This window comes from Mauremys mutica, chromosome 3, assembly GCF_020497125.1.
Source record: "Mauremys mutica isolate MM-2020 ecotype Southern chromosome 3, ASM2049712v1, whole genome shotgun sequence".
NCBI lineage: Eukaryota > Metazoa > Chordata > Testudines > Geoemydidae > Mauremys > Mauremys mutica.
The window spans coordinates 132,664,055-132,736,143 of record NC_059074.1 but is presented as its reverse complement, the minus strand read 5'-3'; the positions used below and the strand labels follow the sequence as shown (position 1 = coordinate 132,736,143).

The window sequence follows — 72,089 nt, the reverse complement described above, 5'->3', positions numbered from 1 at the left end:
ATTTCTTAGGCACAGACTAAAGCTGCGGCTTCCAGGAAATTCCCAAACAAAATTAGTACGTTAGCAAAAATGTATTGTATCAGAAGCCCAGTAAGACTTATCCTAAAACAGAAATTGCCCAGGATTGTGGAGCTTGTTGAAGTTTAGCTACCCAAAATGGATCGAGAGGTGCTGATAAAGCTACATGTAAAAACTTGCACTGTATCAGTCTGTATTATGTCTGGTTCTAGCTATTGCTCTTGTTCCTTCACCACCATGACCATGAATCTCCCTAGAATATGAACTGCTGGCTACATCAGTTCTCCTCTAATATGACTGATCTTGTGTTGGTTGCCAGCAAACGTTCTCCATCATTATCCAAAGGTTACAACACATTAACTGCTCATGACATGCTCTTAAGAACATTGGATCCAAGGAACTGCTTTCAGGTAGAGGATACCACCAACTTAATATACACTGATCAGGTTAGCGTGTCCATAATGGAAGATGAGGAGGCAGAGAATGAAAGTTATTGATGGGGAAATTTATCTACAAGTTAGTAAGGGCAGTACAAGGAACATTCAGTTTTCATAACACATTAAAACCAAATACTAAATGGCAAAAATACCATTGGAACTACACAGTACATTATCTTTCCAAACCAGTCATCATATTTGATGGTCAGATGAAGAGGCAAGATGACCAACTAAACAGACAAAGCAATTCTACATGAAGCCATGCAGAACATTCTAAAAGTTGTATTAAAATGACATATAGGACAGAGACTTTGGCAGCTATTACGGCTACTTCCTTCAAGTGGTTAAAGCAACTCTAAAAAAACCCAGGAGTGAAGTCTGGTGGCTGGAAGGGACCCTGGGTCAGCCAAGGTAGAATTGCTTAACAATAATACATAATATTTAGTGGGTGCAGTTTTACATCTTACAAGGCCAGCTTTCACGAGACGATTGACCAGGAGTAATAGTTTTCTGGAAACTTGTAGCTTTCTCTGTTTAGTTGTTGACAGGGGCAGCTCCAGGCACCAGTGCAGCAAGCATGTGCCTGGGGCAGCAAGCCATGGGGGGGTGGCATGCCGGTCACTGTGAGAGCAGGAGTCAGGCTGCCTTCAGTGGCATGCCTGCGGAGGTCCGCCAGTCCCGCAGCTTTGCCAAAGATGCGGGACCGGCAGATCACAGGCAGAAACACCGCCGAAGACCGCCTGACTGCCGTGCTTGGGGTGACAAAGAACATAGAGCCGCCCCTGGCTGTTGATATTGCCTCTTTCATCTGACCATCAAATCTGACTGTATTGGAGTGGAAATGTTTCAGTGACATAGAAGGGAGGGTGGGCAGGTTACCATGTTTGTAAGTGAGGGTCCGTTGTTGCTGCTGACATGACTTGGCAGAAGAGTTCCATGTTTAAAACGTTTTTAATCCAACGATTTTAAAAAAAAGTTCTTTTAAGGTTGAAAAGAACAAAACAAACTCTTAAGAAAGCATTGAGCATTAGCTATATGTTTTCTGTACTATAATCAGAAGAAGTTGGAAACTCACTTCCCTCTTCAGATCTAGGGGTAGTATCTGCTCTAGCTGTGGTAGCAGACATGGAGGTGATTTCAGCTTTACATTTATTCTCTCCTCTGGCATTTCCCTATAAGGTGATCTAACTAATTCTGAAAACACATCAGCCAACACAAAAGACCTGCCAGATTCTTATTGAGCTCATGTTTTCTTTTGCCTCCTCATTTTCCTTATCTTGGCATTCAGCCAGTCTTCTTTCATTTTTTCCACAGTCAATTACTGCACCTTATCTCTACTAAAATATTTTCTTCTTTGTGAAACCCATGAGACTCCACCTTATCCACAGTGTTAAAAGAACATATGCCCATTTAAATGCCTTTTTCATTTTTACATGTATCCTTTTAAATAAGGAAAACATTTTAAATAATGTAATCTATATTTGGTCTTAACATTCCATTCCTCAGACCCCAAACTTTCCTTCCCTGTCCCACAGATCACCTCTCCTCTGGAGGCTCCTTCTCAGGGTGGTGGTGTGCCTGGGTTGGGAACTGGATTGGCACTCGAGGAACCTGGGTTCAATTTGGTTGTGCCACTAGCCTGTGGTGTAACTTTGGGCAAGTCACTTGACCCTCTGTGTCTCAGTTTCCCCATCTTTAAAATGGGGATAATGATAGTGCCCTCCCTTAGCATCTAGAGAGGAAAAGTTAGGTATTATTAAGTTCTTAAATGTATTATGAAGTGTTAGGCCTTCTAGTTTACCTGAAGAGCATATAAACTTCATAGACTCTGAAATTAAGGACTCATGGAGATTATAATGTCTGTTGGAGGCTAGAAACTTTGAACAGTGAATTGTGACTTTGTCCGCTACTTCTGAATCAGACTATCCCTTCTTTTGCCCTCAATGCAGATCAGGCATCACAACTCAGATACTGTCGTCCTCCTTCAGGCCACATACCCTGTCCCTGTCCATGCTGGTGTACACCTTCAGATTTTTTTGTTTAAGAAGATTTTCTGAATATGTAAGTATGTAAAGTTGTGCATATGGTTTACACATCTTTGAGACTACCTTCAGTTACAGTATATGGCAGTGAATATACTGATCAGCTTACATCATTTTCAGATGGAGTAAAAGTGTTTTGGAAGAAAATACCCAAGGAAACAAGATTTAGGATAAATTTTTCAACAACTCTTAAGGTCCTAAGTCATTTACATCCCATTTTCAAAAGTGACTTCCCATAGACCTATGGTTAGAGAGAGTGGTGTGTAACCCTTGAATAACTAACATCAATTTAGTGCTGATAAAATGGTGCCAGATAAACGGCCATGACAACTGAACATCTATCTACAGAACTGGCAGAACACAAGTACTTGGATAGACAGACTTATATTTATACTGCTGAGCACACACTGTCAGCACTCAGCTAAAACAAATAACTAGTATGAATTGGAAATGGAGTAGAATGGATTTTTACAGTGTTTTGATTACCGAATGCAATGAATTTGTTCTGTGTCAGATCACTCAAAATATCCTCCTATGATTACATAAAGTCTGCCAGCATGCATTTATATAGCACTTTAGTCATTTTATACTTAAGAAAAAAGGCTATGGATTTATGAATATGAGTCCTGAAAATGTGAGACAGGAGGGTATTGGTCAAGGGAAACTGATGCATAATGGGGGTGAGGAAGGAATATGGGGGAGAGCTTAATAAGAAGTGAAGAATGTTTCAATGCAGCAGCTTGCCCAAGAACCCAAGGCAGAAATAACTAGAACTGGACTAAATACTGGTGTACAGCATGTGGCAAAGAATTCAAATAGAAACAGAACAGAACAGTAACTGGCATCAGAGCAGAGCCTGAAATGAAAGCTGACAAGGGAACAAAGGCTGGTCGGTAAAACACAGGCGGATTACATACCAGTTAACATTGATTTGGATGCCAAGAATAGCAGCAGGCATTAGAACAGAATGGGGGAGTATTAGCTACTGAGAAAGAACCTAACACAGGAGCATAGTGGCTGATGCAACAAAAAAAACCCAGACACAAACCACAAAAATCCCCCAACACTCAAAGCAGGAAATGGTTAAAGAAACAATAATAATATGCAACTGCAGGCTGATTCTGTAGATGATAAATGCTGTAAACATTTGGCAGAAATAGACAGCAAGCTAGTGGCAACATTAGCTAGATCATGAAAAAACGGTTTGATGTTAGCCAGCATATGTTTGACCTTTCTGAGAAAACTGGCAGTCTATTTTATTAATGAGTTTTGTGTTGATGGGAGTAAGTGGAGGGATGCTAGATTTCCTGACCATCTGTTAGTTTTACTGCCTAGCGCCAGTCCAAGATAACTCAGCAGTTATTGTAAAATAGTCAGTAGCTGTACAGCTTAGGGCTGTGATATTATCAAGTCCCATAGTTGGAGGAGTGACCTCCATAGAAAACCCAGTGTATTGCAGGAAGCGTTATCAGTGTGAACAGAACACCTTCTGAATTAATACTGGACCAAGGCTCTGCAGACAGCATTATGTATTGGAAGTCCCATCTTTAAGCCTAATCCAGTGCCCACTGATGCAGTGAGTCTTTTCATGCCTTTCAGGAGGTGCAAAACCAATGTCCTTCTGCTCATTAAAAACTTCACTTCACTCTTTGTAAGTGTATATTAACACTGGTGTCCTGGCCTGATTCCAGTGTAGCCTATTATATACTACTGAGCTAAAGTCCACTCACTTTCAAATGGACATGCTAGTTTACTTGTCACAGTTTCAGGGCTAACTGCACCTTTAGCCCCCAACCCCCCCCCAGGTCATTGAGAGCACCCACTTAGGGTTTCAGGCTCCTTGCCATCACCTCTGTCTGACAGAGAACCTTGTCTTGCACCCTCCAGACTGGGGGGGGGGAGGGGGTTAAGCTTGCACTCCCTCTTCTCCTCACTGTCATTTCCCCAGCTGGTCTAATCCAGGGTCTAGCGTAGCCCTTGTGGTTAACCGCGCTACAATACCGTATGCCAGTTACCTCCCAGCTTTCACTAAGCAAAACACATTTCTCCTTAGGGTAAAAGCATAACAGAGGGGGGAACAAAACAAAACAAAAACAAACCTTCCTACACTCACTCTAGAAGTTTACCAGAGGTCACCCATCAGTCTGATTGGGTGGGGGGTGGGGAAGAGGCCCTAGTAAGCCAAAGTCTTTCCAACCCTTCGGCAGGATTGCGGCGCCTCACACAACGGTTCACGTCAATGTCTTGGATCAGAAAGAGGGCCACGGGTCAGTTCAACCTCATCCTTTTATACCAAAAGCCCTTTCTGTGTTTCCTAGTCTCTAGAAACCCAGCCTGAGCCACTAGTTGGAAAAATCACCCCAGATGGAAGGGGGAGGGGGTGGGACTTCTCTGAAATGGTTTACAATGCCTAGGGTAATCATCCCCTACTGTTTTAGCTCCTGTGGTAATCCTCCCCCATGGAGTAGAACACAATCACATGCAAACCATTCATACATTTAATACAGTGGTCTCCAATGGTACTGCATGGGTTTGCAACATCCATCAGACTGCTCCTAAACCACTGTGTAGAATTGCTTTGCCTTTTTACACAGTTGCTGCATTTCATTCAAGGCAGTGACTGAATAGATATAAACACAAAGAGGAATCTTCTATTTGCAAAGGATTTTAGGATCACTGAGAATGAAAGGTGCTCTCACAGTGCAAGATATTAGATGGTGCAAAAAGTTTTTCTTCTGTAAGCCTTTATCTCCACTTCAGTTTTGAAAGGAGATGGAGAGTCAATGATCAGAAAATGCATCTTTTCCCCCTTGCTTCCATCTCTGAAGGTCTCGCTCACTTTGCTCTGATTTTACTTTTTTAAATCTGTTGAACAATAATATTTAGCTCTCAGATAGCACTTTTCTTCACCAGTAACTCTCAAATCACTTTACAAAGGAAATCAGTATCATTATCCCATTTTACAGAAGGAGGAACTGAGGCAAAGTGCTATGATCTGGCAGGTCAGTAGCAGAGCTGGGAATAAAACCTGCATCTTCTGAGTCCCAATCCAGGGCTTTGGCCCTTAGGCCACACTTGCATCCCCTAGCTCCTTGTGTCTTTTATTTAGCTTTTGTGAACCATTTTCAGAGACCATTTGCATGAAAGACACTGTGCAAGCTAAATGTAGGATTTGCCAGAGAAGGGGATATATAGGCAACAATACAGAGAACCTGTAACCCATGCTTAAAAAGGGAACAACAACAACAAAAGTGATAGAAATATTTCTAACAGCTTCAAGAATGTCAAGACCTTGTATTTCCCAACATGTAAGTCTGCTGTGACTATTTTTCCATCCACTCCCTCTTATACACCCACACAAAATCTTTTTTTCCTTCTCCATTGTTGCAATGTTTTTGAGGGTTAGAGGCAATGATAAACAGACAAAGTTCAATCTAACTACCACTGAAGAACTATCAGAAAGCTGGATCATAAAAATAGAACATTTGTTCCAAAGATCAGTTAGATTTAGATCCAGATCCTGAGCTGCGGTCTGACCCCTTTCAGCTGCATAGAAGGTTGGCTAGGGGGACGGGATGAGAGCATGCAGAGTTCCAACAATCCCTGGGCAGTACATAGCTCCCTGAGAATTTGTTACTGGCTGGTATTTTAGACCAGCAAAGAGGCTGCTCTGAAGTACAAGGGAGATGGCATAGAATGAGCTCCATCATCAGGAAGCCACACCTTGCTCTGTTGTAATGCCCTTTCTCAACTGTGCCCTAAGAATCTAGCTCTTACCGTTGATGATGCTTTTATAAGAATCCACTTGGGCAATCGCTCCTTCAATAATCATTATGTCCAAATAAATAAAAAAAGTGAACTGCCAAAACCAGATGCATACACAGACCCCAAATCCCACCTTGCCAGGAGAGAGCAGCTGAGTTGCCACAGCAGGTCAGACCAGTTAAAAATTTACTGGCACTCCCCACAACTGCAACATGTTTTACCTGTCTGCAGTGTTGTAGTAGCCATGTTGGGTGTGTGTGTGTGTGTGTGTGTGTGTGTGTGTGTGTGTGTGTGTGTGTCTTAGCATCACTCTCCTCCAGATCATTCAAAACTTGTGTGGCTTCCCCAGTTAGGAGGATGGGCATCTGCTTATCCCCTGGGATATAATGCATCCCACAGTCTCTTAAAAGTGGACAGGTACTCTTCTATACAGGCAGTTTCTTCATAAATTGGGCAGACTTTCTCCCACTCCTTTGTGTTGCAGGAGAGGGGAATGTATTCCATTCACAAGCTTTAAATCCACACTGTATTTTTTTATAGTGTTTAGTAAATTAGAAAAAAGAGAAAACTGCATGTAAATACAGAGACGGGACAGTCCATTTTAACATAATCAAATAGCTGTCCTGTAAGTAAGCATCTTTAAAGTGTGTTTTATTAACCCAATAAGTTAGACATTTTTTTCTCCTACGGCATTTCATTTACCAAGTAAACACTTACTCAGGCAGTTTTCCCCCTCAGAAGTACTATTTACCCATAATCTCTTTTGGAGCCTGTAATGGCAGGCACTCACCAGCATCGCACCTCCTGCTGGTTAGTCCAGGAATTAGCTCTTTCCAGTCTCGGAGCACCCCCTGCTGGCCGGTGTCTCTCCTGCTGTTGCTACTTGTCTTTCAATCAATCTCCACCACCTCTGGCCCCGTGCCCCTCACCTGGGGTGCTACCCCACAGCAGTGCCCCCACACTCTGGGTCTCCCCTCCGAGGGGAGTCCCTTCCCCCTATGCCCACGTTGCCTCAGTGGCTACTGCCAGTCTTCATCTAGCCCCCTTGCTCTGGGGCAAACTGCAGTCTGTAACGACCACTCATTGTTGGCTAGGAGGGTGGACCTGCTGCCTTTCTAGCCCCAACTATTTCCCTACAGCCCCCGTACTTCCTTAGGTCTTCCTGCCAGGCTTCAGCCTGGGAGGGAGGTAGCCAGCCTTGGCTTGGCTTGGCTTGGCTTGGCTCAGCCCGGCCCGGCCCTTACCCTTGCCCCATCAAAGATACCCTGTCTTTCCCAGGGTCCTTCTCACTCCAGGGTTGGAGTGAGACGCTCACAGCCCTCTTATCAGAGCCAGCTGTGCCCTGATTGAGCTGGCCACACCTGTGGCCAACTACTCAGCCAGCCTTCCCCCGCTGCTCTCACTCCTTTTATCCCAGGAGTGGGGTAACTGCCCCACTACAGAGCCATTATTGTCCAATATGTAATTAAACTAAACCAACCTATTTCCCAAATTTGACAACAACCTCTCTCTGAGGAGCAATACTGTATATGCAGCTTTAATGGGTATCTACAGCATACTTGAAACCTAACTCTCTGTTTGTGTTTGTTCTGTTATATTCTAAATGTTCATCCGGAAATGTATGACGTCACAAATATTTTTATGTAATTACTTGATATGGGTTATTCTGTACAGATTAAACAATAAATTATCACAGAAGTACTGTAAATGCTGGGGCTTGTGCTTTATGTTGAAACGTCTGAATGTAAATAGACTACATTTATTTTTCTATTGCAGCGTGCCCAGGGGGATGAGTATCATGCCTGCTGTGTGGGGTCTGGAGTATGAATCAAATTGAAACAAGAGAGGGGAATATGAAGGGGGAAGGTAATGGTTCCTTCTAACCTACTGTTCCTCTTTCCTTCAGAGCATGAATATATGCAATTTGAGGTGTGACTGCAGGATAGGTAAGCATACCATAACCAGGCAGACACAGCTGTATGGAATTCAGCCTTGGCTGGGAACATGAGTATGTACCCAAAGGTCTCTGGTGTGTTTGTACAGTTTTCATTGATGCCTATGCTGCTGCATCTACACTGCTATTTGTAGCCAGGCTAGCATGGATGTGTCTAGCCATGCTGCAGTAACATCTTGCATACCCTCACCCTACCAACCCAAAACAGGAGGAAGTATTAGATTTGGTCTCAGGATATCTAGGTTTCATTCTCAGCTCTATTACAGACTTGCTGTTGACTCTAATGGTAAGTCACCTACCTACCTCAATATTTTAATCTCTAATAAAATAATGGCATAAATTTCAAGAGAAAATAATTAACTACATTTCTAGAGGATAACAGAACCATGAGCAAGCAGCAGCAAGGGTTTATAAACTAGGTCTAGCGAGACCAACTTGGCTCCTTCTTTTGACTCACATGCTAACTTGGTGGATGAAAAGGGAATGAAAATTCCCTGTATTGCATAATGTATTATTACGTATTGCTTGTTTTCACTTGACACTCACAATATGCTAGGTGCCGTTTAAATACCAAATAAACCCACAGGCTGGGCCTCAAAGAGCTTAAGTTCTGTCTGCCAAGATGACAGCATTTGAAATTTAATCATATTTTGGACGCAGTGTCACAAAATCTTCTTCTCAAAATGGCTTTGATGTGAGCAGAATAATACGGACTGAAAACTGGTTCAAGGACCAGAAAGGGTATAATGATAAGTTGCAACGTTTTGTGGAAGGAGAAGTGTTTTAGTAAAGTACTGCAGGCATCTGCTTGTGCTCTGGCCCTATCTTGTGCTCAGATCACGCAGCCCAGCTGAAAAATTACGGGAAGGCTTCTGAGCAGTATCCTCAGGGAATCTGGGGAACCCCACACTTAGGACATTTAAAACTAGACTGGAAATTTTCAATAGTGATTTTTTGCACTGACAGGGAGGTAGACTAGATAACTTAATAGGTATTAACAAGCCTTCTCTAATTCTTACTTCTATGATTTTTTGACACTTTCTGGGCATTTTCTTCAGGCCCAGTATTCAAATAGTTTTCAATGCTGGAAAGGAAGGTTCTGGATAGAACTGGTCAGGAAATTTTAAAAGAAACATTTCTTAGTTGAAACATACTGATTCATTGAAAATCAAAAGTGTTCATGAAACAGGTTTGGATTCAACAAATCTCTTGACTCGAAAAAAATTGCTAAAAAGTTTTGGAATTGTCAAAATATTCCATTTTGACATGTTCTAAATGAAAATTTCTAATTTTCTGAATCAAAATACCTTTTTTTAAAAACTTAAGCCAAATAAGAAAAGGTTAAAAAAGGGGAAAGAACACTGATATCAAACCAAAAAGTTTCAAAACTATTGAAACAAACTTTTGTGATTGATCTAAACTGATTTTTTCCCCTCCTAGTTCGTGAATATTTTTAAAATTGACTTTTCATCTTGATTCAAGATGGGAAAAGTTTTTGAACTGCCAAAAACATTTGAGGGATAGGGAAACCATTCCCTGTCCAGTTCTAATTCTGGGTAACATGTTACCCCATAGACAAACATGTGTCTCACTTATTGGCTCCAAGTCCATATTCTGGTATCTGCACACTGCTCAGTACATTATTTAGTTTAGTAGCCAAATACTTGTGTATTACGTTTAAAAGCACTCAGTAGCAGGGCCTATGGGGCAGCATGATGCTGATGGATATACCTTCTGTTGGTAAATGTGAGCAGTTGAAGTGGAAGATGGGGAGTTACAGCAACTCTAATGAAATGGAAAGAATTTATTTTAAAGTCATGTTTCTGAACTATACCGTGAGGTTAATAAATGGTTTCTCCCTCCCCCACTCTCCCGTCTTGTAATGCTCACTATAGAAGTCATTTCACTTACAAGTAGCACTGTACCATGGAAGTATATTTACTCGCAAATGTGGAATAGGCATCTTGTTCATGCCTGAGGCACTCACTTAGTCAGTGGTCCTTGGGAGTGTAGTGAAGATAAATGATGAATTATCACTACAGCCTAAAGTTATTGCTCTGATATTGATTAAAGGCCTATTAAAGGATATTGTCTAAATCTCCCTTTCAACAGATTTGCCTATCTCTCTCCTGGCTTTGACAACCTCACACATATTGGGGGACATTACCGCACATAGTCTCACACCGGGAAGCTGAACAGAGCCAGCACCAGTGTAATCCACTGAGAAGAAGTGAGGTGCAGCCACAGGTATTATAAAGCATGTGGCTGTTTTAAATCACTGATGGTAACATGGGCAGCGCGTGAACTGCCAGTTCGCCTGCCCCTCACACCGTGCCAGAGCCACAAGTCCCCCACTGCGGCTGCTAGCGCCCCCACCTCAACCCCAACCCCCTCTGCCCACCTGCCTGAGCGTCCCCAGGCCCAGAGCGCCAGGCAGGCAGCCCCAGAGCTGACCCCAGCCATCCCTGGTCTCAGGCCACCGGCTGGCCCTAGCCCCAGACCCTGCCCGCTTTGGGGAAGAGGATCAACCTGAGCTGGGGCCACAGGGGAAGAGTGGGAAGCAGGCGGGGGCCTTGGGGTGGAGTATGGGCAGAGCATGCCTGGCTGTTTGGGGAGGCTCAGCCTCCCCTGGCCTGTGATACCCACTGCCATGGATGGTAAATGTTTAGAATGAATTTCTTCTCTGTTCTGAACATGAGGGATCTGTTAGGGCAGGGAGAGAAAAAATTTCAGTTCCACAGCACCCTGCATCCAAACACCCCCACAGTGCTTTACCAACTTTAAGTTTCACAACCTCTCTGTACTGTACTTAAATACTGTAAGTAAATGGAGCAAGTTTCTCCTACAAAACAGTTTTGTTTTTGCATAGCATCTTCCACACTAACTGAATCTCAAAGCACTTTACAGAGTTAAGAGTTACAATAATAAATAGGAGAGAAATAATTAAGATGTATAGCCAGGGGCCATGAATTCTTTGGTCAGCAGGATCTGAATAATTTAAATACCACACCAACTAGTCTTCCCCCCCGCATCAAACTGCAATTTCCCTAACAGTGTGGAATAGATTAGAAAACATTAAAAGAAAATGAGGGTTTTATTAAACTAAATGTTAACCTGCAACTTGATTAAATAAATCCCATTATAATTTTTTCCCCTCCAGTATACGTCATGCTGCTACAGGAGCTGCAGGTGACTGTGGACTTCAGTACTAGCAATACCGATCCATGCTCTAGCAGTTGTAGTGGGGGGAGGGAGGGAAAGGTTTGGCAGCTATGTAAGATCCCATAGCTGAGTGGTGTTTCCACAATGTGGAAAGTCACCTGTTGAACTCCTCTACAACAGACATATAAATAATTGATTACCAGATATGGGACAAAAACAGAGGATGACTAAGAGTCTGTGATAGTGAGGAAAAGACTTGGCAGGTACCATCAGACAAAATGTTACAATAAAAGCAAGACTTCTTCCACAGTTAAAAAACAAAAGACCCAGTGAAAATTTGGCAAGATGGTAGGGTGACCAGACAGCAAATGTGAAAAATCGGGACGGGGGTGGGGGTAATAGGAGCCTATATAAGAAAAAGACTCAAAAATCGGGACTTTCCCTATAAAATCGGGACATCTGGTCACCCTACAAGATGGGCACTGGCCAGCCGAAGCTACAGTTACCAAAGAAGAGTCACCTGGCTCATACTCAGTGATCACAGATTAAGGCACAATCTTACAAAGGAATTGTAAGCATCTGCTCAAGATACCTGATCCAAGGCAAGTGAAGTGAGAGCAGACACAGAAGGTGAAAACAATTCACAAACTGACCTTGTTATTTACCCTGAGAATGAACAGTCTGGTACAGACAAGGATTTGACTAAAGAGGGATTGCAAGATTGGGAAGATTACTAAAATGCCCTACAACACTGATTGAGATAGGTTAGAGTTGTGTTTAAGCAACCTGGAGAGTTAACTCAGTTATTGTATTTGTAATAATTTGATTGTTTAATTTAATAGAGTTTTAGTTCAGTCAGGGAATTTTAAAAAGGGGCTCTAGAAAAGGAAAGATATGCTATCGAGCTAAGTTCTCCAGGAAGTGTAGGGATGACACCTCCCATATTCTCATCAGTCTTTGATTTCCGGGGGACAGTTTCTGCTGGGGCAGAAACAAAGAAGCCCATCACAGGGCAGTCGCAGGCTAGAAGTACACAGAGTAGTAGGAAGTTTGTTACCTCATTTGTGTACATAGTTCCTGTTCCTAATAAAGGGGTTATCTTGACACTGGTCTGCTTATCAGTAAGATGAAACGTAACAGCTCTGGTCTGTCTCTCTGATCCCATCTCTCATCATGTCACCCACCTCCTACTTGGCTCCACAGATGCCAACCTCAATATCCCATTTACCCCATTCTCGTCTCCAGATCTTTCCCCATGTTGTATCATCCCCATCCCAGCTTGTTATGCCACCATGCACCCACATTCAAATCCCTCAAGACTCAGTTATTCCCCAATGTCCACAGAAAGTGAGTCGAACCAAGCCATACATAGAATAACGTTGGCTCCGAGTTTACTCTTACCTGTGGGCTTCCCAGTGCATCCCATCTTCTCCATTTTTGTTACTTAGATTGTAAGCTCTTCAATGGAAGATTGTCTGCATTTGTGGCTTGTACAGGCGCAACACATTCAGTGGCTAACAAATAATAATTAGTGCATTGGGTGCCATTAAAAGCTTATTTTCCTCCCTTCTGTGATTGGGGTTTCCCCAATATCTCACATTTTAAGCACCTGAAGATACTGTGGCTAATGCTGGTGCCTAGGCCTGTGAATGGTGAGTTTTTAATGGAGCTCACGGTGAGCCCGAATGTCGCCTTTACACAGATGCACGGGGGAGGGGCATGAGTGCAAGCCCTTCCCTGTCCACAAAAGGCCTGTCACATTCACAGTCCCTGTGCTTGGGTAGCGCAGGTTCTGCACATCCCCTAGGCTCTTAGGGGACATAATACCACAAAGGGATCAATGAGAGGCCAGGTCCTGGGCTTCTCCCCTCCTGCGCCAGTCCATAGAGCAAGCCAGGGGGAATGTGCTATACTTCGGGCATGGATATAGCAGCAATTGCACTTGCCCTACACCCCAGGGAGAAATACTTCCTTGCTGAGGCAGAATTGTTCCCTGGACTCCTTCAGAGGGACTGTGGCTCTGCATTATCCCCAAGATGGAGTTTTGCCTGGCACTGCTCTCAGGGAACTCAAAGGATAAAGAACTGAGCCCTAGTTTTTTTGCCTGAGCATGCACTAGGAGTTTGAGTTAAATGGGGCATGGATTGCGATTTTATCCTGCATAATGAATTTCAAACAAGTTCTTGTTACTCCATGCAAATAGGATTAATCTGCTAAAGCAGCCAAATAAACATTTCTAGGAACTAAGCCCAAAGGTCATATTGTACTTTATTACCGGACAGCAATATTTATCACCTGTGTTCAGCCTGAAGACTTCAAGCAATGACAGTGAATCACAAAATGAATTTAGCATAGCACCTACTGCAATCAGGAAAACCTACCCATGGAATTCTGACATAGGGTTCATTAATTCCCATCTAAACTGATATTACATTTTGCAGTCTTCTGTTTACACAATTTAATTAAAATTTGCTAGCGTACAGCTGAAACAAAAGCTTTTCAGGTGTTTGATAACATGACATTGTAACCTGAGTGCATTTATTGTGTATGAATAATGGCACGTAACACAGCAACTATTCATTTAAGTAGGAGAAACTAAGATTGAATTCTCTGTGTGATCTATTAGTTTTTATATTCAACAGTCTGTAAGAAATACAACTCTAGCTGACATATGGAGATGAGCTGGGTGAATTATACAACAATCACATGTTGGACCTTGGACTTATTTTTTAAAAGTAAATTGGTAGGCCTAAGGATGATAGTGAAAGTTAATTTAAGCCTATTTAGGTTGTTTGTGAGTAGGATATTCAAAAACATTTAATTATTGGCCTAACTCTGCTCCCATTGATGTCTGTGGCAGCAGAGATAGGCCAAGACTCCCTACCTATGGTACCTCCAAGAAAGAGAAGATTAGGACCAACTCTGTGCTCTGTTGCCATCAATGTGTTGCACCTGTGTAACAGAACACAAAACTGGGCCTTTAGTGATGAACTGTGGTGTGTGAACCCTCCTCCTCCCAGCAGAGTGGCTTTTTCACTTTAGAAGGAACGGCTGTGTCTGATACACTATTCAATGAATCACGCTATCATCTGCAGGGATAAGGATCTAACAATGTTAGCAACTCCAGATTAAGTAAACCAGTAGCTTAAAAAGTACTACCAAATTAGAGCCATTAGTGATGATGCTTAATTACCCTTCTTGCAACCTGATCATTTATCCCCTAAACTTAATATAGGGACATTTATATAAAATTCTTTATTTACTCTATTTAACAATATCATTTTCCTCCAATGAGCACAAAAACTGTGCAACTCTGGCTAGGATGCAGTTCCAAATGTTTTCAGTGACTTGCTACATATACATAGCAATTCCAGATATAGTGAACCTCATCTTATAGTGAATTTATTCTATAGGGGGAAAGATTCACCATCTAAGGGTTCTATTGAATTTCATTTCAGGTAAGGGTTAGCAATATCTTTTCTCCTCCCTCACACTACAAACTTTCTTCTCTCTCACTGGAATAAAGCCATGTAACAGTTGAGGCTAAAACAATGAGCTACACTTTGCAAAATGTCAGCATGTTGTCATCATGACATTCATTATCATTCGGATTTATGCTCGCCATCATAATAAGCCTTCACACTGTGCCACTCAGTTGGATGACTGTCAGCTTTTTCATGTTCCCATCCATATTCTGCCTCTTGATTATCCAGTCTGTCATTTAACCAAAATCTCCATGGTGCTCGGTAGTCTCTCTCTGTCAGTTAGATGATGTGTGCAGTGTATCTGGATCATGATGAGTAAAATAACACCGTACAATGGGACTAACCATCAGCAGAAACATAATGCTATTTCAAGGTAATTGAACCAAGAAATCTTCCCTGGTGAAAAAGGACACCAGCGATAAAAAGCACTCACTCATACTTCAGCAAGTGCAATTTGCATTAGATAGCATGTGATTTTTCAGATCAAGTCAAAGTGACCCTACTGCAATTAGAAATCACTATTTCCAAGTGAAACAAATTTGATGGAACTAGTAAACTGTGAAGATAAAAATGTGTGTCTAGTAGAATATTATGTTAAAAGCATATTACAATATTAACCATGACTAGTCTAACTTTGTATGGAGTGAGAACCAAACTCTTTTTACAACAGTGTAGCTTTGAAGTAATGCCATTAACATTATTTGAGTTACCTCAGATTTACTCAGATTTAACACAGAGCAGAATCTGGAACTAAGGGTCAAATCTTTGCCCTAGTGAAATCAGTGGGAGTTTTACTGTTGACTTCAGAGGGGCCAGCATTTGTGTGTTGTTCGTTTAGGGGCTGGGCACTTAACATTTCTAACAGCTGGCTTTATAAGTACAACAAAGCCTTCATTATCAAAATATGAGTATTGTTAAAGTTAATCATATGGAGTGGTGAGATTTCAGTTCATAAGAATGGCCCTACTGTGTCAGACCAAAGGTCCATCTAGCCCAGTATCCTGTCTTCTGACAGTAGCCAATGCCAGGTGCCCCAGAAGGAATGAACAGAACAGGTCATCAAGTGATCCACCCCCCCATCGCTCATTCCCAGCTTCTGACAAACAGAGGCTAGGGACACCATTCCTGCCCATCCTGGCTAATAGCCATTGATGGACTTATCCTCCATGAATTTATCCAGTTCTTTTTTTAACCCTGTTTTCGTCTTGGCCTTCACAACATCCTCTGGGAAGGAGTTCCACAGGTTGACTGTGTGTTGTATGAAGAAATACTTCCTTTTGTTTTAAACATGCTGCCTATTAATTTCATTTGGTGACCCCTAGTTCTTGTGTTATGAGAAGTAGTAAACAATACTTCCTTATCTACTTTCTTTACACCAGTCATGATTTTCTAGACCTCTATCATATCTCCCCTTAGCCGTCACTTTTCCAAGCTGAAAAGTCCCAGTCTTATTAATCTCTCCTCATACAGAAGCCGTTCCATACCCCTAATCATTTTTGTTGCCCTTTTCTGAACCTTTTCCAATTCCAATATATCTTTTTTGAGATGAGGCGACCACATCTGCACACAGTATTCAAGATGTGGGCATATCATGAATTTATATAGAGGGAACATGTGAAAAGTGGTGTACAGACTGCTCCCAAATAGCCAGGTAATAGTAGTGACAATCATTTTCCTTATCTCCAGGTGGCCAGGGGACCTCTCTCATTTGGCTATCCCACCTAGCCACAGTAATCCAGGCCTTTGGCATATGTGGGCTGGTTATAGCAAGAACTGTACCTAGGATTAAGTTGAAAGCGTGGTGAGTATATAAAATCGCTGTGTGATTCTAGGTGCATCAGCCTGCTTCTTATGTGGGACATAGATAAGAGCACATTACACGGGTGCACTGGCTCTCTAGCCCTATCAGATACTATAGCAATGGCTCTGATATTAATGTCTAGCTCGCTAGATGTTAAGGTCCCAGTTCTAATCTTTATGCATTCAGTGGGTTATAGCTTAGTTATCCCAGAGCCTGCTTCTCTCTCTGCAACAGCTGTGCTCAGCAGACAAGCTGCCACTGACAGTCTCCAATGAGAAACTCTTGGGGGATAAGACAGAAGGGTTGCAGCAGAATGAATTTTGACTGTGAAACTCCCCTACACTAGAGATCAGAAAGAGCCACAGTCCTGGCACATTTAGGGCTCACTCTAAGGGCTTGTCTACACTACCGCACGGGGTCAATCTAAGCTATGCAAGTTCAGCTACATGAATAGCGTAGCTGAAGTTGACGTACTTAGATCTACTTACCACGTCTCCACTGCGGTAAGTCAACAGTTGATGCTCTCCCGTTGACTCCGCTTGCACTTCTCGTTCTGATGGAGTACCAGAGTCGATGTGAGAGTGCTCAGTGGTCAATTTATCGTATCTATACTAGATGCGATTAATTGACCCCCGCTGGATTGATCGCTGCCCGGTGATCAGACAGGTGATGTAGACAAACCCTAAGACTAATCACTTTGCTCAAGACTTCTCCCAACAAAAGTGGCTACAGAATAGCCTGACAATGTTGTTCCTAGAGACAAACAATTCCCATCTACAAGTGCAAGACAGATAAGGGAAAGAAAGAATATGGCCCATCTGCACAGTAGTAATGCTTTTCTAATTGTAAATGGGGCACATGCATGTACATGCTGAAGTTGGGGGAGGTTTGCAGTAGGTGGACGACTGAAGCCATGGGGCCTTATTCTCTTCTCTATAAAAATACAAGTGTTTACTTCTTCTGACTCCTCCTTTTAGGACTTCTACACTCCTGGCAGATCATTCATTTATGTTTGCAGACTCTTGCTCTCTATTTGTATCTGCCAGCCTGACTTCTGATTAGCTTCAGCAACACATTTCCAATTTAGACAAGATGCAAAGGAATCTTTCCTTTTTCTAATCCAGAGCCCATCTTAACCATGTTAGCCTCATTCATTAATTTACCTTTGGTTTCACATGACCACTTGACACTTGTAGGAACTAGAACATATTTCTATAGACACTAATAATAATTGGAAATGACCATTTTTGCATTAACTGTAATTAACAGATCAGTTATTTTGAGACACTAAAATAAATGTCATTACTGTGCTTTGCTTGCTGTTATCATTCTAAAGTGTGTTTATTTTTGTTTCAAATACTAAATATTCTATAGGAATAATCAGTAGAGGACTAAACTGTACATTCATTATTCATGTTGGCAAGCATATTCAGAATGAATGGTCCCATTGAAGTTGTTCACCGGGGTTAGGGTGGCACAATCTAGCCTTATGCACACATTTTTTTTTCATATAAGTTCTTAAAGAAAACACTGAGCACAATTAAGTACAGGCACCCTGAAGCCACACACTTTATTTAACTTTAAGTTTAAAATACAGTATTGTATATTCACAGACACCATAGTAGACTGGTTCAGCTTGTTTCTTCTATTTTTAATTCTGTGCTTTAGTATCAAGTGTCTGTACTTTGCAATTTGTGCACACACTGAATATCACTTTGTTTCTGTGCATGTCATGTTCTTCAGAGTTTAGCAATACATTCAAATTGACAGAAATAGTGTTTTCAAGTACTGAAGACAACCAACTTCAAAAACGTCACTGAAAAACAGTAGAAATGTTCCTTGTACACTACTCTTAAATCTTAAAGTCAACATTTTTAGTGCTGTAATTTTGAGTTTTTCCTTTTATAAAGAGAAATCTAGGGGGGGAAAAAATCTACCTAAAATATCATTCCTAAATCGGTTAAACTCTAGTGGGCTACAATATATGTACAGTATATAAATATATTTATTTATGTATATATGTACACATATACTAGTTAAATGTTCATTATAAATAGAGGTGTTTTAACTTAGGCTGTACAAAAATAGCCACTTTGTTGGGAACATGCAAACACAGTATGCTTCAACCTAACAAAAAATCTTTAGCTCGTTTTTCTTAAATATAAGTTTTAGTCATATAGATTTAACAGATTTAACCATAAAGTAAAGTTTTCCCGAAAAGGTATAAAATCTGTTTAACACTAGCTATAACTAAACTCACATATGGTATCTTTTAGGTAATTAATTTCAAGTATTCTTCTCATGTCAGCTAAGTTTAGACACTTTAATTTTGCTGCTTTATTACAGTAAGATATTCATCTTTGAACACTAAAAGCCAAGTTATGGCCCATCTGGCATGCATGCACTGCAGGGGAGAGGGCTTTCCCTAGCACTGCTCTTACGTGGGAGGCAGTCTTGATATGGCGACTTGTGCTAGAGGATCCAGATCCTATGTCCATAGAAATCAGTTGTAAAACTCTCATGGCACAGATTTTAAGGCCCAAAGAGACCATTATGATCATTTAGTCCAACTGCCTGCATAACACAGGCTGTCGAATTTCACTCAATGATTCCTGCATCTAGCCCGGCAGCTTGTGGTTGAACTGGAGCATATCTATCATTGCTGACTTTAATGGGGCAGGATTCCACTGCAGAAGCATGGTGGAGAGGCTGGCCACCTCTACTGTCAATGTACACTGCCCATAGGGCTGGTAACTGGACAGGGGTGTGCATAAAGCACGACTTCCCTGCACACCTGCCAGTAGCTATAGGGCTACACTGAAGGAGAGCAGATTACACCCATCCAAAGGGTGTTGCAGGGAGCTGCCAGTGGGGCATTATGCTTCCTCCTGGTCTCTTCAGGCATAATGCCTCCCATGGATACCCCACCAGCTGCTACATATCCTTCCACTCTCCCAGTGTAGCTCCATTTTAGCAACATTCATTTGTGTCAGAAGTCTTTTCAACATCTGAAATGATGAATACTTATTGAAGCAGCACAGTCTCCTTTCTTTCGTAATTTTTCCCCCCACAAAAAATAAAGAGGCATTCTATTTCTTATGGTAATGATGTAAGCGCACTATAATATTGGTATGGATGCCCTTGTATTAATTGTTTATACAGCCATCATAATAAGTTGCAGGTTGAACAGTCACAAAAGGCTCATTTGCTTTTTCATCCTCCTTCATGGAAGCTGCTTGGTCCGAAATCGAAGAGAAGGAAAGTTGGTCATGTTCCACTATATGCACTTGGTCCTCTTCCTTGTCCTTCTTCACATAAAACATTTTTCTAAACCTTTTGAGCTCACGAAGTTCACAGAAAGTTTCTAGAACCACCAACATTGCAATGAGGCCCAGCAACAGGTAACCTGCCCAAGAAACAAAGAGAGACAAGGTTTGTGAGGTAATGTCTTTTACTGAGCCAACTTCTGTTGGTAAAAGAGACAAGCTTTTGAGCTTGCTCAGAGAAAAACAACAGTGCCCGAAGCATTATCAGGGAAAGCTGAGGTGATAAAGCTCTAACTTGGAGTTTTTCCCACCTATGACCCCTGAACTATTATTTTTCTCCCTCCTTTCTGTCCTAGAAATTTTGGGGACAGAAGAAAAGTAATTTGCTTGTAGCCCTTTGTATTTTACTTTTTTCCGACAAGACCACTGAAAATGCTATAATGTGTTATAATTTGCTAATTGTTTTAGTTAATTGTGTTCCGTATGGGAAAGCAGGCAATGACATGCAATGCATAAGAATGTTATACCTTCAATAATCATGTACACTATATATCATTTAATGAATTGCGCATTCTTCAAAGTTTGTTTTCATTATTACTATTGCACATTGTTAATAGAAGTAGAAGTTTTATGAAGTTCAATACAGTCATTTGGCTATTACATCTGTTCAATAATACAGAAGAGTTAAACAATATAACATGAAAGTATTTTTTCCTTATGTATAAACTTATACTTTTAAAAATGTATGAAGAAAAACTATCATAAATCAAGTGCAAAAGCCTAGAAATGTATGCAAAAAAAAATCAAAGAAAAAGTCTAAAATTTCACATAAACATGTACAATTGCTGCTGGCACTTTGAAAACAGACAAATGTTTCTATTTTCCCTCCAAGAATTACACAGTCGAATCATGAAGACTGTACCCATATTACATACATTATGCTAATTAGGCAAAATCCTGCTGGCGTTACTTACAGACACTACCATTGACTTTTGTTGCATATTGTACACATTTGAGATTTTGTTTTTGTAAGGGAAAACCATCATGCTCTGAGGTTCTGTGGTGGACCCACTCCCATGGACTTGCATTGGAGCTCTTCCGAAAAATCAGGCCTCCTAGGACTAACAATCCATCATGTTCTTTATTTTCCTTTCCAAACATAAACACATCCCATTTCCTGAACAGGACTCCACGGAACGTAGTCCAACAAGGATTTCTTATTTTAAATACTATAACTAGACTACCTCGATTTGTAATTCAGAAATACTATTGCATGTGCCCATATTAATATAGTACAGCTTCTGTGGGGAGTCTTGTGTTATTAAGGGAAGAAGGAATTGACTTCACTATAAACAGCACAGTCCCTATAAATCTGTGCAATATATACTGGTTACAAGAACACTGTCCAAATGTAAAGGGCTGCAATAATTACTATACAGCATATTATTGCACAGACTTATGGGGACTAAACTATTTATAATGGAGTTATATATATTCCCAGTTTTTATAAAGAAAGACTAGATTCTGCATAAAGTATTGCAGACCCCACATTTATTCCCCTACAAACCAATTTAAGTCATGATCGGGGTGAAAGTAAGCTGGTACGGCCAGTACAGTGTACTGGTAAAAAGTGTCCGCCAGTACTGGCCCATACCCAGCTGACTTTAAAGTGCTGTCGCGGCAGTGCTTTAATGTCATTGCCCCTTTTGCCCCTGGCCAAGGGAGGGGCAAAAGGAGCAGCTGCCCCAGGGCCAGCGATTTAAAAGAGCCCAGAGCAGGGCCGGCTCCAGGCACCAGTGCAACAAGCAGGTGCTTGGGGTGGCCAATGGCAAGGGGTGGCACGTCCGGCTCTTCGGTGGCAATTCAGCAGCGAGTCCCTCAGTCCCTCTGGGAGGGAAGGACCTGCCGCTGAATTGCTGCCGAAGAATGAAATGGTGGCGGTCGCGGCTTTTTTTTTTTTTTTCCTTCGCCGCTTGGGGTGGCAAAAACGCTGGAGCCGGCCCTGGCCTGGAGCCCTGGCCCTTTAAATTGCTGCTGGAGCCCTGGGCAGCACGGGCCAGGCAGCATGGAAGGGCTGGCTGGGGGACACTGACCCCCAGCCCGGCCCCCGTACCAGTAAGTCTTTGGCTTTACTTTCACCCCTGGTCATGATCCCCATGCTGAGAACCGCTGATCTAAACCAACAGTACAGTTCCAATTGATGTAGCATTTTAAAGCTTTAGTTCATGAAAGCACCAAGTGAGTTATGCATGAAGATACCTTTCTATTTACATAGGGCACAACAATGGCAAGGTTGTTGTAAATCTGCACTAGGAGCTAGATAATTCTTTCTGAGCTTCCCAACCCACTTGAATTTCCACATGATTTATTGGGAGCCCTAGGTCTTCCCCTTATTTCTTGGGAAGACTTGGACACTGTATTTTGGCTCTCAGCCTGTCATTGACTAGGGCTATGGCTACACTAGCGAGCTTGCAGCTGCGCCACTGTAAGCTCTCTAGCGTAGCTGCTCTGACAGGAGAGAGTTCTCCAGTCGACTTAATTAATCCACCCCCGAGTGGCGGCAGCTATAGCAGTGGGAGACGTTCTCCCACCAACATAGCGCTGTGCACACTAGTGCTTAGGTTGGTGTAACTTACGTCGCTCAGTGGGGTGGCTTAGTCACACCCCTGAATGGCAAATTAGATCAACATAAGCTGGAGTGTAGCCCTAGCTTGGATATATTACTCTGTGGAGCTGCATAGTAATTAATAATTAAATGCTCCTACCAATGGGACAGTCAGCATGGGGGGTGGGGTGGGAAACATTTAGCCACAGGGGATAATTTGGCATATTGCCAAAAAGGTTAAAAATAAAGTGTACTGCTGGGTAGCTCAAGTCTCTGCTTCTGAAAATGATCATTCAGAGCATGATCCTGCAGTCCCTATATAAGCATGCCACCCATTTAAGTGAACAGGAATTTCACCTGCATTAAGATTGCAGGATCATGCCCTTGGTGTGGGAGGCACACACAGCAGTCCATCAAAGTGATGAAAGGACTTGGTAGGTGTTTGACTTGGTTCGCATTTTAATTATAGATTCAGGATTGCTTGGCATGAAGCTTGAAGGCAAATGATGTGCACTGTTGTGCTACTCCTGCAGAATCTTGCCCTGTTCATATCCCTTCAGAATGCTGCTGCAACAGATCATTCTCCTAGGCTGGGGTGGGCAAACTTTTTTGGGCCGAGGGCCACATCTGGGTGAGGAAATTGTATGCAGGGCCGAGGCAGGGGGTTGGGGTGTGGGAGGGGGTGCGGTGTGCAGGAAGGGGCTTAGGGCAAGGGAATGGGGCAGAGGAGGGGCATATGAGGGGGCTCAGGGAAGGGGGTTGGGGTGCAGAGTGCAGGACAGAGCTCAGGGCAGGGGTGAAGACTGCGGGAGGGGCTTAAGGCAGGGGATTAGGGTGCAGGAGGGGTGCAGGGTGCGGCATGGAGCTCAGGGCAGGGGGTTGGGGTGCAGGAGGGGTGCGGGGTGTACATGGGGCTCAGGGCAGGGGGTTGGGGTGCAGGAAAGGTGTGAGGTGCAGGCAGGGGGCTTAGGGCAGGGAGTTGGGGGGCGGGGTGCAGGAGGGGTTCGAGCTCTGGCCCGGCATCACTTACCTAAAGCAGATCCGGGGTGGCAGCAGCGTGCACCAGGGCCAGGGTAGGCTCCCTGCATGCCTGCCCTGGCCCCACAACACACCACTCCAGGAAGCGCTGCAGCCCCTGGGGGAGGGGAGGCAGCGGGCTCCACATGCTTTGCCCTTGCCACGCCTCCAGGTACCTCCCCCGAAGCTCTCATTGGATGCAGTTCCCCATTCCTGGCCAATGGGAGTTGCGGGGGGCAGTGCCTGGAGGCAAGGGCAATGCACGCGGAGCCCTTTCCCCCCCCCCCCCCGCCTAGGGGCTGCTTCTGAAAGTGTTGCCAGGCCCACGGTGCCACAGGAGGCAATCCCGCGGGCTGGCTCCAAAGCCCTGAGGGGCCGGATCCGGCCTCTGGGCCGTAGTTTGCCCACCCCTGTCCTAGGCCGTCGCTTTGACCATGTAACCCCTCTCTTTGCATTCCCTCCCCTGGCGCCCCCTTCTCTAGTGCATCAACCATAAGTTGCTTGTTTTAACTTTCAAGGTCCTTCCTGGCCTGTCCCCACCCTATCATCTTTCAATCACTACCAAGTTACTGACTCCTGCCTCCAATCAGCCCATGGCAGCTTCATCGCCCACTTGTTAAGTTGTTTAACACACAGCTTCACATTTTCTCCGGTGCTAAGGCTTGGGAGGAGCTCCCCATAAACATCTACAAAGCTACCTCATTATCCTCTGTTAAAACCCCCTTGAAAACTCTTTTTCCATGATGCCCACAAGCAGCTTAACAACAGTTAGGCTATGGGTACAAGACAATTGCCTGTCATGCTACCCAATATTGTTTCAATGTTTCCTTGTATTCCCTCATCTGTCTGTATCCACTTGTTGTCTCTTGTTTTATACTTAGATTGTAAGCTCCTTGGGGCAAGCACTGTCTCTTGATTCTGTAGTTATATTGCGCCTAACAGAATGGGATCCTGGTCCATAACACTAGACTATTACAAATAATAAGACCAGCAGTTCAGAGTTGGAAGCTGGATATTTGTTTTTGCCTCTTTTTTCTCAGCAAGTTACTTCTTAACTGATCTTAAAGCCTTTTTGCTTCCTTATTCCTTCAGTGCATAGGCTCGCTACTGGTATAGCTGTGATGTAAATTAACAAGCACCAAAACCAAATTCTAATCTTCAGCATCATATGCAATAGCCATGTGTTGACAAACATGCAGTGACATGCATTAAGACCCAAATAGAAAAATAAAAGTCAAAATTTAAAAAAAGTAGATTGTTATACTTTTGTATTTATTGCATATTCTTATTTTTTTATAAAATACTAAAATAAAAATTATAAAATATAAAATGAAATGCTGATTTTTTTTCCAAAATGAAATTTCTTCAAAATCAACATGTTCCAATTTTGATGAATCAGCATTTTCCAGTTGGAAATTTTTTGGCAAGGTCTAATGGGAGCTTTTGGGAGGTCTGCACAGCTTTTTAAAGGATGTTATAAATGGAGCTGTCGAAAAACTGGATGCAATTTTCTTGAACATTGTCCCTTTACTGGCTCTCATTTTAAATCTCAAAGAAAGTGTTTTGTTTATTTTTTTTTAAATTGAAGTTTGGAAAATTTCAACCAGTTCTAGTTCTAACAAATTATCCTGCTCCTTATCACTTATTTGACTGTCACAGCATTAATGCCAATTTGCACTTGGGGTTTTTGTAATGGGGATGCTGGTTGGTTTATTAATCACTGTCTGGCAAGACATTATTTCAGTTTATATTAAAACACACAAAAATTAAAAAACAAACAAACAAAAAACACACCCACACACAGAAGTGGAAAAAACAACCCTACAGTCCAGAGAGCTAAAAACTAATACCCAATACTAATCTTCATTTAACCAACTCCCTATTCAGATTAGTGCTTTTGAAGGGGGCTGGGAGAGTGAGGAAGAACCTATAAATCACTGTTACCAACTCAAAATGGGGCACAAAGCCTAGGTGAACAGGTAAGTAACCAAAGAATATGGAGGGGGAGAAAGAGGCACCTAATACATAGAAATCCCATTGGTTAGTTTGGTACTTACACGTAATTCCTATCTTATACAGCTCTCTGAATTTTTGATTGTAACCTTCTCCTGGAACATAGTCTCCAAGACCAATGGTGCTCAGGGAAATGAAACAAAAGTAAAAAGATTCCAAAAAGTTCCAGTCATCTTCCATAACAGAAAATACTGCTGCCGGGATAAAGAAAAAGCATGAGACTGTAATAAACCCAAGAATCACTGCGTGGATGATGGCAACAATCTGCTTGGAGAAGCCCCAGCGAATGTGGAAATACAATACAGGCCGTCTGGTGACGTAGACTATGATACGCTGCACCACAGCAGTCAGGAAAAGCAGCGTAAAGGGGATTCCGATGACGGAGTATATAATACAGAAGGCCTTTCCTCCATCCGACAAAGGCACAGTGTGACCGTAACCTGGGGGAGGGAAAAACAAACAAACAGAGGAAGGGTGTATATGAAACGTGGAAAATAAATTGGAACAGGCACATACCACCAGTGGGGAACTCATTTGCTGCATATGGGACTGTATAGTATTATGTTACACAAAGAACCTTTCACCAAACTTTGAACTCTGACACTTTAAATGTACTACTATCAAGGATAATTTTAAACTATTGGTACAGCCAGACTATTGGGGGTTAACAGCTACATATACAGTACAAAGCATAAGGGAAAACATTTTTCAAAACTATGCATGTCATTTTAACAGTGTATATTTTGGAGAAAGGGTGTGTTGTCTAGTATTCCAAGCATGAGACCAGAGATCAAGGCATCTGGGTTCTATTTCTGGTTCTCCTACCGACTTATTGTTTGACCTTTGGCAAGTGACCTGGATACTGATCCTGAAAAGGTATTTAGGCACTTTGCCACTGATTTTAATGGAAGTGCCTAAATACCTTTTAGGATCTGGGCCTTAACCTTTCTTTGCTTCAATTTACTGACCTGTCAAAATGGGATAATACTTACCTCACAAGAGTGTTAGGCTTAACTGATTGTAAAACACTTTTAGATCTTTAGAAGGAAGGTATTAAAAAGTGCAAAGTATTATTGTAATTAGTACGCCACATTGCATTTTTTCCATAGGGTGTTTCAATGATAATCCCCTAAGAATATTTAAAAACAAAACAAAACTCCACAGCAAAAATAGCAGCTTGAAGGCTGGACCTTCACCAGGTCACTGGTGCATTATAAGTGTCAATAGTAATCTGTCTAATTTAGAATGTAGGAATTTATACAGTGCTGTACGGGCTGCTGATGCCAATGTATGGAATTATGCTAGTCCCAAGCCAGAAAGTGTACCATGCCAGACTGTTTGGTTTTAAAAGTAAACCACAAGCACAATAAATCCACTGTAAACTGTAAACATATTCTTCTATTTGTCAGCTGACATTAATATTTTACTGTTATTGTAGTGGGGTAGGGGAAGTCTCCTGCAATCTAGGGAGGTTAATCACACCAATAGAAAGACCTGTAGTAATATAACTCCAAGCAAGTTGTAGCCAATTGGTTCATTTTATCATTCATTTATTGTGTGATGTTATGATTAACTAACACGTCACATCGTATACAATCATTGTATGCGAAATAGAGTTAAATTCTAGTCTTGTAGACGCATAAGCTGAATCAGTATTTAGACGTGATAAGTACACATTAGGTATCTAAGTAAGTAGGGCTGAAACACCGGGCCTATGGGCTGAGGCCTGTATGTCGTCAGCTTAGCCATACTAGGCTATAAGCTTAAAAAATGCTTGACATAAATGAGTGACCAAAGAATTACCCTATGCCACAAAATTATGAGAAAAAAAAATATCAGTGGGTGGTATTGCAAAAAAAATTAACTGTAAGATTAATTTTTGATGACAAGATACCTGGTAGTCACATTTTTCTAGCATGCGTCCTAATTGCAGGGTGCACTATGTGCATAAATGCTAATGAGAACAAAAGGATCTACAACCGACCTATGAAAAATGCGGTATCCCAATATTCTTGGGGGACACAATACAAATATGGGAAAAGAGGGTTGACACTTTCATGCACATGTGCGGGGTATAAGGAATAGTCAGAATCATATTATAAAAGACGGGGCTCCTAGGTTGAGTAAAATGAGTTCCCTGTGGGAAAACTCCAGCAGGAACCATCCATCTACTGATGATCAATTGGCAAGGCATCCATCAGACCTCAAGAAATATCATTAAGGATGTGAGTATGACTATATTTCTAACTTGTGTGTGGGTTTTTGTAAGATTTCTATATGCATGGGTAATCATAACCTTAATTGAAACTTTAATAAAACTTGTAAAACAGACTAGACCTTGTACTTCTAACTGTATGTGTGGTCACTAATTTTGGTCTTTGTGTTCCTAAATCCTCTAAGTAGCAGAGGTGACTTTCACTCTGTAGAGATTGAAACTGTAGCCACCAGAGCCGAACCACGATGGTGTAATACCACATTACAAAATCTACTTTAAATAAAATAAAAGGTTACAAAGTTCAGACAAGTCCTAGCCATTTACAGCTAAAAATCTGCTAGTTCATGAAGAGTCACTTGAATCCCGTACTTCCAATCTTATCCACCGTACAAGTCAGCCATAAGAAAGAAACCCTCTTGAAAGTTTTCCAGTGGTCTAAAAATTGGTATTAAATGTCTTAGAAGAAGCAATATTTTTCTCTAAGATGCATAGAAACACTTTTAGGTAACGGACGACAAATTACAAAATTTGCATCTCCTCACCATTACTACACGCACAAAGAAACCCTATGCAGTGTAATTTCTCTGCATTATATAATTTAATGCACCAAATAGTAGTCTTCAGTCTTACATGAATTTTAATGACTTGATGAATAATTGATCCAAGTTCAGTCATTTGAACTCCAGAAAAAAAAAAAAAGTCATGCTGCAGGGCACTTTTTTTGTTTATGTTTATAGTACTTCTGAAATCCATTACACGCCTCAGATTTTTAAACACACTAAACTGTTAATACCTCTAACTTGTACATGGAACTGTTCATATTTTATTGAGTTGGCCCTATAGAGTTTTCTGCCTAAATCTAACTCCATATTAAAAACAACTGGAAAATCACTCCTAACTACTTTGTATACACGGACCAACCAGTTAGTGGTTTCCAAAGTTTTTTTTTGCCTTTTACAAATGTTAGGGCCTGATCCAAAGATCATGAAGTCAGTGGATTAGTTAAACTGCATTTAACCCCTTCGTGAACACCCTTACACAGAATTCATTCACTTCCAAAGTGAATTAAGATAAAGTGAATTAAGGCCACTTTAATACTGAAGAACAGTTACAATATTTTTGTAATGCCTATAAATCTTGGTCCTTCATTGTAACAAGTATTAACACAATAGAGGATAGCCTTACGTCTCAGAGAAAATCAAGGAACTAAAAAGAGAAGCTAAACGTTACTGTTCAGTCACTTGCTTTCTGTTGCATCTCATTCCCTTCCTTCATCTATGTGTTGCCTCTTTGCTCTGTAACCTCTTCAGGGCAAGGATTTTCTAAGAGTGGTGCACACATCTGACTCTATATAGCTATATAATAAATGTGTCAGTTCCCATTATTCAGCTGAAGCAATCATGTTTATGTATATCACAACAGTAGTCCTAAGACATACTTTTCCTTATGAGAGAAAAGAACTCAAATTAAGGGAAGTTGTATCCCCATTATTAAAATTATGAAATTACTTTAGTTCGTCTAGAGCAGTGGTCCCCAACCTTTTCGTCTGGCGGGCGCCAGACGAAGGACCGTGGCGATGGTGGAGCATCTGCCGAAATGCCGCCGAATTTCTGCGGCATTTCGACAGATGCTCCACTGCCGGCCAGGACGCGGGTGCATTTAGATGCCCCCGCGGGCGCCATGGCGCCCGCAGGCACCGCGTTGGGGACCCCTGGTCTAGAGAGGACTGGGACAGACTTGATTTGGGGGACTAGAGTTAAAATGGTCCAAGTAACATATTTGGTAACTGAATTAGCAATTATAAAGATATGAAACAGTGTAAATGTCACCCACTTCTGCAAGAAAATTGACAGGGAGAAAAGAAATCACTGCAAATCTCAGAGGGATTGCCAGACTGGATGAGACCAGTGGTCAATCTAGCTCAGCATCCTGCCACGGACAGTGATCAGTACCAGATGCTTCAGAGGAAGGGGCACCCCCCCCACATAATGAAGTTATTCAACAGCCAGCCCATAGGAGATGTTTTTCCTAATAGTCATGTAATGGCTACTTTTATAACCTAAAAGGCATAGTATACACTTATACATTTTTGTCTTATAGGATGTAATTGTGCATATTCTCATTGTCCATAGAGACAGATATTATTTTTCTAATCCTTTTAAGCCCTTGACATTTGATACCTTGTGGCAATTACACAGGTTAATTATGTGTTGGATAAAATATTTCCTTTTATTGGTTTACATTTGTTGCTGTTTAATTACATTAATTGTCCCCTTGTTCTTGCATCACACCAGTAAACAGGAGTTACTGATTCTACCTTCTCTGTACAACTCATTTTATATGCCTCTCATGTTCCCTATTATTGATCCCGTCTAGTTATTTTCCTTATCTGTATCCGTACCTCTTCTATTTTCCTATATCCTAGCAATGAGGAGAGTATCTTAGGTATGCCACTGGTTTATAAAATAGCATTAGATTATTTTCATTATTTTCTATCCCATTCTTTCTATAGCCATATATTTTGTTTGCTTTTCGGATTTCCATTAAACAGATGTTTTCACTGAGCTCCCAGTTCCTTTTCCCAAATGGCTAGCATCAGTTTAGAACCCAGCAACACGTATGAGAGGTTCACATTATTTCTTCCAAATTGCATTACCTTGTCAACACTGAGTTATCTGTTCTCATGCTTCTCAATTGCTAGTCTGGACTAAATAGTTTTGCGTATCTGTAGCTTTTGCTACCTCATTGTTCAGTCCCTCCTTCAATTCATTTAGAAATATTTTAAATACTGTCCTAGCACAGATCTTTGAGGAAACCATGAAGTTGACCAATTAATCCTGGTTTTCAATCCCTGAGACTGCTTCTAATCCAGAAGAGTAGCGTACTGTTTCCTTTATGGCCTCCCGGAGGACTTTGACAAAGGCTTACTGAAAGTCCAAAAAAATTATAACTGCTGGTTCTCCTTTGTCTATTTTGTTGAAGTGATCAAAGAATTCCAGTACATCAGACCAGAACCATATTCCTGGTATGTTCCTCCAGCAACAGAGGCAGAGGTCTCCCAGAAGGGAGAGATGATACAGCTCTGAGCTGGATTACCTCCAGCCTGATTTTCCAGGCAGAAATCCCCACATGATGCTGTGAAAAGTGCTACTTTTCCCGATCCATCCTTTTCTGGCCCAAGCTCAAGAGCTTGCATCCATGGATCAATGGGAAGAACGAGGAGGAACGATGAAGAGTGACATCCACTTTCTTCATGGACATTCACCTTCCATACATGAATCACTGTGGGGTGATGTAGGCCAATTACATGTTTTAAGTCTCTTTCTACACTATTTTTGTGTAAGCCTTTGTCATGCTCTGGAACCTATGCTAACAGTGCAACAAACTGATTATTTATGGCTGGACTCTTTCCTTTATACCAGCTGTTGATATGCTCATAGGCTATATAAATCCTAGATACAACTCTTCAGCACTTTGTTTTGGTAGGAGGTACACAGCAGTAACTCAAGTGATCAGAACCCTGCTCTCAGGATTTCAAACCCATAGCAATGTTAGGATTAAAAAAAAACCTGATTAGTGAGTTTATGTAAAATACAGAAGCTCGCTGGGGCATAAATTATGAGGCAAGGGTCACATATTATGCAGCATGAATAAAATGAAATTCAAAGGTCACTTTGTGCAGCACAGCCATGTTATGTCAACATGCCATAATGTCAGATCTAATTTAAAATGCATTTTAAGAAGAATTTCTTGCCTCCTGTGTTTCTGTGAGGAAAAAAAAACCAGACAATGTTAGGATTCAAAAGGAACCAGTTACAGGCTTTAAAAATAAAATGATGATTCTAGGTAGCTAGTTTATTAGCTTCTCAGCTCATACCTGACATGTGAGCACCTTTCCCCCTCATTAAAGATGGGAAAGGGAATAATGACTGAAGGAGGGATGGGAAATGTCCCTTTATTAAAGATGCACAACTCAATTACAAAAGGCAGCCTGAAAAGATTTCTCAGCACTTTGACTCAAAGGTTTAAAATACAGAAATGCCACTTGGGGGGAGAGACATGAAAGCAGAATCGTACATTACTAAAGCAATAGTAAAAATTATTATTTTAAGGAGGTCAACAATACTTAGGTAACTTTGATCATGTTGTTTTCTGAGCAGGCTGACAGACTCCATCATGGAGGGCAGAAGGGAGAAAGATCCCAATATCAGGAGCATAGGAAAGGAGACCATCGTTGGGGAAAGGAGACTTTCATTTTACAAAAAGGCATGCACTAAAGGAAATGTCTGGTAGTAAATGAAGGAGAAAAATCAAAGAGGGGAAGGAGATGTCCACAATACGTATTGTGAATCACGTGAGAGGCACCATAGACTGATACGTTTGGTTCCGAGTGAAATGGTAGCTATAAGCATGTTGTTGCAATACTATGTATGAAGGTATAGGAAATGAGATATTCTCTACAGACAACGGATTGCTGGAGTAGATGAGGTTTTGTGTTCAGGTCAAGTGGGGTGAGATGCAGAGGACAACAGGTGAGGTTTTAGATATGTTTGTAATAGCTGAACCACATGTCAAAAATAGCAGGAACCACTGCCAAAAATTGTGAAATTTCCGTAAACAATCCCGTTTTTAATATATTATATTTACAGTGTGGCATGGTTTGTGCTTCTTAATGTAAATGTAGATGAGACAAGTTTGTTGGCTGTTATGATACTGGTATAGATTTGAGGATCAGAGTTAAGATGGTCTATGGAAACTTGAAATTTCATGACTTTCAAACTTTCTAATAATGCTCTTTTAAAACACAGTTTTCCTCTGAAAAGTGACTTAAAATGGCATTGTGTGGGTCCATATTTATTGTATCTTAGTGACTCCAGACCAACTGTGTACACTTTTTAAATAAAAAGCTGTTTTTGTAACCTGCAAACTCAATCAGGAATCTCAAAGCTCGATTCCTTCTAACTCTCACATCACCAACAATAAAGATTTAATCAAGACTTAATTAAAAAAACCTGTTAATAATTCATGAACCTGAATAGAACCCAGCTCCCCTTCCTATAGTAATATAGTTTCTGAAAGCTGACATGAATAAAAAGTGATAAAAAGTAATTTTAACCAATAAAATAAAGCACTTATGACTGAGTATACAAAGGGATTAACAGGTCTATCAAGTAGTGAGTTCTAACAATCATTTTTTGGAGTAAAACCACACTTTAATTTTACTAATCTCTAGTTATAATTCCAACTGTATCCTGAAGTTTGTCAGGGAATTCACTGATTTTCTAGGCAACATTCCAATGCACGGACATGTGAAGATCTGCTATATTGTATAATGTTTCATTCCCTTCTGACAGACTATATTTTGCTATCATAATCCAATGAAACAAAAAAAATTAAATACTTAAAACAAATATTCTGCCAACAAAGTTTGTAGCCTCCTTGAAAAAGAGTGGTTCAACTAATATGTTTAGAAATGCCACTGGCTGAATCACTACAGGCTGTAGTTTCTTTGAACCCAAGCAGTTTTGTGCATGAGAATTTATTATTTCTGCTGGCTGTCAGCTAAGTCAGAAATCTATTTTAACCCTAGATGTCCAGTCCATGGAGTTCACATACTAGTTTGCAGCCCCTGAACCCAAGAAGATTGCATGAGGGAGATTTTGTACTTTGCCACCACTGCCATACAGCATACCTTTCCCACAGTTTGCTAGATATCTGGTAGCCCTTTTCAAATTGTATAAAGTCTGCCAGACCTGCTGAGAGGTAGTGGCTGCTAGGGAGGAGAGAAGATTGTTGTTATGAACCAATACATACATACTCCTTTGACCACTGACCACACTTGCAGAATTTTAAGGGTAAAATGATTTCTGAGGAATTTAAAAGGGAGAACAGAACTGAGCATAGAACAGGAATCTAGTTACAATCTTAACAGTCAAGACACTGTAGTACTCTCTCCATAATAAAGGACTCTCGTCTCTGTTGACTATTTTAAAATACATTTTTAAGTTGCTAGGGCACTACCTAGTACCACAAACTGCAGTTTATCAGTTCCTGGAACTCCTCAAACAGTAAAGAACAGCACTTCGTAATTCCAAAATGAGATCAGTAGGCTACCCTTTATAAAGCACCATATGATTTGCAGAAGATACAACTGTATTACAAAGCATCTGCAAGTTTTACAAAGTCTGTCTCCAATTGGAGAGCATGACTAAGGCCTGGTCTACACTAGGACTTTAATTCGAATTTAGCAGCGTTAATTCGAACTAACCGCTCAACCGTCCACACCAGGAAGCCATTTAATTCGAACTAGAGGGCTCTTTAGTTCGAATTTGGTACTCCACCCCGGCAGGTGGAGTAACGCTAAATTCGACATGGCTAGTTCGAATTAGGCTAGGTGTGGATGGAAATCGAACTTAGTAGCTCCGGGAGCTATCCCACAGTGCACCACTCTGTTGACGCTCTGGACAGCAGCCCGAGCTTGGATTCTCTGCCCAGCCACAGAGGAAATGACCCGCGAAAATTTGAATTCATTTTCCTGTCTGGGCGGTTTGAATCTGACGTTCTGGTTGCACATCGGGGCGAGCTCCGCAGCACCGGCAGCAATGCAGAGCTCTCCAGCAGAGGAGTTCATGTAATCTCTGAATAGAAAGAGGGACCCGGCATAGACTGACCGGGAACTCTTCGATCTGATCGGTGTGTGGGGCGAGGAGTCTGTGCTTTCGGAGCTGCGCTCCAACGAACGGAATGCAAAGACCTACGAGAAGGTCTCCAAAGCCATGATCCAGACAGAGGATACAGCCGGGATGCAACGCAGCGCCGCGTGAAAATCAAGGACCCCAGACAAGCCTACCAAAAAATCAAAGCGGCCAACGGACGCTACGGAGCCTGCCACCACTGCCCCACCAGTGACCATGGACTCTGATGATGGGACAGTGTCGACGGACAGTTCCTCGACGATGTTCACGGACGGGGAAGATGAGGAAGGGTTTGTGGAGGACGAGGCAGGCGATAGCGCTTACAACGCTGGTTTCCCCGACAGCCAGGATCTATTCATCACCGTCACGGAGATCCCCTACCAACCCTCCCCGGCCAGGAACCCGGATCCTGAATCAGGGGTAGGATCTGTCGGTAAGTGCTTTAACCATGTTAACTTTTATTCTTAATATAACAGGAATCTGAAGTGTGTGAAAAGGAGGTCTCTGTATATATGGTGATAGAACAGAAATCCTCCTGGGAGAACGCCACGAAGCTCTCCTGCCGTTAATCGATAAGCATCAGCAGGAGGTTCCTGGGGAGAGCTGCCTTATTGGGTGCTCCGTGGTAGCACACTTTTCCGCGCGAGGCTTTCACGCGGTATTCAGGGAGCACTGCCTCCCAGAGCACGGCTGCATAGGTCCGTGGTTCGTGCTAGATTTCACGCAGCATGCGCTCTCTATCTCCTTCAGTGCCCGTCCTCACGGTGATCTCGCTCGGAGACTCCTGCATCTAAGTAGGGGAAGAAATGTTACGTTACGCCTGGTCCAAAGTATTTTTAATAAATAAACGGACAGACGGCATAGCACAGACTCAGCACGCAGCTGCATGACGAGCGTAACGGAAAGCCAAAGAATCAAATGGACGCTCATGGAGGGAGGGGGGAACGAGGACGCAAGGTATCCCACAGTTCCTGCTGTCTCCGAAAAGCATTTGCATTCTTGGCTGATCTCCAAATGCTTCTAGGGTCAAACACAGTGTCCGCGGTGGGTCGGGGCATAGCTCGGCAATTTACGCAGCCCCCCGACCCCCAGAAGTTAAAGGGAAAACAATCCTCTGTTGACTCTTTTACATGTCACCGTATCTGTACTGAATGCTGCAGATAGACGCGATGGTGCAGCACTCAACACCAACATCCTTGCTCCCCCCACGCTATGGATGGCTGATGGTACAATAAGATGGAAATCCATCCTCATCATCAGCCTATTGGCACATGGGGCAGTGCAAAAGGACTGGTAACCATAACGACCGTACCAACTTGCTTGGAACAGGTCGGTCAAGGCCGCCTGTTGCTAATTTTTCATGGTAGATGGTGCAGTATGGCTGGTAACCGTCCTCATCATTGCAACAGGGGGCTGAGCTCCATCAGCCCCCACCCTTCATTGTAAAGAAAAGATTCAATTGCCCCTGGACTAGCAGAGGGATGAGTGGCTCCCTCCTCCACACCCCTTAATGTCATCTCTGGACTATCATTGCAGCTGGAGGCTTCCTTCCACTCATTTCTCACAAACGACTACCTGTGTCTTATTCATGCATTCTATATTACTTCATTACACAAGTGGGGGGACAATGGTATTGGAACCCAGGAAGGCTGGGGGAAGAACGGAATGAACAGCTGGGGTTGTTTCAGGAGCACACCCTGTGAATAGCGTTCAGCTCAAAATTTATGCAGGATTGGACAGAGAGCAGCTGTGGTCTCTGGTTGTATGATACAGTGGTTCTCTAGTACACTTGCCCATAATCTAGGCAGGACTGATTCTATTTTTAGATACCCAAAAAGGAGGGATTGACTCGGGGAGTCATTCCCAAATTTTGCTTTTGCGCCCCTGGCTGATCGACCAGGGGCACTTATGACAGCACCAAATGGCGCAGTGCAAAAGGACAGGTAACCATGACCATCTTATTACCGTCTTCTTACCAGTTCATGGTATGGTAGACGGTGCAGTATGCCTGGTAACCATCGCTGCTGTCATGCAAAAGCATAAGCATGCTGCTGTGTAGCGCTGCTGGTCCGCCTCTGTCAGCGGCATCCAGTACACATACGGTGACATATACAAAAGGCAAAATAGGGTCCATTGTTGCCACGCTATGGCGTGTGCCAGGGCATTTCATGGAAAACGTGCTCGAAATGATTGTCTGCCATTGCTTTCCCGGAGGAAGGAATGACTGGCGACATGTACCCAGAATCCACCGCGCAAATGATTTGTGCAACAGCAGGCACAGGGGTCTCAACAAAAAATTCACAGAGACAGCCTAGACTCAGTTAATTGTTCGCAAAAAAGTATCATTGCAAGGAATTAACTAACTGTTTCCCATCTCACAGCTTCCACTGTCTCCAGACCTGCCACAGCATCCACCTCGCAGAGGCTGGCGAAGATTAGGCGGCGAAAGAAAAAGACAAGGGACACGATTTTCGATGAATGTGTGGGCTGCTACCTAGCCGAGGCTGACCAGCAGAGGCAGTGGAGGGAGAAAGTCTCTCTGTACCAGCGCTCACACAGCGAATGGGAGGAGAGGTGGCGTGAGGAACACAAGCAGGCGACTCAAGCAATGCTTGTACTACTGAGGGAGCAAACGGACACGCTCCGGCGACTTGTGTATGTTCTGCAGGACCGCTGCAGGACAGAGCCCCCGGCAGTATCTCTGCAACTGCCCTCCCCCGCCACAAAGTCACATTCCCCCCTCACCTCAAATAACCAGGAGGATGCCCGCCCTGGGCCGTGAATACTGTCACTGCACCCCAGCAGAGTGCTCAAGTAACCAAAAGCTCTCCTACCCTACATTTGCATAAGTCCTTCCCTTCCGGACTCAAACAAGTCCCAATCCCAGTCCCATCCCATAACTGTGTACTTAAGTAATAAAAATACTTTGCTGTTAAGTACTGTTTCCGTCATGTTTCTTCACTGAAGACTGTGTTTGAATGGGGTGCGTGGGGAAGTGCGTTGCTAATTGCATAGGACAGGCACCTTTCGCAGGGTACAGACACGGGGGCCGGATCAGCAGCGGGTAACACACACAGTGCAGTCAGCAGGCACCGTGGTCGGTATGGGAGGTGGTTTCCAGGTTCTGTGTGGGCGGTGGGGATGTGACTTTTTAGCGGGGGAGGGCAGGTACAGATCTTATACAGCGGTCCTTGTCGTGGACCGCTGAGTCACGCAGCAGAGGAATCTGTATCCGTCCTCCTCCGCCACAAGGCCACATAGCCCCCCGCACACAGAATCCCAAAAAGGAGGGATGGCAGGCTCCGTTGAAACAAGCAGTCCGGCAATGCGGACCGCTGTAGGAGCAGGAGCCTGTCATTCCTTGAGTTTAGAGGCGGTCTTTACATCAGCGCACACCCTACCCACCGCAGTCTGCGTTCCAGTTTCGACCCTTTAACGAAAAGTCATGAATAAAGAAACCTCTCCTCAGTAACAGTGTGACATGTATTTTATTTTTACACGTGTCTTGGAAGTGGAGGAAACGGGGAGAACGGGGTATTTAACCGAAGAGGAGAGTCAACAGTAACTGGGTAAAGAAACAGGGGCAGGTTCAGCTTCTCTGTAAAGAAACTGAACAGTCACAGGTCACGCTGCTCGCTGGTATTTAAAGAGTTCCTTGTCGCTGTCCCAGGCGCCTGTATAGGGCTTCATGAGCAAGTGCATTAGCGGGCAGGCTGGGTCACCGAGGATCACTATAGGCAAATGCACATCCACAACAGTTATTTCGTGGTATGGGAAGAAACTACCTTCCAGCAGGCGTCTGAGCAGCCCACAGTTCCTGAGAACACACGCATCAGGAACCTTGCCCGGCCATACGACGTTCATGTTGGTAAAACGTCCCCTATGGTCCCCCAGTGCTTGCAGAACCATTGAAAAGTAGCCCAATTTCTCAGCAGCTGAATGTGGAAGAGGTGGACGATAAAGTGCGAGGAGGAGAAAACGGCGAGGATCGCAGCGGGCTCCATGCTTGCAGTGCTGTGGCGTCCACGCTGTCACTGACCAGAAAAGTGCACGAACAGATTGCCCGCAGGCGCTTTCAGGGAGGGAGGGAGGGAGTGAGGGCGTGATTGACGGTTCAATGACGACAGTTACCCAAAACCACCCTCGACACATTTTTTCCCCCAGCAGGCATTGGGGGCTCTACCCAGCATTCCAATGGGCAGCGGGGACTGCGGGAACTGTGGGATAGCTTCCCACAGTGCACCGCTTCGAAAGTCGACGCCGGCCCCGTTAATGTGGACTCAGAAGTTCGAATTAGTGTATTTAGTATGGATACACAAATTCGACTTCATAAGGTCGAATCCACAAATTCGAATTAAGTAGATTCGAAATAGTCCTGTAGTGTAGACAAGGCCTAAGGTGATTGTGCTCCCCTTCCCTCCATCCTTGTGGCTAGTGCTGGAGAGGTCTCTGTAGACGGGTGAATTTTACCTGACTACATATTGCAGAAGTGTGTGTTTTCACTTTGTTTTTCCTGTCTTATTTCCATAGCAGGAGGAACAGCTCTCATTTTAAATATACAGGACAATGTGTAATAAGTACAGCTTTTATTTATTTTTTTCCACTTAGAAATTCTGACAGACATCTATAATGAATTACAGGGGTGATTAGAAATTGGAGTAAACTAGATGAAGCTAGATTTAGATATGACAATGCCATATGGTTTACTGCATTGCAGAAGCATACAGGGCAGACAATTGCAAAGGAACAGACTATCTCTATATTTATAGGCATAAGAATATGGCTGAATATATTCTTGTGCCATATTTGAGCAGATTAATGTTTGGCTCAATAATCACTTCTCAGCATAAGCATCAGAGAGAAATGTATATTCTCTTTCGTCCACCATAGAAATGACTTGAAGTGGAAAATGATAGCATTTTCCCATGCCATGGACCTGCTAATCCCGCTCAGTTTGCATTCTATATGAGCTAAGCATATCGTATCAACTCAAGGTGAATGATCACACTACTCCAATACAGGTATCTAATTAGCAAGTCTGCATGAAAGCATGCATTCCAACTGTCACCAAAAAAGAATCCACTGGAGAAAAGAAAGATACAGAACTGCTGTGACTGTAGTCATACCATTTCTAGGACCAATAAACATGCCTTTAAACAGACCTAACATTTCTGAAGGAGGTGAAAGCCTGGATGTTTCAGAAACTGATGGTACTTATCTTGCAATTGCACCCCCTCTAAAAGCGGACAACTAGATTTTTCAAGCCCCAATACAGTACTGGCATGTTACTCAGTTTATACAGAATTATGTAGAGTGAAACTCCTCTTACTAGGCTACCTTTAAACCTTGATCCTGACCCTGACATGAGCTCCATGTGGTTAGGATCTGGGGGGGACAAAGAGCCCCAATTATTTCGATTACATTGAGCCAACCTATCATTAAAGACTTCCAGGTGTGCCAAGTAGATGCAAGGTTCCACGCAGCGCTCATTGAAGGACTAAGGACTAAATTTACAAGCTTATTTAGCAGATATAGAGCTACTATACCTTAGCAGAAAAATTCTGACTTACAGCAATTTGATGGTAGTCAAAAAGAGTTAAGTATATTTCCCCCATTACTATTAGGGTTTTGTTGTGTTTGTTTTTATAGCTGAAGCCCTCATGTCAGAACTGGACCTAAGATCCCAAGGGTTTATGATGATCAAAACAGGAATCATTTGGAGCCCTCACCCCACCCCACCCCCCACACAGAATGATAAATAAAAATATGTATTTAGAAATAAAGACAACCAATACAGAATAAATCCACCAGATCTTTATTATCTGCAGCAGAATCTCACATAAAAGCTATAGCTATTTTTTCCTCCAATCTCAGATTAATCTTTTAATAAAATAAAAATAAGGGCAAGTACTAAGAGGCTGCTGAATACCAGCCAACCAACAGGTCAAAGGCAAGGTTAGACTTCCTGAGGGTTGCTTTGAGGATTCAGTAATGATAACTCCAGTTATTCTTTTTTTTTTATTGGTTTACATGCCTGCCAGGCAACAGATGGTCAAATTGTACCAGAGTCAGGCTCCCATCAAGACTCTATTTCATTATGGCTGTTGCCTGGTAGAACTCACTCAAGAATCTCAGTAACTCAGAGAAGTACAAACGGCTTCTAAAAGGGGGAGCATTATTTCTATCTGACTGAAATGTTACAAAATGGACAGTTTTTTGAGTATGCTGTTTGTGCCTTTACGCATAGCAGCATATTTCTTTGTGCTCTCCTACCATAGCCCATTCTAAACCATTACTTACCAAGGGCAAAATTCACCCAAGGAAGAGGGCCCGCACAGGGCCGGTACTGCCTCATACTATGTATTTGTACAGTGACCTTGGTTGGGCCATCTAGGTGCTCCTGTACCACAAATACTGCTACCCTGGATTTGTTCAATATTACAGTCCACTACAGAGTGTCAGTTATGGCAACAGCAGCTGAGCAGTGAAAGCCCATTTACCATAGCTAGCATTGAGCATCAGAGGATACATCCTGTCTTGGGGGTTAGCGTAGGAGGATATCTCCAGAAAGGCTCGGAGCTATGCTTTTAATCTCCTGTAGTAACATTTCCATTTTTAAAGTTCATCCCAATTACTTGAGCCTTCTGCCACTTGAAAGACTTTGTTTATGCACAGCGCACTGTAGGGATGTACCAGCTGCCACTGCTGAGCCCAGCACCTGTGCAATATGGTTACTCAGCTTGAAAGGAACAAAAGTCAGGTGCAGTTCATCAAGAACAGGCTTCTAAAAACTGATATCGGGCAGCTGTTACCTTCCCAAATGCATCTTAGATGTGTCAACAGCTCTGAAGGTGTCGCAGAGCCATTTAATGCAGTACTTTAATCAAGTACCTAAATTAGTGAAAAATAGATATGTAATTTTGCAAGGGAATCATTTCTTGCACTGAAATGAGCTGCAATTGTATTTCTTCCACTATCTGAGAATAGAGAAACAAACCAGTTGCAGAGTATGCTGCTTTCCACCACCCTCTCCCAAACAGAGATACTATTTACTGCACCTTCAGGAGGAACTGAGAGTGGGATCAGTGAATGAGACCAGTTGTTCAGTGCACAGAACCAAAGAGTTCTATAATGTAGATAGTTAAAAATAAATAAAAAGGGTCACATCTGCAAATAGTTTCTTTAAATAAAAATGCAACTTTCCATCTACTGAGGAATTTCTATTCATAAAGCTGATTTGTTATGTGGACCTCGGACAAGTCACATAGCATCAGTTCCCTCATTTGAAACATGAGGATGATAATCCCTACCCTTGTCTGTAGGACGTTTTGACATCCAAAGCATGTGCATTAACATGTCATTTCCAATCATTTTACATTTTAATATGTTTTCATATATATAGAGAGAGTCTAATTCTGGTTCATTTGATAATGTAGCAATTTCTGGAAATATTAAGGTTTTAACAGCATATAAAACTGCCACATATAATCATCGGCTTATCCTTCCTCCTTCCCAAACGTGTTCACAGCCCTAAAAATCCCTAAAAAAATCAGTCAAAAGAAACAAACTATTACAAACCAGACAAAAATACACAATTCTCCATTTCTATGGAACAGGTTTTCAAACTGGAAAGTCCATTTTGTAACTAAAAATATAAGACTCTACTTTCTGAAGCTCACACAATGTTTCTCTTAGGGTTAAAGCAAAAGAAGTGTGGTCATTTCAGACCTGAGTAATCCACAAACACGATCCCATCATATATTGTACAAACTATCATAATCTGCCCAAATATAAAAACATTCACATGTTCAAAGTTCTGTATTAATTCTGAGAGGACCAGCAGGCAGATATTTTTACTGCTCTGAGAACTAATCTGCTGACCCATGTTCAAATTTTGAGACTATCTCAGGCCTATCCACCTTATACATAGAGATATTGATTTGTCACTTTTGACGTTGGGATAGTGCAGGATAGTGAACACAGCATCTTGCACTAGATCACTGTTTCTGGATACATTGATCAAAGGATAGATCAAGCTCGGTTAGGTCCTCCCACGTACAAAAGTACTTAATACCTAAGCGTGACACTGAGTCAAAAGGGGCTAAGCAACCAGCAGGCTAAAGTGACCCAGATCAACCGTTAATACCTAGGGAAGTACTGAAATGGTAAACAGTGCCTTTGTTGTAAACAGCTAACAAAGCCACGATAGATAGACCAGAGTGTTTGAAACGTAAGTCTCTATGAGCAGAGAATTAGAAGTAAATACTAATTGTATTTGTCTGAGTTTACCTATATCTGTTAAAAGCAACAAAGAGTCCTGTGGCACCTTATAGACTAACAGACGTATTGGAGCATAAGCTTTCTATAAGGTGCCACAGGACTCTTAGTCTGAATCTGTAAAAAGCAACAAACACGGCTACCCCTCTGATACTCTATCTGTTAGAAGCTTCTCAATGGTGATCTCATTAGCTGGTAGACGATAAACTTCTTTTCCTGTCTATTACTATATTCTATTGATTCAGAAATCAAAAAGGAATATTAGCAACTAAATGAAACATGTGGTGTAATAATATTGTCTATTTCTCTCTGAAATTTGTAGTAAGCTATCTGTGAACTTTTGAACGGTTAATAGCCTTATGCTAATCAATGTAACTAATTACCTGTGTGTACATAGGAAATATGAATTGACTTCAAAACAACAACCTATTTTTCCCCGAAGGAATGCCTGCTGCGTTATCTGCTATCAAGAAGCTGTTCTAGCCTGCTGGAGATCTATAAACACTCTAGAGCCTGATCCTGTTATCTCAAGTCTGCTTGAACCTGGTCAGGGGAGGTCTGAGTCGCAAGACCGAGGCCTTCAGCTCCAGTCTGGATTAACCTGCTATTTTTCAGTGGAAGAATTTAAACAGACTCTGCACATGGACTGCCTATTTGGATTGTAATCTAATGAACTGATTCTGGAAACATTTTTATGTAACTCAGCAGCCCCACCATCTCTACTATGAAACTGACGTAAGTACTTAAAAGATCATTATACATATAGATATGAATTAACCACAATCACTTTCTTTTCTTTTTAATAAATCTTAGATTAGTTAATAAGGATTGGCTGTAAGCATGCATTTGGGTAAAGGCTGAAATATTCATTGACCTGGTGGGCAACGTGTCTGATCTCTTGGGATTGGTAGAACTTTATATATGGCAAATAAGATTTTAAATAATCCTCACCATATTTGACTTGGCTGTCTGGGTGGGAGTCTAGATCTGGATTGCTGTGGGGAAGCTGTATTTTTGGGTTCTGAGTAACCAGTAAGGTATTGTAGAAGTGGTTTTGTTGCTGGCTTTTGTAGCTAATTATTAAAATAAACCACTATTTTTGGGGATTGTCTGCCCCATTCTTTGCAGTTCACCTTATTGAGCAATCTCAGAGAGGCCCCTCTAGCAACCCTGGTCACAGTAAAATAGTGGTAAGTGAAGCTGGTGTTTTCAGGTTGGCTTTCTGGATACGATACAGAAAAAGACAAACATACAAATCTCATGTCTCTTATGCGGACTGATCCTCTGAACTGCTGACAGCCCTCAGCTCCCATTCCCTTTGGGACGATGGGAAAGAAATTTCTGGTTGAAAATGGGGAAATACCAGAAACATGGCAGAATATGCTGCTGCACATTTGGATAGTGCAGATATGTAGCATCCAAAAGAAAGATATACAAAGGAAGATACTTAAAAGGAATATATTTCCAAAGGGAAAGTACAAAATGGCACAGCAACTGCAAACAGTAGAATTGTTATTAACATGTTTATATTAGAGAGGATGAGCACGTATTACTTAGAAATGAATTGTGACCTAATATTTCAGAAGATAGAAACTCCAGTGAGATGCAAGAAAACACAAAGTTGGCTGACAATATCCAGATAAAGCGAGAACAAGTTTTTTGCTTCATGGTTTTCAGTTATTATACTGTATGCAGTGATTAAAGATTATTTACCTCACACAAGTGATCAAACATTTCCTCAAATGGTTTATTACAAATTAAAAATAAATAAATAAAAATCAATCCTTTCACAAATCCTCTTAAATCCCTAACTTCCTGTAGTAGGATTTTCCCACTGGCAGTGCTTCACTGCACTCTCAAAGAGCCAGAATCTGATACTATTCAATGTTTGTAAGTGTAACTTGAAATCAGTGGGGCTACTGCTTGTGGAGGAAGTTATAGCTCAATGCGCAGAGGGTGTCAGAATCTGGACCTGAGAATTCTGGCCAAGATTCTCAACAGTGATTAGTGGGTTTTGGTGCCCAACTTGTAACATCCTAAAGCAGCCTGATTTTCAGAATGGCCTTAGCAACCAGCTTCTGAAACTTTGGTCCTTTAAGTTGTCTCAAGTTGGATGCCACAAATCACTAATCATGTTTTAAAATCTTGGCCACAACAAAGGAGTCTAAACTAGTGTGATCTGCCATTTTTCTTGACCACAGTATAACCCTGCATTGACTATCTGCACCTACAATTCCACACTGTACACTTAATACAGTAATGAGCAGTCTGGGTGAGCATTATGTAAGTAAGCTTCTTGTACAGCTATTCCAGAGGAGATATTTCTTTCCGGAAGTCTTCCCCCACTGGGATATCCACTTTCTTACAACATTTGGTCACTGACCATTAGCAAGGGTGAGTCACCCTTATATATTATAACTTTTGTTTTTAATTGGTCTCAAAGGCACTGCAGTTCATGCACAGCTAGCGGGTGGGGTTTTTTTTTTTGGTTTTTTTTTTTAAAGTTATCAAATAAAAAGATTGAGGTTCCCCAACCATAAATTCAGCTGAAGGTCTTTGTATCATGATTGTATTTGTAGGCATATTGGATGTGAGGCCGGCACAGTAAAATAATAGAAATACTCAGTGGCCATAGCTAATAATTTTTTAAAGAAGTGGTTCTCCTTAAGTGGTTTCAGTTTTGCTAGCTGTCATTTTAATCTTGCTTGCAACAGCATTCCTTCAAGAGGGGCATTCAGTAAGAATGATCAGATATGCTACCACTACAGGAAGCAAAACACCCCTCATTTTGGCCAGGCCTACACTACAAACTTCTATCGGTATAACTACGTTGCTCAGGGGTGTGGAAAATCTACACCCCTGAAGTTAGTACAACCGTGTTGCTAACCCCAGTGTCAACAGCTCTATGTCACAGCTTCTCCTGTGGACACAGCCTGCCTCCCAGGCAGGTGAAGTAACTCAGGGCAGCCCGGGAGGGGGGGGGGGCAAGTGGGGCAATTTGCCCCAGGCCCCCACAAGGGTCCTTCACTCGCTCCGGGGCCCCCAGAAAACTCTTGTGGGGCCCAGGCCCCCGGAGCTTCTTCCACTCTGGGTCTTTGGCAGCGGGGGGTCCTTCGGCCCGGGGCGGAAGGACCCCGCACCGCCAAATTACCGCCGAAGTGGGACCCACCGCCGAAGTGCCGGGTCTTCAGCGGTAATTCGGTGGCGGGGGGCCCCTGCCACAGGTCTTCAGAGCACTTCGGCAGCGGGTCCTGGAGTGGAAGGACCCTCCGCCTCTGAATTACCGCCGAAGCGGGGGCCCCCTGCCGCAGTGCCGGGTCTTTGGCAGTAATTCGGCGGCGGGGGGCCTGCCGCGGGTCTTCAGGGCACTTTGGCGGCAGGTCCCGGAGCGGAAGGACCCCCTGCCACCGAATTACTGCCAAAACGGGGGCCCCCCGCCGCCGAAGACCCCAGGCCTCCTGAATCCTCTGGGCGGCCCCGGAGTAACTATGTCAACAGGAAAAGCTCTTCACTAAAGAGCTACAGCTTTTTAATTGTAGACCTGCCCTTTATTGTATTGCTAAATCCTCTACACATTTTTGACTCTCTAAGCGCTTTCATAGAGCGAATACCGTGCCATGTACAAGGAAATGCAACCAGCATGATATAACTTGGCACATACACTGGCTGCTTTATTAGAGGTCATTCATGCATTTGATGGGCTGTGGTGACTCAGCCTCTTTTCTGCACAGAGTGGGTGATGGAGGGATCATGGGAATGGCAGTATCTCTGCAAGAGGTTAGCCAATTCTTCCACTGACAAAAAAGCTGTAGAATATGGATCATGTTTTAAGGCTTTGTTCACTGTGGCATTTTTGACCACTGTTGAGTAGTGAAATTTTTACTTATTTTGTGTAAAGAAAAAAAAAAGAGCATGTTAAAGTTAAATGCAACAACATCAAGTCACATTGAAGCCGATCTTAAAGATGGAAAAACTTAGGCTAGGAGGGAGTGATGCCTAACAGAACAGGGAACTAAGTCAGGATTTATGGGTTTGTATTCCTGATGGTGGCAATGATTCACTGGTGGAGCTTTCACAAATTATTTAACCTCTGACTTAGTATTATTTTTATATGCATGGGTGAACTATCTTACCTCACAAGCTGCAGGCTATAATAGTACTACTTTACCTTACACTAGTGCATATGCTTTCAGATCCAACGACAAAAGGTGCTGCAGAAATGTAAAGCACTACTCCCAGCTCCCACATTAGAGATGTGCCCAGATGCAAAGTTTGGATCTCTGTTGCAAATTACCAAAAAGTTAAAGAGTGGTCAGAGCCTTTGGTTTGGGCTCATCTCCAAAGGTACTTGCTAATGAAGACAGTGCTTTCATAAAAGTATATTAAATTCAGTAAGATGGAAATTATTTTCAGACTTTACTGTTTTAGGCCCTGATCCTGCAATTGGATTAGATAGGCTGGACTCCTGCATCCATATGGCTCTGTCTGCAGGGTCAGAGTCTGACTTTTTAATTGTAGATGGATAGGAGGAAAATGCAAAAAGAACAATAATGAAAGAGTCAGCAAACACTTCCTCTACCCCTACAGGATTTGTTCTTTTCTTACCAGCATGTAAACTGTTGTGCACATTCTTCAGCATCCTGTGGTGTTAACAGTTTATTGCTCACTTACCTGGAACTGCAGTTATTATGTATGAACACAGCACTGAGCTCTTTATGTCTAAATGGACATGCAAACACAGCTAAGGCCTGGTCTACACTAGGACTTTAATTCGAATTTAGCAGCGTTAATTCGAACTAACCGCTCAACCGTCCACACCAGGAAGCCATTTAATTCGAACTAGAGGGCTCGTTAGTTCGAATTTGGTACTCCACCCCGGCAGGTGGAGTAACGCTAAATTCGACATGGCTAGCTCGAATTAGGCTAGGTGTGGATGCAAATCGAACTTAGTAGCTCCGGGAGCTATCCCACAGTGCACCACTCTGTTGACGCTCTGGACAGCAGTCCGAGCTTGGATTCTCTGACCAGCCACACAGGAAATGACCCGGGAAAATTTGAATTCATTTTCCTGTCTGGGCACTTTGAATCTGACGTCCTGGCTGGACATCGGGGCGAGCTCCGCAGCACCTGCAACGATGCAGAGCTCTCCAGCAGAGGAGTTCATGTTATCTGTGAATAGAAAGAGGGACCCAGCATAGACTGACTGGGAACTCTTCGATCTGATCGGTGTGTGGGGCGAGGAGTCTGTGCTTTCGGAGCTGCGCTCCAAAACAGGGAATGCGAAGACCTACGAGAAGGTCTCCAAAGCCATGAGAGACAGAGGATACAGGCGGGATGCAACGCAGCGCCGCGTGAAAATCAAGGACCCCAGACAAGGCTACCAAAAAATCAAAGCGGCAAACGGACGCTACGGAGCCTGCCACCACTGCCCCACCAGTGACCGTGGACTCTGACGATGGGACAGTGTCGACGGCCAGTTCCTCGGTGATGTTCGCGGACGGGGAAGATGAGGAAGGGTTTGTGGAGGACGAGGCAGGCGAGAGCGCTTACAACGCTGGTTTCCCCGACAGCCAGGATCTATTCATCACCGTCACGGAGATCCCCCAACAACCCTCCCCGGCCATTAACCCGGACCCTGAATCAGGGGAAGGAGCAGTCGGTAAGTGCTTTAACCATGTTAACTTTTATTCTTAATATAACAGGAATCTTAACTGTGTGAAAAGGAGGTCTCTCTAGATATGGGGATAGAACAGAAATCATCCTTGGAGATCTCCACGAAGCTCTCCTTGCGTTAATCGAAAAGCATCAGCAGGAGGTTCCTGAGGAGAGCTGCCTTATTGGGTGCTCCGTGGTAGCACAGTTTTCCGCGCAAGGCTTTCATGAGGTACTCAGGGAGCACTGCCTCCCCGAGCACGGCTGCATCGGGCCCTGGTTCGTGCTAGCTTTCACGCAGCATGCGCTCTCTATCTCCTTCAGTGACCCTCCTCAGGGTGATCTCGCTCGGAGACTCCTGCATCTAATTAGGGTAATTACTGTAATTTTACGCCTGGTCCAAAGTATTTTTAAAAAATCTACGGACAGACGGCATAGCACAGACTCAGCACGCAGCTGCGTGACGAGCGTAACGGAAAGCCAAAGAATATAATGGACGCTCATGGAGGGAGGGGGGAATGAGGACGCAAGGTATCCCACAGTTCCTGCTGTCTCCGAAAAGTATTTGCATTCTTGGATGAGCTCCAAATGCTTCTAGGGTCAAACACAGTGTCTGCGGTGGGTCAGGGCATAGTTCGGCAATTTGCGCACACACCCCACCCACCACCAGAAGTGAAAACAATCCTCTGTTGACTCTTTTACATGTCACCCTATCTTTACTGAATGCTGCAGATAGACGCGATGGTGCAGCACTCAACACCAACATCCTTGCTCCCCCACGCTATGGATGGCTGATGGTACAAAAAGATGGGTATCCGTCCTCATCATCAGCCTATTGGCACATGGGGCAGTGCAAAAGGGCTGGTAACCATGCTGACTAGCATCAGTAAGGTCGATCAAGGGCGCCTGTCCCTAATTTTTCATGGCAGATGGTGCAATATGGCTGGTAACCGTCCTCATCATTGCAACAGGGGGCTGAGCTCCATCAGCCCCCACCCTTCATTGTAAATAAAAGATTCGATTGCCCCTGGACTAGCAGAGGGATGATGGGCTCCTTCATCCACACTCCTTAATGTCCTGCCTGGACTATCATTGCAGCTGGAGGCTTCCTTCCAGTCATTTCTCACAAACAAGTCACTGTGTCTTATTCCTGCATTCTTTATTACTTCATCACACAAGTGGGGGGACAATGGTATGGTAGCCCAGGAAGGCTGGGGTAAGAACGGAATGAACAGGTGGTGTTGTTGCAGGAGCACCCCCTGTGAATAGCATACAGCTCATAATTTATGCAGGATCGAACACAGAGCAGCTGTGCTCTCTGGTTCTATGATACAGTGGTTCTCTAGTACACTTGCCCATAATCTAGGCAGGACTGATTCTATTTTTAGATACCAAAAAGGAGGGATTGACTCAGGGAGTCATTCCCAATTTTTGCTTTTGCGCCCCTGGCTGCTCGGCCAGGGGCACTTATGACAGCCCCAAATGGGGCAGTGCAAAAGGACAGGTAACCATGCCCATCTTATTACCATCTTATTACCAATTTATGGTATGGTTGATGGTACAATATGGCTGGTAACCATCTCTGCTGTCATGCAAAAGCAAAAGCATGCTGCTGTGTAGCGCTGCTGGCCCGCTTCTGTCAGCGGCATCTAGTACACATACGGTGACATACACAAAAGGCAAAACAGTGTCCATGGTTGCCACGCTATGGCGTATGCCAGGGCAATTCTGGGAAAACGGGCTTGAAATGATTGTCTGCCGTTGCTTTCCCGGAGGAAGGAATGACTGGTGACATTTACCCAGAATCCACCGCGAAAATGATTTCTGCCCCAGCAGGCACAGGGGTCTCAACCCAGAATTCACAGAGACAGCCTAGACTCAGTTAATTGTTCGCAAAAATGTATCTTTGCAAGGAATTCACTCCCTGTTTCCCATCTCACAGCTTCCACTGTCTCCAGACCTGCCACAGCATCCCCCTCGCAGAGGCTGGCGAAGATTAGGCGGCGAAAGAAAAAGACAAGGGACAAGATGTTCGAGGAACGTATGGGCTGCTACCTAGCAGAGGCGGACCAGCAGAGCCAGTGGAGGGAGACCGTCTCTCTGGGCCAGCGCTCACACAGTGAACGGGAGGAGAGGTGGCGTGAGGAAGACAAGCAGGCGACTGAAACAATGCTTGGACTAGTGAGGGAGCAAACGGACACGCTCAGGCGCCTTGTGGATGTTCTGCAGGACCGCAGGAGGACAGAGCCCCCCTGCAGTGTATCTGCAACCGCCCTCCCCCGCCACAAAGTCCCATACCCCCCTCACCGAAAATAATCAGGAGGAGGGGCGGCCGAGGACGTGAATACTGTCACTGCACCACAGCACAGTGCTCAAGTACCCAAAAGCTCTCATACCGTACATTTGCCGAAGTCCTTCACTTCCAGACTCACAGTAGTCCCAATCCCAGTCCCATCCCCTAACTGTCTACTTAATTAATAAAAATGATTTGCTGTTAATTACTGTTTCCGTTATGTTTTTTCAAAGAAGACTGTGTTCGAATGGGTGACGTGGGGAAGGGGGTGGTTAATTGCATAGGACAGTCACCTTTCCCAGGGTACAGACACGGGGGCAGGATCAGCAGCGGGTCACACACACGGTGCAGTCAGTAGGCAACCTGGTCGGTTTTTGGAGGTGGTTTCCAGGATCTGTGTGGGCGGGGGAGATGTGACTTTGCAGCGGGGGAGGGCGGTTACAGATCTTATACAGCGGTCCTTGTCCTGGACCGCTGAGTCACGCAGCTGAGGAATCTGTATCCGTCCTCCTCCACCACAAGGTCACATATCCGCCTGCACACAGAATTCCATAAAGAGGGATGGCAGGCTCCGTTGAAAGAAGCCTTCCGGCACTGCGGACCGCTCTAGGAGCAGGAGCCTGTCATTCCTTGAGTTTAGAGGCGGTCTTTACATCACCGCACACCCTAGCCAGCACAGCCTGCGTCCCAGTTTCAACCCTTTCACGAAAAGTCATGAATAAAGAAACCTTTGTTAAGTAATAATGGGACATGTATTTTATTTTTACACGTGTGCTGGAAGTGGGGGTAACGGGGTGAACGGGGTATGTAACCGAAGAGGAGAGTCAACAGTCAGTGGGTAAAGAAACAGGGGCAGGTTCAGCTTCTCTGTAAAGAAACTGAACAGTCACAGGTCACGCTGCTCGCTGGTATTTGAAGAGTTCCTTGTCGCTGTCCCAGGCGCCTGTATAGGGCTTCATGAGCAAGTGCATTAGCGGGCAGGCTGGGTCCCCGAGGATGACTATAGGCATCTGCACATCCACAACAGTTATTTCGTGGTCCGGGAAGAAACTACCTTCCTGCAGGCGTCTGAGCAGCCCACAGTTCCTGAAAACACACGCATCATGAACCTTGCCCGGCCACCCGACGTTGATGTTTGTAAAACGTCCCCTATGGTCCCCCAGTGCTTGCAGCACCATTGAAAAGTAGCCCAATTTCTCAGCAGCTGACTGTGGAAGACGTGGACGATAAAGTGCGAGGAGGAGAAAACGGCGATGATCGCAGCGGGCTCCGTGCTTGCAGTGCTGTGGCGTCCGCGCTGTCACTGACCAGAAAAGTGCACGAACAGATTGCCCGCAGGCGCTTTCAAGGAGGGAGGGAGGGAGGTTGTGATTGACGGTTCAATGACGACGCTTACCCAAAACCACCCTCAACACATTTCTCCCCCCAGCAGGCATTGGGGGCTCTACCCAGCATTCCAATGGGCAGCGGGGACTGCGGGAACTGTGGGATAGCTTCCCACAGTGCACCGCTTCCCAAGTCGACGCTGGCCCCGTGAATGTGGACTCAGAAATTCGAATTAGTGTATTTAGTATGGATACACAAATTCGACTTCATAAGGTCGAATCCACAAATTCGAACTAACTTGATTCAAAATAGTCTTGTAGTGTAGACAAGGCCTAAGTCAATTAAAATAAATTCTCTTCTGGCTGCCTTAACAGCAGGTAGGAATGGTTTAATTATTCTGGTTGAGTTACATCATTTAGCTCCTTCTCACTGCATCAACTCTTAGGATTTACAACAGTTTAGTCATATTAAGTAGTCAAATGTTTACAAGCCTTTGATTCTTGCAGTGATTATTTTGCATTACTGGTTGAGTCAGCATTCTGATTTAAAGTTATTTTCAGGAAGTCGTAAGTAAAACTTCATAGCAACAAGTGTGCTGTTCCGGCATGAAAAGTATGTGAGGCTGTTTTAAACTTAAATTTAATTGGGCATTAGTTGAAAATGCATCTAAATGCTTTGGAACAGAGTGAAAGTTTTTCTACTGTGTGTTAGGATCTCTCCCGCTTTAGGCTGTAAGCTCCTAGGGGCAGGGACCATATCTTTTCTCTGTATGGCATGGAACACACAGTTCCACAGGCATATTTTAAATTTTGTTTAGAAAAGTGATGACTTTTCCAACTTTAAAAATATTTTGAAATATATTTTTAGCTTAGGCACTTTGATTCTGACCCAAAGTCCAATGAAATCATTGGAAAAACTCCCACTGACTTCAATGGTCTTTTTAGCAGGCCCTACAACAGCCATATAATACATACATACAGCAAACAATTCACAGCAGGGTGAACTCACTCTCCAACCTCCCCTGCCCCCACCAGGGCCTCGTTTCTATGGAAAAAAATTTGGAAGGGTGGGTACCTTAGTTTCAGATTTTGCCCAAAACCCCTGTGGAGCCTGGCTACCACTTTGAAACTGAATTCATAAATTGCATAGACAGATTTCCAAACTGTCACACTTTGCCAGGGACATGACCAGGACATGGGCAGTCAGGTCTAATGGTCGGAGCCGGGATGGCAAGGCCTGGAAATCAGAGCAGAGCAGAGCTGGAGTCAAGAAACAGGACCACAGGACACCTAGGGGTTGTAATCGACATCAGAGCTGATGGCCAGAGCCAGAGATTAGAAGCCAAGATGTCAGAGCCAATGGGTGAGCTGGAGATGTGGTCAGGAAGTGGAATCAAAGATGGAGAAGGGCAGGGGCTGAAACAGGCACAACAGCAAGCTGGGCAGGAGCAGGCTGCACAGGAAGCTGGACCAAGTGCAGCTGTGGGTATAAATGCAGTGAGCAGCCAGTGAACTCTGGCTGCCGATGGGTCAAGTAGCAGCTAGCTCCATCCTTCCAGCACGCAGGAAGTGCAGTGAGGCAGCCTTTGCCAGGATCAGATGTGCCCAGGATGTTGGTAGGAGGCTGCCCTGCTGCAGCTGCCTCCCTGATGCACCATTGCACTTAGACAAATAATTGTTTCTTTAATATACAGCGTAGAGGTTTGACAGCTCTTGCATAAGCTTAAACGTGAAATGCAGATATTTTGGTTTGCAAAATAAGCTAGATGTAGGGTTCTGCACTGAATGTGCCAAATAGCTAAACACAAAGCTAAACACTAAGGCTATCTATTGTTTCTTCCCAGTCCCTGAAAGCATTTCTAATTGGTTACCACTGATGTGAATCCCAACATGCACCATTCTTTGACATTACAGCTGTCTCTCTGTAGCATGAAGCCAGTTATTGTAGAAGGAAGGGAAGTCATTTAAGTGGCCCATTTGCTTTGGCATTGGTAAGTTCAGAAGTAACAAATAGGTTTACGCAAGACTCACCCAATACTAGGTTGGTAGTAGATGCTTTCACGGCATAGTGCATGCTGGGTTGCCACAGGGAAGTACAGGTTAGCCAGTCACCACTTAGAGGATCAATCAGTATACATGCATATAATTTTTGTACTCAGAGAGCACATTTATACATTAAGATGTTCCAGCATCATTCCAGTCAGTACCTAAGCATGTGCTTAACTTCAGGCATAGATCCTGTGCTTCTCTGAATTGAGGTCACTTTTATGCACATTAAAGCAGAAGAGGCAAAAGCAGCCATGCACCTGTGATTGAATTCCCAGAAGGCTAAGTGGTCACAATTTTCCATAGGTTAAAAAATAATAATAATCACATTTTTAAACAGTGTAAACAAATTCCTAAAAAAATCTTTGCACTCATGTCATAAGTTTCATTGCACATTTGTATATCAAAGCCTGAACTTTAAGCCTTCACTGATGCTGGTACAAATAGAGTGATTTAGCTTAATTGCATTTATAATTTGTTGTCATCTTAATGGCTTACAAACATATCAATTATAACTACAAGCATTCATTTGACACCCACCACTATGGCATGTGAGCACATTAAAAGGCTTGAGTCATTTAAAATTTTAGTAAGGGAGATCAGACACCATACACCCACCTCCCCTCCCTGGCCTGCAGCTTATTAAGAAAACCAGGTTTTCATCAGTCTGGAAAGCCTAGCCAAAGAGATGCATCTTGCAGCTCCTTCTAGAAGTGATCAAGTTATTGCTTAACTGTATTTTTGCATGGAGTGAAGTGCAGAGACAGAATGCCATTAATGAGAAAGCTCATCCAACAGCACCCACAATAGTTACTCTTGCGACACACATTTCTAGCACTTTTAAAACATTGATCATATGCAGGTTGGAGATAGTGAGACAGTCCTGGAGAGCCTGAGCCTAGACCATTCAGGCTGATATATCAGCCAGCATGTTGAACTTCATCTGGCGGTCAATTGGTAGCCAATGCAGTGAACAGAGCATTAATTTGCCCATTCCACTCAGAACACAAGCAGCATTTTTTTTTTAATTTGAATCCCATATTTCAGCTTGGGTGAAGTTCTGTGCTGCACAGGAGCCGGCTTTCTCCAGACTCTGGGGGCGCTCAACCCCCTGCTCTGCCCCAGGCCCCGCCCCCACCCAACCTCTTCCCCCAAGCCCCCACCTCCTCCCACTCCTGCCCCGCCTCTTCCCACCCCCTCTCCTCCTCCCCTCCCCCCATGCCTCCTGCATGCCACAGAACAGCTGCTTGCAGCAGGTGGGAGTGGGAGAGTGGGGCCAACAGCAGACAGGAAGCACTGGGGGCGGGAAGCTGGCTGCCAGTAGGTGCTAAGCACCCACTATTTTTTTCTGTGGGGGCTACAGCCCATGCTGTGTTGCACCTCTTGGAAGTGCAGCACAGATTTTGTAGCTCAGGGGCTGTGGGGATAAGGTTTATTAATCTCTGTACCCTCCTGATCCTGGGTTGCTTTGTAGCCCCTGATGTAAAAGAGAGTAAATGAGATGACCTGGGTAATTACAGGCCTTTCAGTCTGACATCAATCCCAGGCAAGGTAATGGAGTAGCTGATTTGGGACTCCAAGAATTACAGGAGGGTAATATAATTAATGACAGTCACCATGAGTTTATGGAAAATAGCTTGTCAAAACTAACAATACCCTTTTTTGATAAGATTACAAGTTTGGTTGGTAAAGGTAATAGCATTGACATAATATACTTAGACATCTGTAGGGCATTTGACTTGGTACTGCATGATAATGTTGATTAAAAAGATAATAAATTAACATGGCACACATGATTAAAAGCTGGCTAACTGCTATGTCTCAAACTATCATTGTAAACTGTGAATTCTCATTTAGGAACAAAAAAAATGTAGGCCATAGTTTGCCCATCCTGTACGTATCATTGGATGCTGTGACTCTGATAAAAGATTTGGAGGTTGTGGTGGATACTCAGCTGAACACGAGTTCCCAGTGTGATGCTGTGGCCAAACAGGTGAATGCAATTCTTTACTCCTGCTTGATATTCTTGTTCATGCATTGAGAGGTTATTTTACCTCTGTATTTGGCACTTGTGCAACCACTGCTGGAATCCTGTGTCCACAATTCAAGAAGGTCAGACTAGATGATCATAGAATATCAGGGTTGGAAGGGACCTCAGGAAGTCATCTAGTCCAACCCCCTGCTCAAAGCAGGACCAATCCCCATTCTGGTCCCTTCTGGCCTTGGAATCTATGTAGTTCAGACAATCCTGGGGCCCTGTGTAAGTTACAGTAGCTTCCCTGTTGCTCAGAGGCTGTAGCAGGGCTGCCGGGGGTGAGGGTGGGGGGCAAGTGGGGCAATTTGTCCCAGGCCCCGGGCCCTGCAGGGGCCCCCATGAGAATATAGTATTCTATAGTATTGCAACTTTTTTTATAGAAAGGGTCCCCGAAATTGTTTTGCCCCAGGCCCCCTGAATCCTCTGGGCGGCCCTGGGCTGTAGTGCTTCCTGAAGTCTCCACAGTGTTACATGCTGCAGCCCAACCCTGGGAACATAGAACTTTTGGGGTCCCAAAGGGACAAAAAAGAATGATGCTGGCAAATATTGCTGTTAGGTGGTTTGCTTTGTTTTTTTAAGATACCTGAATGTAGAACACAAAAGTTAGCATGAGAATAAAAAATCCCCGAACCAAAGCAGCTAGTATGAGAAACCAGTGGTGAAAAGTCAAACAAAATGCTGGAATAAAAGTCACATGAACAAAACCTTAGATCAGTTCTGCACAACTTTTAGTGAACAATGAAAGAGGAAATACTACTTTCGTTAAACCCCCTTTTTCTACATTCTTTCACTTGTGCCTGAAGACCATTAGTAGCCCCCCACCACTACCCCAAATAGATTTGCCCGTCTCTCACTTTGGGCCAGATCCATGTCCCATTGAAATCAGTACAAATAGGTACTTATGGTGCCACAAGTACTTCTGTTCTTTTTGCGGATACAGACTAACAAAGGGAGAAGGATTGAGCTCTTTCAGAGGATTATTTTTCCATAGGTACAAAAACAATTTTTTGTTTATTCATAGTTGGGGAACCCCAGTTCTTTTACACTGTTGAAGAACAAGCTCTACTTTTGGAGAGAGAGAGTATATATATATAACCCAAAAATTACACACACACACACTTCCTTATTTGTATTCACACTTGTGATTTTAATTAGCACTTGTTTATTGGCATCTCAATGCTTCAGTGTTTGAGCTGCAAACACTGCAGGAGAGTATTTAATTCCAATTAAAAAACTTTTCAGTCAAGTTGCAAACAACCTCACAAGTTCCAATGTTTTAAACTAAATTTTGAATCTAAAATTCACCTAAATATGCTTTTAGAAATGAAAGTAGATATTCTGAAACTAGTTTCTCTCTCTTTATCATTAGGCAAAGTTTCTGTTTACAAAAAACAAACAAAAAAAAAACCCAAATATGAGCAGTATGATGTATTATTTTAATTAAAATTTTAAACATATAACTCTGAATTTCTCAGAAAAAAATCAGCCTATACTTATGAAAAACAAAGGTCTCAGTATGCAAAAAAAAAGAGCTGTGAAAGAGTTTTTCAAGGTTTTTCAAGGTTATTTAATTACTTGAATCCATGTTAAGTCTCTAAATAAGTGAGTGGCACAGACAGAAGTTTTAAAACACTGAAAAGTAGGATGGAATTTGCAGGCACATTTTAACCTTTTCATTTCAGATTCCTGCAGTTTTTAAACATGCTGGAACATATGTTCAATATGTGATGCAGGGGAGGTTCTTCAGGACCAAAACTAGTGCTTTCTGATCTCTTATAAGATAATGTTTATTTTAAAATGACAAATTATATTACATTTGGGAACACTCTGGGCCCACTTACAGTTACTCCACTCACTTTGTGGGGTGGGATGGAAAAAGGACACAGGGAGCTCTTTTCTGTTTTAGCACTCAGGGATTTGTCGCAAGTTTGGCCACAGGGTAGGTGAACAGAAAGGAAAGATTTCAGAGTAGCCGCTCTGTTAGTCTGTATCCGTAAAAAGCACAGAAGTACTTGTGGCACCGTAGAGACTAACAAATTTATTTCAGCATAAGCTTTCGCGAAAAAGTGAGCTGTAGCCCACGAAAGCTTATGCTGAAATAAATTTGTTAGTCTCTAAGGTGCCACAGGTAATCTTGTTCTTAGAAAGGAAAGAGGCAGCCAGTGCCTCCAGATGGAATGTGACTTGGGGAAAGCCACAACCCAGCTTCTCTGCATACCTGCAGGATTGGACAAGGAGGGTTACACCTGTTATACAGGGGAAGCCTGCTGCCTAGCACATTACATTCCCCCAGTACTTCCAGATACTGCTGCCGGAGCACTGCATCTCCTCAGTACCTTCTCTGATCCTAACAGGCATAAATCAATCCTCTGTGTAGGTGAGAAAAAGAAGCAGAGACGTTTTGCTGAAGTTGATAACGCTTGTGGCACAGAGTCTGTGAAGAGTAATCTCTAACATTGAGTATGCATTCATGAGTAAACTCAGCAGGTTCAGATTTGTGGTTTGGAGACAATAGACATCCCTCTTATTAATCTCTGAATATGAAAACCTATTAGCTCTCTCTCCAGAATAAAGAAAATCCAGCTAACGTTATAACAAAGCTTCAGTACTTTTTCCAGGCACAGCTATTTGTAAAGTTTTACTTCATTTCTGTCATTTCACTACTAAATGATTAATTAGAACCATATAATTGCCTACCTTTAAAACCAATTGAAACAGAAATTAAAAAGCTAGAATATTCGACTAAAAACCATGCTGATGTCAGACATTTCTCCTAACATCTTTTGATTCATTACCAGTTACCAATGTTTGGCTTTGGTTCTCTGGAGCTGTATTCAAAATTGGAATTTTGTAGAAATTATGAACAAAATTGTGTTTGTCATTCAGGAGTTAACATGCACTCAAAAATTATCCTAAGGATTGTGTGCATTTCTCATGTTATGATGTGCATGGAGTAGTGTGCAGATTTAGCCCTATCAATCACAATGAGGATGTCATACAGAAATAGATTAAACTTCCAGGATAGTTCCATTATTAAGAAGGGTCTTTTAAAAAAAATGTATTTTGGCTTATACAGATTAAGAATTAAGTAGATGCTGCAAGATGGATCTCTACACTGTTTATTCACCTATCATGTGATAGGACCAGGATTTAGCATTGTAAAAAATAATAATAATAATAATTGGGCATTTTCATCACCCATCCACCCTCAACATCAACCTGTTGTGCAGTATTAAAGTCTTGAGGCATTAAGAGTCTACCTGTCCTGCAGGGGAACCACTGAGTTCCTTCCAAGAAACACACTTCATGGAGGACAGGTTGAATTTTAAGGATATAAAACTGTATACAATCAGAACATTCTTGTATTTTGCATTCTTTGGGTTCTCTTTCTTACCCGCCTGATAAGGGCTTCACTGTAAGTAAAAATGAGTCCTACCACTGGGCACCCTGTCACAGTAAATTATTAGTAATCTGGCAGAGTGGGTATTTTTGGTCCTCTTTATGACTGGCCTTTTGTGAGATGGTCTTATGTATCATCTTGAGTTTGATACATGTATAGTAAGCACCTCCCCCTTTTATGACTAGCTTCATAGTATGGGGACAAGAAAACAATAGTTGTATGTACTCTTATGGTGTTCTATACTTAGCTAGTGTTTGAGGACAGCTTTTTCTATTCACTCTAAGTATTTTAAGTAAAGGTTTGATGTCAAAAATGTGGATTGGTTATTATATCACCTGAAGCAATGTGTCCAGCTCCACTTAAAGTGCTTTTGGGAGGACTTAGGGCATGTCTTCACTACCAGGCTAAATTAAGCTACTCTAGCTATGTGAAGAATATAGCTGGAGTTGATGTACTTTAGGTCGACTTACCCCATTGTCTTCACTGCACTGAGTCAATGGGAGTCGGTCTCAGTCGACTTACACCACCTCTCCAAGAAAAGTAAGGTATCAGGGTCGACCAGAGAGTGCTCCGATGTTGATTTAGTGGGTCTTCAGTAGACCCGCTAAATCAACACCCACTGCATCGATTGCAGCAATGTTGATTTCCCGGGTAGTGAAAGCAAGACCTTAGTGGTCACGTGCAAAGAGTCATGTTATTTGTATGTATGCTGCTCACCAATGGAGGAAACACTGAAGTCTAGTTTATGGCTATTGTAGGAAAATTTTATATTTTTTCTGCATATTTTTGGCCTCCTTACCCACCAGTTCCTCTTTAGAATCACAGATAATTAAAAAAGCATTTGCATTATCAGTGTTTTTGTGCACCATTGGGGTGATGAACTAGAATGGATATGCTAGCCATAGCTAAGGCTGTGTACACATTAAGGATTCATAGTGGAGATTAACTCATGTTACCACAGATGTAGGAGTGGACCAGTGTCTCACTTTTACAACTGGACAGATGCTAATGAAATGTCTGGCTGTTGAGCCTATTTTGTTATAGGTATGTCTCCCATAGTTCCTTTAACTGTGGTCCCATTTGCTTGAATAAATAGAGGTCACCCTTCAAACCAGTAAAGTCAATCCAGAGAAATTTCCACAAGTGTTTTCCATTCCTCTCCGAAACCTTCCCATTTCCAAGAAGCAATCACCACATTTATTACCATTGGTCAAAAGATGCATTATAAGATTCTCCTTCTAATGTAAATTATAGAAGAATCTTATTTTCTTCTTTTTATTGCTTTTGGATGTAAAGCAATACACCTTAGATGGACATGGGGAGCAAAACAGAAGCATAAGAGATTCAAGCATTGGTGGAAAGAGGTCAAAACAGTAATTCTCTCTCCATTATGAGTGTAAAGGAAGCTGTAGCTTTAGTTATACAAATGCAAAGCAAAGTCTCACTCAGGCAAACTCTACTGAAATCTGAAGGAGTGAATAGGAACTGCAGGATTTTGGGTCTGCAGATCTTGCAAGAGACCCTTCTCTGAAAGTTTACTTAACATTGTGCTTAAAATTCTAATTTGGGATGTCAGCAGAATAGTAATAGCTCAAGACTTCAAGAAGTAACATACAAATAGAGCAATTTAAGCCTTTTTAATAGCAGTCAGATTTTCTAGAAATTAATCCTCTACTTTCATTAAAGAGGTGAAAGACCAGAGCTCAAACTAAAGCCGAAATACCAGAGCAATAATCTAACTGGCCATGTATAAACTTAAATTGCGGGAAAATAGAATCTTGGCTTTACACTAACCCTTTGATTACTTAAAGCAATCTGTTCAAACAGACTGAAGTATAAAAACAACAAACTGGAGCAGTGAATAAGCCTAGATCCCCACAGGTATTTAGGCACCTTATTCTTATTTAAATCAATGGGAGTTAAGCACCTAATACCTTTGAGGATCTGGACTATAGTGACCCTAAAGCTGACAAAGCAGCAATGGAGGATTATTCTCCTACTATGGGGGAAATTCTGGGTTATGCTCCTCCCCTGCTGGGGGACAAGCATATCAGGGCAGGGTCAGGAGATTCCAGGTGTGTATGTGTTGGGGGGGGGGAAAGGGGGGGGGACGTGGCAAATTACATGCTCCACCAGTCACTGACCAGCACTGCTCTAGCTGATAGAAGTTAAAGCCGCCCTGTGGGTGCTCTAAGGGTATGTCTACACTATCCGCCGGATCGGCGGGTAGCAATCGATCTATCGGAGATCGATTTATCGCATGTAGTGTAGACACGATAAATCATTGGCCTCGTGATTGGAGAGGCCATAAAGCTGGCATGGAACTATCTTTGCCATCCCCTTCCTTTAGCTGCAACACTCATGTGTTCTGTCCAGATGAGGAGTGTGCCCATATTCCCTTTCAACGGTTATGCTTGGAGAAGTGGATTCTTAAAATTCAACTATATACAACAAAAATATACTGACTCACATTGAAACAGGAATTCTTTCAGTTCCCAATTTGTCAGACTAAGTAGTGTATGAAATCTTAACAATACAGCAACATTTTTTCTTCAAGAAGGCAACATAGGAACAACTGCCTGAGTGGATCAGACCCATGGTCCATTGTCAGAGACAGGATACTGGACTCAATGGCCAGCACCAGGTGTAAGAACCCTGTGGTAGGTGGGTGTGGGATAATCTGCTCTCCATATTAGACCTCATCCTGATCTCTCATTAATTATAGATTAAACTTCATGCTTCAGCACTTAAGTCAATATCCCTTCCAAAACTTGTTCATGATAATTCTGGATATTCTTGAGATCCAATATCCTTTTTGAATCTTGCTTAAGACCTAGCTTTAACAATTTGTGACAGTTCCACAATTTAATTATACATGGCTGAAAAAGTATTTCCATCCATCAGTTTTGAATTTGCCGCCTTTCAAAACCACTTTTGATTTCACTGACTGTCCCCTTCTTTTTCGGTTATTGGACCGGGAGAATGGAAGTTCCCAATCTGACAATCAATTCATTGTTTCTGTGTACTTTTAGCATGTCTCTCTCATTCATCACCTTTCTAAGGGAAGCAATTCCAGTTGTTTCAATCTTTCTTCATAGGAAAGCTTTTTCAGGCCCTTGATCAAGCTTGTTACCCTTTTTTGAACCTCTCCCGCCCCCCTCTAGTTCTGCAATATCTTTGAGATGGGCTGACCAGTACTGCACAGCATTCCAAATGAGACCACACCACTGATTTATATAAAAGCATTATAGTATTCTAACATTCACCATCCCATTCCTTATGAACTCCAGCATCTTGCTGGCTTTTTTGACTGCAGCTGCACATTGAGCAGACGTCTTTATTGAGCTGTCTATAGCAATGCTCAGGGCCTTTTCTTTAGCTGATATAGTCAATTTGGATCCCCCTTCAGTGTGTGTTACTTGGCATTCACTGACAGTTTAATTTGCCATTGTACAAGCTAGCTGCACGGGGAGTACAAGTCTCTCTGAACTTTCTCACAGTCCTAACTTTAATAACTTTGTATTACCTGAAAATTTTCTACCATACTACTCACCCTCCTTTCCAGATCATTAAACATGGAATATAATACAGACCCTTTAGACATCCCACAGTTAACCTGCTGCCACAATGAAAGCTGATCATTTAATCCTACTCTCTGCTTACAGTCTCCTAGGCAGTTTTTGATCCATGACAAAAACTTTGCCCCTCACCCCACGACTCCTTAGTTTTGTTAGCAGCCTCTTCTGAGGAACTTTTCCAGGGGCCTTCTGAAAAATCTAAGTTAATTATGTCAACCAGTTCTCTTTTATCCACTACTCTGACATGGTCAAAGAAGTCAGATATTAGTGAGGCACAATTTTTCTTAGCAGAAACCATGCTGGTTAGAACCTATCATATCATGAACTTCCAGGTGTTTGTTATTCTATTTTTAATTAGTTATTGTTTCATTCAATTTGCCAGGTACAGGCATAAGGCTCTCTACTCACTACCTGTAGCACCCCCTTATGTCAGGGTATGATGCAGCAAGGGGTCCTCAGCCAGCAGAAGGTGCTGGGGATATCTGCCTTTCGACAGGTCATCTCCCCTGGCTAAATCACAAAGTCCAAACCCCTTACGGGATAATTAAAAGGTACAAACAAAAAACATAACAAATCCTAAGTAATAATTCTTCTTTGGCCCCTCTTGGGTCAAACTAATAACCACTTCTTCTCCAGCAGGATTCCCCACACTGCCTCCCTGCCCCAGGGACCCCAGCAATTTATGTCTGGTGTCACCCTGCTCCCACTTACAAGACCTATCCCAGGACTTCTCCCATGGAAACCTAACCTGCTCCCCTGTGGGTTTGTTCTACCCTCTGTAGGCCCTAAATCTGGGCTTCCCCAACAGGAGTCTAGTCTGCTCTGCTCCCCATGGGTTTGTCCTACCAGATCGCTCCTTCTTACTCCTTTCCCAGAAACCAGTTTCCACCTGTTAGATTTTCTGATCTGGAGGCCAACAGCAGCTCTTTTCCCAGAGGCACTCCCACACTGCCTCCCTTCCCAAGGGACCCTGCAAGCGCTCTCACTGTTAACTCCAAATCCTCATTCAAGGCTTGGCCCAGTAGAAGCCAGGGCCTGGCCCCACCTTCTATAGACCCCTTCCAGCCTACTACAGGTCTCCTATAGAACTCTCTCTCTCTTCCCTTTCCTTCTAAGCAACTTTTCCTTTATACAGTTCTAGCAGCCACTTTCTAGCTCAGCTGCTCTATTACTAATTAGCTAAAGGGACACCCCCTGGAGCACCTGATTACTCCCAGGTGTAGCCCACAGGATTCTCATGGGCCAGTTATGCTCTGGCCCCATGACAGGATCACCGATATACAATTCCCCAGATCATCCAGAGAGCCTTTTCTAAAATATAGGTACAAAACTTGCTACCCTCCAATCCGCTTGAACAGTGGCTGATTTTTAATGTGCAATTGCATATTTTTGTTTGTACTTAAGCTTCCCTGAACTCTTGGCTGTATATCCTCTGGGTCTGTTGACTTATTGGTTTTAAATTATCACTTTGCTCCAGCTCTACTTCTGACACCCCAGTCTCATCTTATTACCCTGATTACCTTTATTAACATGGATTTTTTAACGCATATGGATGATTCTGCCTCCCTATACATGCACACAACTTCCATGGAGCACAATCCGGAGCTGCACTGAACTCAGGGTTGGGACACATAAGGGAAGAGGGTACATGGAGATATCCTGAAACTATTTGTATTCCTCATCTCATCATGGGGCCAGCACACTGGCCCTGGTTTGCAGGTTGCTTAGGTAACATCCAACCCATCAGATACTGACACAGTGCAGCATTGCACTCTACCTTTGCCGCCTCCCACCTTCAGACAGCCCCAACAAAACTCTTGCACTGGGGATGCCAGGAAGGACTGGTGTGAAACTAACGAAGATTCCTTCATACTAAGGAAATCATGAGCTGCCTCTTTAAGGCAGCTTTAAGTCGCAAAGTGACCTTAGCAGAGCAAAGCATGTGGTCCTCTGATTTTTTTTTTTAAATAATCCCACTAACAAATTATACTTTCCTGTAGATGCTAAGTAACAAATGGGTTCCACTATAAGTGCTCCCAGCTGAGCCATTTAGGAGGGCAGGGCAGCACCTGGGGGCTATAAAGGGTCAGAGCAGACTGGGAGCTTGGGTGGCTTGGCTAGATTTGTTATCACTTCAATCAGCCCACACTAGCCAACAACACTGAAACCAGCCTTAGGGTATGGCTACACTGGCGATTTGCAGCGCTGGAAAGCCTCCACCAGTGCTGCAATTAGTAAGTGGCCACACCTGCACGGCACTTCCAGCGCTGCAACTCCCTGGCTGCAGCGCTGGCCGTACACCTCACTCGGCATGGGGAATAAGGATTCCAGCGCTGGTGCTGCAGCGCTGGTCATCAAGTGTGGCCACACACCAGCACTGTGATTGGCCTCCAGGGTATAAGGATGTATCCCAGAATGCTTTTATAAATTACTCTCTTTGTTTTGTTATGCAGCCTCTCTGTTTTGTTGTGAACGAGCTCCGCGGAGCTCCGTTGCCATTGCTGCTTATCTAAAAAACAAACAGAGCTTCTGTTTGCTGTGATCATCTGTACCTGGCTGTAAACAATCAAATGAGAGGCAGGCAGGGAGCGAATGAAACAGCAGGGAGTCGTGTTGGCTGCAGGCTGTTTGCAATTTAAGAGTTAAGACTAAGGGGTCGGAAAAATGTTCTGATTTTTCAAGGCAGGAAGCTAAACACACAGTGTTGGCTCCAAAAATCCCCTCTCTCTCTCTCCCCCCGCTCCCTGTCACACTAGACCCCACTCCACCCTCCTCTTTTGAAAAGCACGTTGCGGACACTTGAATGCTGGGATAGATGCCCATAATGCATCACTCCCAACAGTGCTGCTAATGCTGCAAATGTGGCCACACCCCAGCGCTGGTAGCTGTGAGTATGGCCACACACCAGCGCTGCTCCTACACAGCTGGATGACCAGCGCTGCAAACTGTAAGTGTAGCCATACCCTTAGAAAATATGGATAAGGAAAGCACTGAGGAAGACTGGATGCAAACAAGGAAAAAGAAAAGGGTAGATTCTTTAGAGACAGGAGGAGAAAATGGGTAGGCAGGAATGGGCCATGGGGAAAATTCCCTAATAGTAAAATCCCTAGCAAAGGGCATAAAGATAGGGGATGTCAACCCCCTGATGATTGCAGAATGGTTCAGAAAAAAGTGCTGGAGATACAGAGCTTGTCTACATGCACAGCACTGCAGCTGGGCTGCTGTGGCGCTTAGTTAAGACACTCCTATGCCAGCAGGAGAACTTCTCTCATCAGCATCGGTGTGCCATCTCCCCGAGAGGCGGTAGCTATGTCAATGGGAGAAGCCCTACTGCCAACATAGTGCTGTCTACACCAGGGATTAGGTCGGTATAACTATGATGTGGATTTTCCCCTGAGCAACATCATTATATGACCTACATTGCTAGTGTAGACCAGGGCTTGGTACGAGCTAGGAAACTACCTGTTGGAGACTTGTTAGTGAAGAGCAAAAACAATAAAATGGATTTTCTTTTAAAACATAAATGGAACAACGTTTTTATTTTCCTCACTTCAAGATTCCATCCAAAGCCCTGTGGATTGGATTCGGCCCATTGAAAGAAGTACAATTCTCTCCCCTTCTTACAGTGATGGATTCATTTTAATTGAAAAATATTGCTGCTGCTTATGTTTTGGACCTACACGCCATTAGACTGCAGTTGACTAAGTTTTGAAAGGTCATTAAAAAGAGAGTTTTCAAAAAGTTTATTAATATGTGGGATGACTGCACGTATGTTCAAGTATTCACCTTTGAGGGCCTCTGTGATCTAATCAGCTAAACACTTGAGGCCTTATGCAGATGTGCAGTTGGGAGGGGAGGATAATGAACTGTAAATGATACTGCTGAGTCAAAACCAAATCCCACTGCTTTGTTTGAGTGGCGCTGAACTTTTTCTACGGTTCCTCATCCCTAATGTTACAACTTATCAAAGTTATTAAGAACCATATTTTGGTTTTTTGGATTAAACAATTTTATTTTATAAAGCGATTATCCACTAGAAAAAGATATCAAATTATATCAAAATGTATAATATTTTCCATAATGTATCTGAATACTGTATAACAATATATAAATTTGAAGATTAAAAATAGCTCTTAAATACTTAACATAACTTTTTAATATTCTCCAATAGATAAGAACACACAGTTTCACTGATTAGGAATGAAGATATTGCATTGTGGTGTTACAGCATAAAGTTCACACAGTTAAGTATTCAAGCTTATAACTCTTCAGTGTATGTGATAAATTTACAATTACTGAAAAACTAGAAGTTCGGTGTGTTAAATTACTAAAATTATCATTCCAAATCTTCAGTTAATGGAAAAGTTTTCAATTTTAAGGGCGTTTCCAAAAGCATCTCACACTTATGAAAGAGGACACTTATTTGTTTCAATGAGCACTTAAAACCTCAACCATTCAGATCATCACAGTCTAACATTCCTGGCTCACATACCTATACTGTCCCTTAAAGGGACACCGTCAACTTAAATTTGATGCAAAATTTAAAAATTGTAAAAGCAAGATTTTATAAGACCTAAAACTAAAAACTATTTCCACAACTTTTTAAAAATCCTAATGAAAGTATCTGTTTTTAAGCAAATACACGTTCTCCTGTAGTGTTGTAGAGTCAACATAATACACCAGGAATTTTAAATTGAAAGTGACTCAAACAAAAATGAAAATTACTTCATTGGTTTTCATTTTTCAAAAGGAAAGAAATGCAAAAACAATGAAGTAAGGGCATTGAGCCAGATTTTAAAATGTTTAGATGCCTAAAGATGTGGCTAGGCACCTATTTGGATTTTCAAAAGCACCAAGGTGTCTAACTCCCTTTGATTTCAATAGGAGTCAGGGCTGTAGGCACCCATCTGCACTTTTAGGGGCCTAAATACCTTTAAAAATCAAGCCCATAGCGACAAGTTGGATTTTTAAAGATGTTTCACTTTTAAGAATGTAAAGTGTTACAGTAACATGGGTAAAGAAATGTGTGTTGGCAGCACAAGTTCTCTCAGTCACAAGGGTCTGTCTACACAGGGATAAAAAACCTGCAGCAAGCATGGGTCAGCTGACTCAGGCTCATGGGATTCAGACTGTGGGGCTAAAAATTACTGTGTAGATATTTGGGCTTGGGGAGTTCTGGGACCCTGTGAGCCCAAGTCAGTCAGCTGACCCAGGTCAGCCATGGCTGTCTTTTATCCCTCTGTAGACGTACCTTCAATTCCTCTTAAATAGGGATTCTGTGGATGGCGTAGAGTCACACAGCAGCTGTAGTATCCCCTGTACAGGCCCCCTGTAGTATCCTCACAAAGGGGACATTTCCAGGGCACCTCTTCACTCTGACTAACCCCGTCTGCCAGAATAGACCCTTGGAGCCATGGGCAGGTGGAAAAGACCCATGGCCAGTCCCAGATTCCAGGGGCTGTGAAGATGAGTAAAGCCACACTCAATTCCTCCACCATGAGCTGCACCAAGCACCAGACATAGCTCAGAACTTTGGGCTGTGAGTTTTAAGCTGATGGTATCTCTTTAAGAAAAAAATGTTCATGTGTTTGAGCTATTAGCCCACAAGTAGGCAGATGGTTCAAAACTTAACTACATAGTAAACATTTTGGGGCAGATACCATGGCATAGTTCAAACAAATAAGTAGACAACACAGTGTTGGCAGGCACTCACTAAATATGAATATCAAGAGTTCCCTAAGTGAAAGCATATGCTGAATTAGTTATGGGTGTGCTCTTTTTCCAGCTACACAGGATGAGCAATTGTTTTTTCCACTGTGAAAAGAAACCTAATACCCATTTGGCCTCAATGGGTGACTTTATACATAAGGAGAGATCACGATGACAGAACCTGGGTCCTGATTCACCACAGCATTACTCTAATATTACACCAGCATAAGCTCCTTGATTTCAGTATTGTTATACTGGTGTAACTCTATGGTGAAATCAGGCCCCTGAAGTTTTCAGTTTTCTTCCAATTACCACAATCATACACCAGTGGAGAGATAATGGTTTTATATTTGTGTAACTGGGAACAGAATGATGGCCAATGGTATAACACCCTCATAAATAAGAGGATTTACCTACCTTGATTTATGTAAGATTGAGAAACACTATCTTTTCCATAGCAGCATCCCCATCCCTATCCATCTAACCTCCCCACTGAGCACTGTAGAAAAGGCCAGGATGGCTGCAATCCCCACCACTGATTTGATACCCCCAAAGGAGTTGTGACACTCTTCCCCTCCCCAACTACTAATGTCAGATATAAAGATTTGTGGAAAATCCAAGAATGCAAAGAGGTATGAACAGCTACTTCAGTAAATGTTGCCAATTATTCTCCTCCCCACAAACAAACCAACCCAGTAACCCTTTTTGCAATGCAGGGACACCCTTGACAAAAAGCAGCAGTTTGAATAAAACTCTTCTGGATTATGTAACACTAAAAAATCATCAAAGCAAATTCTATCTGCATGGCTGCTACTTAAGTTTTCTTGATGAGAAGACTGGACCTCGGGATGTAAAGGAGTTTCCTTGGTTCTCTTGCCCTTAGCTCCCAAGAGAAGGAAGGAAAGAAAGGGGCCATGGGGGTTCTTCTCCCTGGATTCTGTGCACCTTCCACAAGAGTGGAGAGGTCCTGAGTGCAAAGGAGGACAGGAGGATGGAGAGGGCCGTGGGGACAGATAGGATGGGAATGAAGAGGTGCTAGTGCAGGGATACTGGCTCCTGGAGTGGGGAAAGGAGTCTGTGGGTGCAGGAAGGGGCTAGAGAAGGAAGCCCCAGGTGCAAGTGGAGATTAAGGGGTGGGGAGAGATGGAGCAGTCCTGGGGTGCAGGGGGATGGGGCAGTCCCTGAGTGCAGAGAGAGGGGGTGGGAGATGAAGACAGAGCAGCCCATGGTGCAGAGGAGGATGGAGAAGCCCTGGGGGCAGGAGAGGCCCTGGCTGCAGAGGGGCGAGGAGGCGGTGGCGCGGCCCCTTACCCGTGGTGGAGAGCACGGTGCTGGCGAAGAAGAGCGCGGAGGTGAAGTCCCAGTTCCAGTTCCCCGAGGCGTTGCCCAGCACGGACACGCCGTAGTTGCTGGCCTCCAGCACCCGCCGCAGGAACTGCTCCAGCTGCTGCTCCGACAGGCACTCGTGCTCCTCCAGGAAGCGCCGCTTCAGCTTGCGCAGCTCCTGGCGCAGCAGGTCCTCGTAGGGCAGCTCCACCGAGGAGAAGACCACGGCGCCGAAGACCAGGTAGAGCAGGTAGCCCAGCACCAGGAAGGCGAAGCACCAGGCGGAGCGGTGCCTCTCCACCAGCCGCACGCAGGAGCAGCCGGCCAGGGACTGCAGCATCTTCCGCCGCCGCAGAGCGAGCTGGAGAGGCGCGCCAGGCGGGGAGCCGCCTCGCTCAAGCAGCGCCTGCGGGCCGGGCTGCCGGGCTCGCTCCGCAGCAGCCTCCAGGGCAGCGGGGGGAGGACCAGGCTCGCCCCGGGGACGGGGGGGGGGGGGAGGTTGAGGAAATGGACTTGCCAGCGGCCCGCCCCAGTCCTTGGCCGCCCTCCCAAAGCCACGCGCCGGCCGGCCGGCCGCCCCCAGCCGCCTCTCCGGTTCCCTTTCTGTGACTTTCAGGCTAAAAAGCGCCGCTGATGTGGCGCTCACGTGGTTTCCCGGCTCAGGTAACCGGCACTGGCGCTGCAGCAGCAGCAGCCCTGCTCGCGGTGGAGGCGCTTTCGTCCCGCTCCCGGGCGAGCTCGCACGCACAGAGCCAAGCCTGCCACCGTCCTCCCCCGCCCCACCCCGGTACACAGAGGGCCCGGCTGCTCTCTTGGGCTTGGCGCTAGCGAAGGAACAGCCTGCCAAGGCTGTGTGGATAAACCCTGCCCCACACGGAACTGATAGCAGGGACAGATGGAAAACGGGGTGTCGTGCGAACAGAACAGGTGTGTGTGATCTGAAACGCTTCGCTTCCTCTGCTAGCCCAACGTGAACCGAGAAAGGGAAGTCTCCCACCACCCCCACCGGTTCCGGAAACAGCTAGCCAAGGGCTGGGGCATCTGTGTGCACACAGCCCATGAAAGGGCCAGGTCTGCCACTGCCATTATGCTGAATTCCCGAGGTATATAACCTATAACATCAAAGTAAGCAAACATCAAATTGGGGTGAGATGCAGGTAACGCTGGGGTTCTAAAGAAGCAACATCCCTAGAAATGTATTGTGTATGCCCAGAAATCACTTGGCAGCAGTTCCGTTACACAGCAGAGTCAGTCCCAACCCAGTCAATCTAGTATCTTTCAGCACGCTAATTTGTCTTTAAATATATTCATTAACTGTAAGAGATTGATACATAATGAACAGTGCTACAGCGATCAGTAATGATGATTAATAATGAATGTTGTCTAAAAGAGTGCAATGCAAAACTGTTGAAGGGAGTATTTGAAGCAAACATTTCTGGCTTCCATCTAAGAGTGTGTGTATTTAAAAGTCATTAAATACAGAGAGCGGTCGTAAAACCTAGCTGAGTAATGACGCACAACACGAACACACACCTGGGCTCATTTCCTCCAACAGCTTAATCATTAATTCCCCCAAATTCCACATTCCTATGTAATTAAAAACACCATTTAAATGAAAGCAGTATTTATTAGACACTGGGCTTTCATCCATTGCATTCAGTCTGACCGAGATACAGTACATTGTTTCCCAAAATATAACAGCATCAAATAGATACTCTACTCGTTATGGATAGGGGTGGACAAACCAGTTAGTTTAAATATAACAATCAACCTCCACCTTTTCCTAACTCCCAAAACAAATGTCCTTTCAAAGTTAGAAACTGTTTAGTTAAGAATGCACCTCTTCTGAGAGGCAATAGGAAACTGCTGTGAAAAAACATCTACACAAACCTTCAATAGGATCCCACTGGACTCCCAGCTACTTCCTCAGCTCTCCATTTCTGTGAATCAGTTATTCTCATACACCCCCATGC

General features: G+C 43.4%; 1 protein-coding gene across 1 annotated transcript; it reads right to left on the bottom strand.

Annotated features, from left to right (window-relative positions):
- Positions 1-18,105: 18,105 nt before the first annotated feature.
- On the bottom strand, positions 18,106-70,610 carry KCNK1 (potassium two pore domain channel subfamily K member 1). Its single transcript, XM_045008768.1, has 3 exons — positions 70,102-70,610; positions 25,610-26,005; positions 18,106-20,070 (listed from the first exon to the last, which is right to left on the bottom strand). Exons 1-3 carry the CDS (start codon positions 70,454-70,456, stop codon positions 19,811-19,813), a joined length of 1,011 nt encoding a protein of 336 aa, XP_044864703.1. The 5' UTR covers positions 70,457-70,610; the 3' UTR covers positions 18,106-19,810.
- Between the last annotated feature and the right edge of the window lie 1,479 nt (positions 70,611-72,089).

Coding starts and splice junctions, on each gene's coding strand:
- KCNK1 (XM_045008768.1), bottom strand. CDS start 70,456: ATGCTGCAGTCCCTGGCCGGCTGCTCCTGCGTGCGGCTGGTGGAGAGG. Junction 26,006..70,101: donor CACCGTGCTCTCCACCACGG/GTAAGGGGCCGC, acceptor TCCCTCCCCCAG/GTTACGGTCACACTGTGCCT. Junction 20,071..25,609: donor GTATAAGATAGGAATTACGT/GTAAGTACCAAA, acceptor TTTCTTGGGCAG/GTTACCTGTTGCTGGGCCTC.